The sequence below is a fragment of the Pantherophis guttatus genome, chromosome 1, assembly GCF_059756535.1.
Source record: "Pantherophis guttatus breed Tessera chromosome 1, ASM5975653v1, whole genome shotgun sequence".
NCBI lineage: Eukaryota > Metazoa > Chordata > Lepidosauria > Squamata > Colubridae > Pantherophis > Pantherophis guttatus.
This window is the reverse complement of record NC_142063.1, coordinates 86,136,192-86,208,280: the sequence shown is the minus strand read 5'-3', so window position 1 is coordinate 86,208,280 and position 72,089 is coordinate 86,136,192. Positions and strand designations below refer to the sequence as shown.

The following is a 72,089-nucleotide window of genomic DNA, read 5'->3' as shown; positions in this document are numbered from 1 at the left end:
GGGCGAAGACGGGCATGCAGCGTCCCGCCAGCCAGGGCGACAGCAGTCCCAGGAGCAAGGCTGGCCAGCAGGCCGGACAGGGACCAGTCATCCTGAGCGAACGCGGGCGGCACACGTGGTTCCAGGGGAGGCAAGCGGCTAAAAATACACCTCTCCGGCGAAACTCCTGCCCCAGACTTAGATCCCAAGAGCGGGGTGGGCTGGGGGTGGGGGTGGGTGCAGGGAAGACAAACAAACAAATATATATATATATTTGTATATATACCTTATATATATATATATATGTATATACTCTCTCTATATATACTATACACGAAATATATATATATATATGTGTATATATTTCGTAGGTGGGCGGAGGCGGGCAAGTAACTCAGCACCCCGTGGAACTGAAGAGCCGCTGCTTAGATCGCATGGAAGAGGAATCCGGTGCGCAACCGGTGGGGCGGGCTGGCAGCAAAGATCGACTCCGCCGGCAGCTTCTTCTGAACTTGATCTCCGCTTCTGTCAAATGGGGACCTTCTCTGCGCGCTCCCTCATGGCCCTTCTCCCCCGAAACCACGACGTTTATATATCCAGCGGGCCTTGATACCTATTACATCACCACCTACTGCTGCCTACAAGCGAGTTGAACTGGACGCGAAATGATCACCCCGAGATGGTCCATCACAACCAATTGGGTCTTAGAAGTGGGGGGGGGGAGGAGGAGGAGGAGAGGAAGGAGGAGGGAATATATGTCAACTTTAAAAAAAAAGTACACGATTCTTGGAGAAACTTTCACCTTTCGTGCTCAGGACATGCGAGTCTTACTGGAGGTTTTTTCCCCCCCCCTCTTTCGGTTTTGCAAGCGTGTGCAAATGCTACCAATTTAACATACGCACAAACACACATATCAAAGAATGCCCAACACGGCTCTCCCCCTCCATCCTCCTCCTCCTCCCCTCAACAATGTCTGGCTTTGTGGAAAACGCAGGAATTTAAGATTTGGCTCTTTCCAAGAAACATGCTTTAGAGTTTGCAAAGAAAGTAGTGGGGGGGGGGAGGGAATCCTTCAGAATAGGCCAAAATAGCTAATGCATGAGAGACTGAAGGCATTTTTAAAAAAATTTTTAAAAAGCCCCCCCTCCTCTCCCCAAAAAAAGTAAAAAAAAAAAAAAAGGCCAGGTCAAAAATTTGAAAACCAATATTTCCAAAGTGCTCTGTGGTCAGACAAAACAAAAGGTACATCTGAACAGGAGCTTAAACAAATGGGAAAGAGGAGAATCCGCCTTTCAATCAAAATGAAACAAGCCCCCCAAAAAATGCACGGAGGAGTTGTTAATAGTGATAAGGAGTGCCGAATTCTCCAGCGATTCATTGGAATGGGGTCTTAAAGATACTTTTGGTATCTGATAGTTTTAAGTTACCCCAGCGATTCTAAGAGTATCAGACTGACAGCCCATGGAGAAGCTCTTCTCTGGTTACATATATGCTCCGCGGAGTCATTTTTCTGTCTATATGTGTATGTGTGTGTATATATATATATATATATATATAAAATATCTATATTATTCCTGTGCAGGAGGCCAAGCCTCTTTTCTCTTCTCTTTGGGATTTCTTCCTTTACGTGAAAATGAAGAACTTATACCTTCACATATACCTTGCAGCTCATTCTGCTCCTATGGAATTCATCCACCGGATACAAAAAATGTCCATAGGGAACCAATCAATAGATCCTTCAGCATTTTTAATTCTCACTCCTTGAAAACAAAGCAGAGGAAGGCATGTAATTAGGTTTACTTGAAAGTAAAGCCCTGGGGTTTGTTTTTTTTATAGGACCTGCCCCTCCCCCCAATTAGCCCTAGTGGAAAGAAAAGAATTCCAGGCCATCTTACAGGGCTGTTGTAAAGACAACCGGTTGAATTCTCGCTGTGTGAAACTACCGTATTTTTCGGAGTATAAGACGCAACTTTTTCCCCCCCAAAGGGGGGTAAAAATTTAGGTGTGTCTTATACACCGAATGGAGCCCTGCCCACCCACTGGCCCCCACCCTTTGGCCTCTGCCTCGCAGCAGTTACCTCCTTGCAAGCAAACAGCCAGAAGAAACGGCTCCTTTCAGCTTCAGCACAGCCTAATTAGCACAAGTTGATTGGATCGGCCTCCCAACTCTCAGCTGATTTGCTCTCAGCTGTTTTGCGCAGGGCTCTGCTGCTTGCTGCGAAGAGGTAAATTGCTGGAGCAGATTTTGTGCTAATCAAGCTATGCTGAAAACGAAAATGAAAGTAAAGCAGGCTGTTTGCTGTTTGCTGCAACGAGGCAAAATTGCTCAGAGGCAGAGGGAGATTTCTTTTTCTTCTTTTCCTCACCAAAAAAGGTAGGTGCATCTTATACTGCGAAAAATACGATACCTCACAAATCTCTTTCTGTGATAATGGATTTGTTTTCCCAATATATTGAAGTTCACCCAGAAATAAGAGGCAAATGGAAACTTGCCCTGTTGGGCTCATTTCGTAAATTGGCTCATATCCACTTGGCAGCAGAGAAGATTGGATCTTTCAAGCTTTCAAAGTTGCAAAGGCAAAGTCAGACTCAAGAAGAAGAACCTGAAGCATTTGATAGGATTTTCTCTCTAGCAAAGCTGAAATTAAGCATCACGATGCCTAAATGTAAAGGAGTTTATAAATGCAACTGCACTGTCCCAGAACATATGTAACTGTAACTTTAAATCCACAGGGAAATCATTAGGCTTATTCCCATCTCAGAATGTGATTACAGGCAGTCTTCGATTTACAATAGTTCATTTAGTGACCATTCAAAGTTACAACAGCACTGGAAGAAGTGACTTACGACCATTTTTCACCCTTACGACCACTGTAGGATCGTCATGGTCACATGATCAACATTCAGATCCTTGGCAACTGGTTCATATTTATGACGGTTGCAGTGTCCTGGGGGGAGGGGATTCACGGGATCCGTTTTTGCGACCTTCTGATGAGCAAAGTCGATGGGGAATCCAGATTCACTTAACAACCATGTTACCGACTTAACAAAAGCAGTGATTCACTTAACATCCATGGCTAGAAAAGCTGTAAAATGGGGCAAAACTCACTTAACAAATGTTTCGCTTAGCAACATAAATTTCGGGCTCAATAATGGTCATAAGTCAAGGACTAGCTGTAATTAATAAAATTTGTTATTGCGAAAAGATACCTGTATTGAGTTGTCCCTGGCAGTCTCAAAGCCAGTTATAGTACTCTTCATCACCATCAGCAACTCTTGATCAACCTTGTGAGTCTCAAAAGAAGCTAACAGAATCAAACCAAATGCTGTAGTCTAGACTACGGAGTTTAACAAACATCGTAGAAGTTTTCTTGCCAGAAAAACTGCAGAGACGGACATGCCTGGCCATGAAGTCACCAAGAGTTGATCTGCTTCCAAGCCCACCTGTTGATGTATGCACTTATTGTCTTTATTACATAACGTTCAGGGGGTCCACCTGCTGAAGAACCTCAGAGCAATCCACAGGATAGTCCCAAACGCCCCTGTGAGTGGAAAGCACACAGCCATTTAGGTTTCATCCCTTTCAGTGGAACGAGATTCCCTGCTGCTCCAGCACTGAGGCGAGAAGGAAAAAAGGGAATTGCCCTGAGTCAGATGCCACCTCACCTAAGTGTGAAAATCTCTGACTTTTGTTAAAATCCCAGCACCTCGCCATCCCTTCTCCCCAGCTTACTCTCATATTCACATCAGCTTTCCTTTTTTTTTTTTAAAGAGAGCTAAGCTGTATTAAGGGTTTATCTGGACTGCGAATCTCACTCCCACGGTAGCCAATCAGCTACTGGAAGCAGCTGGTACAGTCGTCTGGACTGCGAATCTCATCCTTCAGGTATTTGTCTAATCCCCCGCTAAAGCATCTTAACTGGTGGCCACTCTTACATCCTGAAATAGCAAATTTTATCTTTTTTCACTATGCAGGTTGGGAACAGGCTGCTTCTTGTCTCTCCTGAATCCTTTGCTTGTTCTGCACCATCAGATCTTTGTAGATCCTAGAATTATGAAATACAGAGCAAGTATTGTCTTTATATGATTTCATGTGCCCACTATTGTGTCACCCTTGAGTGTTGCCCCAAATAAGGGTTAGAAACTTTGCCTTTCTTCAAGTATGTTTAGGGAACCAGGACAATACTTTATCTTTTCATAGAAGACTTCTCAACAACCATGTCATCCGTTGGGAATCCCCAACACCATTAAAAAAAATAACTGAAGAAAACTGTATAACAACCAGAAACTTAATAATAAAAGAAAAAAAGAAGAAGAAGAAAGAAAAACATGCACAACAACCAAAGTATATGGAATTGTTATCCAAGCCATGTTGAACCCTTCTGTCAAATTTATTCATTTCTTGCATTTAGCTTCTCAAACCTAGACAGCATACTAAAAAGCAGAGACATCACCCTGCCAACAAAAGTGCATATAGTCAAGGCTATGGTTTTCCCAGTTGCAATGTATGGCTGTGAAAGTTGGACCATAAGAAAGGCTGAGCACCAAAGAATTGAGGCCTTTGAACTATGGTGCTAGAGAAGACTCCTATGAGTCCCTTGGACTGCAAGGTGATCAAACCGGTCAATCCTAGAGGAGATCAACCCTGACTGCTCTTTAGAAGGCCAGATCCTGAAGATGAAACTCAAATACTTTGGCCACCTAATGAGAAGGAAGGACTCACTGGAAAAGAGCCTAATGCTGGGAAAGATTGAGGGCAAAAGAAGAAAGGGACAACAGAGAACGAGGTGGCTGGATGGAGTCACTGAAGCAGTAAGTGTGAGCTTAAATGGACTCCAGAGGATGGTAGAGGACAGGAAGGCCTGGAGAATCATTGTCCATGGGGTTGTGATGGGTCAGACACGACTTCGCAACTAACAACAACAACAACAACAACAACAACAACAACAACAACAACAAGCATCACCTTTAACTTATGCTGTGATGATGGACAGCAGTTTAGCTGTTTGGTTAAAAATACTGGAAAGATTTGTAGCAGAAATGTTTACCAGTGATTATTAGCCATGGATTACTACTGTAATAAGAGACAAAATATTCTTTTTTCCCCAAAAAAATTATTATTAGTTTATCAAAATATAAAATACAGAAATACAAAGAAAGAATGAACATAATGGTAAAAATGAGGGAGGAAAAGGGAAAGAGACAAAAGTGTGGAAAACAACGAAAAAAATCCATGACTCCTTTTGATGCAGTAGAATATGACAATAACATGAAACCTCAATTTTTTACTTTTATAAAATAATATATACTAGTCATTTCTATAACAACAAACCTATTACTTATTGCCTATTAATTCATGTTTTCTTTTTTCCCATCTCAAGCATAAAGTCCAAAAGTGGTTTCCAAATAGAAACAAAATTGTGTTCTTTTCTTTAATCAAAGCAGTCAATTTAGCCATCTCTGCTAACTCCATCAACTTTTGCAGGCATTCAAGAGACAAAATATTCTTATTGATCAGATTATTACTGGACACGTGTAATTGGTGATGGTCCTTCTCATCTTTTCCTATCACAGAGAGGATACCAAGACTTCATTCTAGTTCTTCCTGAAGACACAATGCTAGACTGAAAGAAATTTGAGGGTTGACCCAACAATGCTCTTATCTACATGGCTGTGGATCTAGAACTAGTAGAAATAGTCCTTGATTTATGATCACAATTGAGCCCAAAATTCCTGTGGCTAAATGAAAAATTTATAAAGTGAGCTTTGCCCCATTTTTTTCTTGCCATGGTTGTTAAATGAATCACTGCAGTTGTTCAGTTAGTAACATGGCTGTTAAGTGAATCTGGCTTCCCTTTTAACTTGGCCTGTTAGAAGGTCGCAAAAGGTGATCACATGACCCCGGGACACTGCAACCATTGTAAATATGAGTCAGTTCCCATTATCTGAATTTTGAACACTTGACCATGGGGATGCTGCAATGGAAGTAAGTGTGAAAAAGTCTTCATAATTCACTTTTTTCAGTGCCATTGTAATTTTGAAAGGTCACTAAATGAACTGTTGTAAGTCAAGGGTTATCTATAATGATGCTTTGTTTTTCTGGCTAAGTTAACCTGAAGAACAAACATTTGATTTTGCTTATGTATTTTAGAGCAAATTGTCTGTTATCTAGTTCCATATCTATTCCAGTTATCTACTGCTAGAGTAGTATTCGTGCAGAGTGGATGAGACAGTGGTGGGATTCAGCCAGTCCACACCCCTTTGGGAGAACCGGTTGTTAACTTTCTGAGCAGTTTGGCAAACTGGTTGTTGGATGAAATCATTAGGGCAGAGAACCGGTTGTTAAATTACTTGAATCCCACCGCTGGGATGAGATCATCGGTGGGAGAGTTTTTTAAAAAATAATTTTATTTCTATACCACCCTTCTCCTGAAGGACTCAGGGCGGTGTACAGTCTATTAAAAACACAAAGACAAACATCAGTTAAAAATAATTAAAATTATTACATAATTTCGGCTCAGATTTAAAACCCCCAAAATTTAAAAAACCCAATTTAAAAATCATTATATTGATAGCCCGGCTTGGCGGAACAGCAGGGTCTTGAGGGCACAGCGAAATACACGGAGGTCAGAGATCTTAGGCATTTCCGGGGGCAGTTCATTCCACAGGGCTGGGGCTCCCACAGAGAAGGCCCTCCCCCTGGGTGTCGCCAGCCGACATAACTTGGCTGATGGCACCTTGAGGAGACTGTCTCTGTGGGAGCGAACTAGCCGGTGGGAGGCTGTTGGTGGCAGAAGTCGGTCTCGAAGGTACCCGGGTCCTATGCCATGGAGCGCTCTAAAGGTGGTAACCAACACCTTGAATCACACGCGGAAGACCACTGGGAGCCAGTGCAGCTTGCACAGGAGGGGTATCATGTGGGCACAGCGAGTTGCGCCCATAACCACCCGTGCGGCCACATTCTGGACCAGCTGAAGCCTCCCAGTGCTCTTCAAGGGGAGCCCCATGTAGAGAGCATTACAATAGTCCAGACGGAAGGTGACAAGGGCATGAGTGACCATGCGCAAGGTATCCTGGTCCAGAAAGGGCTGCAACTGACAAATCAGGTGAACCTGATAAAAAGCCCCCCTGGCCACGGCCGTCATATGCTCTTCTAAAGATAGCCTTGCGTCCAGGAGGATGCCCAGATTGCGAGCCCTCTCTGTGGGGGGCAGAGATTCACCCCCAATAGTCAGCGATGGCACCAGCTGACTATATCGGGACGCCAATATAGTGCCTTTACAACTGTTGCAAGGCACTCTTTCATTTATTCTCCTTCTATTCTATGCTTTTCGAACTCCATATTTTTGTCCCAACTCTCATCATACATTGTAGACCAAATTAAATAAAGTCTTTCTTATAAGGAGGGATTAGGGCGTCATATACATGATGGCTTCTGTGAAACCAAATACGGGTTGAGCAAATGGGGATACAATCAAGAAACCATTTTCCTAACATGCCACTCTTAGATCAAATTCAGTTTACATAAAGGTAAATTTAGATTTTTTTCATAGATCTTGAATAGTGTATATCTGCTACCCCTAATACTAGCAGTGTCTTATGATAAATAAGACAGCTAGTTTTTCAGCTGCAGTTATCCCATATAACTGGAATAACTTCAGGTAAATAGCTAGCTTTCTTATTTATGTATTAACAACAAAAAACTTTCAAGCTTTCTTGGGACGCCAAGAGAGAGATTACAGCTAAATATAATCTATTCTCATAAATGTGATCTAGAATCCTCTAATGAAATGCATATGTTCTAACTAAGCCCAAACAAGATTATATGGGGAGGGGAGGCTTACCTCACTGTAGAATACAGTAAGTTGGCTTTTGATAGGTTACCTATTTATCCAGCTTAACCAGTCTTACCTATTAACCTAAGCTTTACAGGGTCTTAATCATTCTCAAGTGCTTAAGAGAGAGGGTGCATTTTGCATCACTTTCTTAACTTTTTCCTGGCTGGGAGGTACACTATCAGGGACTAACTCTTCAAATCAGTGGGTAGGTCAGGATAAAAACTAAAGTGTAATATATATTTCATTTACATGTAATTAAAATTATTAGAGGAAGACTCTTCGGTCAATCATTACCCCTTTATGTCAAGTTACAAATTGCTCCAATAGTTTGGAGACTTCCAGGAGCTATAGGAAGGCCTATAGCTTCAAGAATTACACCCCTATCGCAAAGCAGATTATTTCTTTCAAAATATTGAAGCTGGGACTTCTTGGGTGCCAATATTAACCAGATCAATATTAGCATGAACTAATCCAGAGACTTTCCATTGGTTTCCATCTTACCTCTGGATTCCTCATCACCAAAACAAGCTCTGGAATTATTGGGTGGTTCCTTCTTATGACTGTGCATACTGGAGCGTAACTAAAATAACCATGCTAAACTATTTAAAAGATGTGGTACTTTAAGTTTTGAGCACCAATTTGGAAGGGTGCTTTGACCATGACTGTTCTGAACCTACTAGGCTTCTTCTAAGATCAATCAACATTAGCTTGCTCTACTTATTATTTGCCCAGCCCTATTAATTATGTATTTATGAATTGCATATTAGATCCTTGTTATTTACCATGTCGAACTTTTTAAAGATAATAATGTTCAAAAAGCAAAGCAAAATTAACAAAAAGCTCTCTCACTCCAACGGTGAAATCCAGCAGGTTCTGACAGGTTCTGGAGAACCGGTAGCAGAAATTTTGAGTAGTTCGGAGAACCGGCAAATACCACGTCTGGATGGCCCCAGAGTGGGGTGAGAATGGAGATTTTGCAGTATCCTTCCCCTGCCACACCCATAAGCCACACCCACCAAGCCACACCACACCCACCAACCCACCAGTAGTAAAAAAAAATTGGATTTCACTACTGCCTCATTCCTATAAAATCCTGTCCCAGGGAGGTTAGACAACAACTCCATAAAAGCCATGAGATCTATCCGGTTTCTAAAGGTCAGTGATCTTCCTACAATAAAAGGTCATCAAGACAGAGGCAAAGAGAACCTGTTCATGTAAATGAGAGTTCAGCATGTAGGCACAACTTACAAAAATGATTTGTAATGGCTTTACATCTCTTTAAATCACCAGTACACTATTCAAAAGTGCTTATCTCCTGGTCTAGAAACTGATCAGGGAGAGATTCAAGCTAGAAATAAGGAGAAATTTTCTGGCAGTGAGAACCAATGGAACAACTTGCCTTCAGAAGTTGTGGGAGCTTCATCACTGGAAGCTTTCAAGAAGAGACTGGACTGACATCTGTCAGAAATGGTGTAGGGTCTCCTGCTTGGGAAGGGGGAGGGGTTTGGATTAGATGACCTACAAGGTCCCTTCCACTTCTGTTAATCTGGCCTAAGTAAACAACTAAGGATCTTTATTGGTTGTATGCAGGTAGGTATGTGCCCTTCAGCTTGTATGAGAGCAGAAGGTCATTGATTGTGCAGCTGGGTAGCCAGAGTGGTACCTATTGGAGTGTGTGTGTAAAGTATGCGTGTGTGTAGTATATTTGGTTTTGCCTTAGATGATAGTTCAGCATCATCCCTTGACTTTTAGTGAATGGATATTTAGCCTTTGATGGAATAAATATTTAGGGTATTTTTTTCCCAAAATAAGTAGCCTCTGAGTATTATCAGTAGTTTACCTTCTGTGTAATAGAAATTGGAACAGAAAACAGTTAGTTCAACAATAATGTATTTACACTAAAACTCAGAGTCCATCTCTGCCTTAGGTTTCTAGGCCTATTGTTTTTATTCTAACTTCAGTTTATCTTCAGGATTAAGCTTCTGGCGAATGTGGTGTTTGTGGTGTTTTCTTTACATAGTTTGTTAGAACAACCAGAATATGCTGTCCCTAATGCAGATGTGCCTGGTAGCCCCAAAATTTGGAAACCCTTACTATAATAAATATTGATAGTAGTTAAAATATTTAAAGTGAATTTTCCTTATTCATATTTATATCACTGGACACCCACAAATGTCTCTAATGTTTACAGTAATTTTTACATCCCTTCTAAATTTTACTTGGACAGGCCAGGATCACATATAAAGTTCAAGCTTTATAAAAGCTCCAAGTCTTTCTTCAAAGTTACCTTTTCCTTGCTCTACTCCATCTAAAGAGATCAGGTAATTGAAGCATGTCTTTCTCCTCCACTAGGGAGAAAGCACTTTCCCAGTGAAAATAAGGCCATATAAAAAAATAAAAAGGATTTTATTTAGTATAAATCTAGTGAGAATTGCATCGATTGCACTCCATTGACATTTAACGTGTTCTTCCTGCTGCTCCATGCAACCTATAATTTGGTGGTGATCTTGGAAAGAACTATGAGAGTTTCACCCAAATGCATATGCTTGGTAGTAGGACTATACTGAGTCTCAGGAGCTCAGATTACATATCCATCATCTAAATAATGCTGCAATGAATTGAAAAGCTATATTTGTCTATCTAATCCATCCATTCCTATGTCGCATCATGCATAGATGCCCATGTAATATACAATGCGAATGTAGATAGACATGTGTGCTTATATAGTGACCATATTTTGCAGTTAAATTTCTTAGCTCTGCTAAATGGATGCCAAACTGATGTCTTGTAAAATTCTAAGACTGGGGTGGGGGTGGGATTGTCCCATCTTGTTTGATCTGTCTCTGTAAGTGGTGGAATAAGGAGGCCACAAGTATCAATCTTTCATTAATTATATTGCTGGACAGATCTCTCCCCTTCCATATTTGTATGTAAGTAGGTCAATACAAACAAGCCCGTCGGTACCTCCTCTTGTGTCTTGTAGGCCTCTTGTCAGACATCCCTCTTTTGATGATGATCATTTCAGAAGTCACCGAGCAGCAGCAATCAGTTGAAGAGCCTTGTCTGCAAAAGCTTTCTCACGTTCACGTCTGGCTGATTCTCTATGTCAAAGTAGTGCAGCTGAGAGAAGGGAACCAGCTGGAATGCAGACCAATACTGGGGCCCAAGCCTGGAATGGCTCGGAAGAATCACTGGGAGACCCTTACCAGCTAGGCCTCTGGAGGCTGTGATGCCTACGAACGCACACACCCATTCATGCGCCCGTTGACAATCCGGCTAGATAGGCACACAAACTCCTTTCTTCCTCTCGTTCACGCTGCGGCCTTATTTGATCTCTGGCTTCCTTTGTTGCCGGCTGTTGTTAGCGCCTTGCCCTGATCAAAAATGTATTACTTCAGACAACATGGGGAATATGCTGGACAGGGGCAGTGGAGGATAGCAGGGGCCAGCCACAATGGGGCATTGAGGAAGCCAACAGCAATAGGATGGATGAAAAAGATGCTTACAGATGCACAAAGCTTTAATGGGAGGATCTGCCTCTGTCATCCAGCACACTTGCACATTGACAGTAACTATTACCTCATGCTCTGCTTATTCTGAGCAATGCCTCTTTAAAAGACATCAGTTAACAATGTTGTGTCTCTGTGGATTTCAAAGGCTGGTAGTTCTTCTAAATGACATTTATAGTCTCATTAGGGAGAAGATATCTCGAATGCTCTTCCATCAGAAGATTGGGTGGTAACTTTCAAACCATTTTAAATATGATCAAAGATGCTAAAGGAGGTTAAACACCTGCTAAAACTCAGCCAGTCTCCACAGGCTGGAAGTACTAGAACAAGGGCAAACTTTATGATTTCTTCAGAAATTAGTCCTGCCAGGTCCTAAGGTAAGAAAATTAGATGGAGAGATAATCTATTCCTTAACCAAATATCTTTGGGAGTAACTCAAGAGAATTTGATTTGGATTTTTAAAAAAACATATTATCTCTTTAAACCAGCTACTTATGCAAGCATTGACTTACATATATTACATGTAAATGGAAGAAGTTTCCATAACTGTTTGCTCAATCTGACCAAACCATTATACTGGTTACAGTATAATATACCTCAGAGTGACAGTTTTTGTAAAGATATGGGATAGTTTTATTACAGAAAGCATACCAACACAATATGAAACTAGTCATTAAAATTATTTATGTACACTATTTTGGACACTATTTTACTATAATTATTCTTGCTGTTAAATACATTTTCAAAAGACTTATTTGGGATTTATAATAAAACACAAACTACATCACGGTACATTATATTGTATAAAATACAATAAGCTGGAGGAGGAAGAGGAGGAGGAGGAGGAGGAGGAGGAGGAGGAGGAGGAGGAGGAGGAGGAGGAGGAGGAGGAGGAGGAGGAGACAGTTATTCTTCTTGAAAGAAGAAGCAGTAGGATTGTTAGGTTGGATTGAGGGACAGATTTAGAGCTCCCAGTCAAACAATTTCTCAGACAGACCATACAGTAAAAAGAAATAATAGACTGATATGCCATTGCATCATTGTTACATCTGATCTGTTCTAATCAAAAAGTGTTTTCTTTGTATTGTTATAAGTTAATGTGATATTAACATTTGGTTTGTGTCAATTGAGGATACTTTTACCATCGATGTTTCTAATTTTTATGAAGTAGATACTTGTAATGTTTGAAGACGCCCTTTTAGATTTAATAGGCACATACTTTATAAATGAGTTTTCTTTCTTTCTTTCTTTCTTTCTTTCTTTCTTTCTTTCTTTCTTTCTTTCTTTCTATTATATTATTATTATTATTATTATTATTATTATTATTATTATTATTATTAATTAAATGTATATACCGCCCTATTCCCGAAGGACTCAGGGCAGTGAACAGCCAAAAGATAAAATACACATAGTATAAACGTTAAAAAACCATTCTTTCTTTCTTTCTTTCTTTCTTTCTTTCTTTCTTTCTTTCTTTCTTTCTTTCATTCATTCATTATTTATTTAACACAACTCTCTTGGAAATTTCAAATTTCAGTTTTGTTGAAATGGAAGGAAAAATGGACGGAAAAATCATCAGTGGATTTTGTTTTAAACATGTTTATTTAAACAAACAAGGTGTATCTTAAAACCTAGTGGAAAAGATAATTTCTGCACCCCAAGATTTTTGTGATGTGTTTTTGAAGCATTAAAAAAAAACAACAATAATGCAACATTATGGATCTATTTATAAGAAGGCTTCAATTGAACAGCCCATTTCAAACATAAAAAAGCTATTTCAAACATGACACAGTTTGCCTCCATTTTATTTTATTAAGCAAATGGGGGAAACATGAATTTGAAAGCAATTCCCTGTTATTGGCTCCAAACTGAGAGGAACAAAACACACCTTAATTCTAGAAGGTCTAATAAGCAATCAATTCTGGGCATTTTAAGAATGACTGGGAAAATCTGCTATCGGCAATTCCTAGAAAGTAGACCAATGACCTGACCCAAAATAAAGCCATTTTCTGATTAGCTTGGGAAGCATTTTATCCTCAAGGTTCTTCTGTTATTTCACATGAACTAGAACTGCCACATACAATCTGCAAATATTTAGATGACCACTCGATGGCATCAAAGAGACACAGATCATACTGATCCTTTGCTGCCATCTAGCAGATATTCAGCGCTTTGTAGCCTAGATTCTAGTACTGTAGTTCTAACACAAATTCATCCTCTCACATCATTGTGCCAGAAGGCCTGGTAGAAATCAGGCCACCCATGCTGCAATAAATCTGGGAGCTGAAGCTACCGTATGTCCAAGCGAGGCAAGCAGAGAATTGATTAATGACTTAGACCCAAGCTAGTTAAAGATCTGCCTATTCCTGTCTGCCTGATGCTCTTAGGTCATCAAGGGGCACCTGTTCCATGTCTCATCATGGATGTGTCTAACATCAGTACTTAATTTTGTTTTTCCTTGGCAGGGTCAGGCTATGGTACAAAAGGTATGGACCAGCATTTAAATTGAACCACATTTTTATCCAGAAAGGGTTTAAAATATACTTATTTGCCCAAGTCTGCTGGTGTTGTAATGCTAAGAGCTTTCCACTTTAGTGTTGTATTTTTTAAAAAAAATTATGTTCTTGTTTTTTTATTGTAAGCCCTGCAGTTCAGTTAATGGGGTGGATGGCATATACATCAGCAATTTTAGCTTGATGGTGGCTGTCCTGAATTCCCAAAGTTTTACATGAGCTCATAGTAATCTGTACAAAAGAAAGCCATAGACAAATTTGCACTGAGTGCAAATTCAGGCCTGTTACTCCTGTCGTTATCTTATAGGAGATAATGAGTGGCATATAGGAGATAATGAGCCTGAGTGGCGTAGGAGGCTAATGCCTCCTACTAAGGCAGCATTTAACATCCAGCTGCCTGCAATTACTGCGAGTTCAATTCTCACCAGGCTCAAGGTTGACTCAGCCTTCCATCCTTTCTAAGGTGGGTAAAATGAGGACCCAGTTTGTGGGGGCAATAAGCTGACTTTGTATAAAATATACAAAAGTATGAAGGCTATTGCTTAACGCATTGTAAGCCGCCCTGAGTCTCCGGAGAAGGACGGCATATAAAAATAATTTTTTTAAAAAAATATGATTCAGCCATTTTGGGAGAATGCAAAATCTGGAAGGCGGACCTCAAGTAGGGACATTGAACTTCCTCTCTTCTTCCTTGTTTCCCTCTTCTTTCTTCCCCATTTACTAGAGAGAAGACTCATGTGCAGCTTCTCACCATGGAAGAACTATTCCATTTCTAATCACAAGGCATTTTGCAGCCAGAGTCAAAGTGAAGGTCAGGTAACCCAGATGTAGATGTTAATTCAGGGGTGAAATCCAGCAGGTTCTGACAGGTTCTGGAGAACTGGTAGCGGAAATTTTGAGCAGTTCGGAGAACCGGCAAATACCACCTCTGGCTGGCCCTAGAGTGAGGTGGGAATGGAGATTTTCCAATATACTTCCCCCTGGAGTCAGGAGGCAATGGGGATTTTGCAGTATCCTTCCCCTGGAGTGGGGTGTGAATGGAGATTTTGCAGTATCCTTCCCCTGCCATGCCCACCAAGCCACACCACACCCACCAAGCCATACCCACAGAACTGGTAGTAAAAAAAATTGGATTTCATCACTGTGTTAATTGAAATGTCTGGAATACAAAACTGTATATCTTTCAATGAAGAGCTTGGCTAGAAAGTTGCCACTGCAACTTTACATTAACTCTTGATAGGTCAAGAGAGAGAAAGGCAAGGAAGCAGTTCCATCATTAGTGGAAACTTTGATGCTTGTTCCTTTTGAACCCAGCTGATTATTAACAGAAACTCATGTGGATTTAAGAAGATCTTCATGGTGAGGTGTTATTATAGACTAGAAAAAGAAGAAGCTGATAATGACAGCAAAATATTCCTCATGTGCATAAATACTCCCATGTGATCTGTATAAGTGTGTGGGGGGGAGTATTCATAGTATTCATAGACATTTACTACAGTGGATCGATTGCTGGGGAAATGCTACATTTTCTGCATCAGGCCATGATTCATCAGAGTTATCACTATTTGAAGTTATGTAAATAATACTTTTGGAATATTTTTTTTAAAAAATTTCCTATTGCACCACTATCAGGTGATTTATTCAATGTTTGAATTTCTTTATCAGCTGGTTTAACCTATCATTTTCATTATTTGAATGCTATTGTATGTGATGTTTTGATTTTGTTTTATCTCCCTGGATAACTCAGTCAGTGAATGTGCAGTCACTGTACATAGTGCAGTCTGCCCACACTATGTAGAACAGAGGTCTTCAAACTTGGCAGCTTTAAGAGTTGTGGACTTCAACTCCCAGAATTTTGGGAGTTGAAGTCCACAAGTCTTAAAGTCTTAAAGCTGCCAGGTTTGAAGACCTCTGATGTAGAAGAACAAAATATTCCTCATAGAGACCTGGGCAGAAAAAGCCTTCCAAGCCATGAAGACTCATCACAGATGTAAATAACTTAAATTCAATGGAAAACATGTTCATTCAAAATGAACAGGTTACCCACTGTCTCCCCTCCCACCACAAAGGAGCCTTACTGGGAATGGAGAAAAGTTGCCATTTCATTTTGAAAGAAGATATTCTTACTTGGGAAGAACATTGTTCTTATAACCTCATGGAGCTAGGCAGCAGATGTCCAGGGTTGAATGATTCAAGTTCCTAATTAAAATGTGGCCTGTGATAGATGGGAGAGAAGTTAAAAGAGCAACACCAGAGAAAGCCAGACTAACTGTAGGCCTTGCCACCATCATCACCACTGATGAGGATAAACTCCAATATGCTTCATCCTTAATTAAATTAATTGAAAAAATAAAGAAGGGGACAACAGTTAGCACACTAGCAGGTTGAGGGGATTTGAAGGATTTTTTTTTTTTAATCCTTCTCTCCTCAGCTTTGATCAGGACAGAACATTTTCTTCTGGAGCAGTTGAAAAGAGCAGAACGGATCCAACAAAACAAAATTTTCTACAAAATTTATTCAGACAGACTGTTACCATTGAGGGTGCCACATCATTTCATGCAGTTTTTGTTGTTGTTAGTTGCGAAGTTGTGGCTGACCAGTCGCGACCCCATGGACAACGTTCCTCCAGGCCTTCCTGTTCTCTACCATCCTCTGGAGTCCATTTAAGCTCACGCCGACTGCTTCAGTGACTCCATCCAGCCACCTCGTTCTCTGTTGTCCCCTTCTTCTTTTGCCCTCGATTTTTCCTAGCATTAGGCTTTTTTCCAGTGAGTCCTTCCTTCTCATTAGGTGGCCAAAATATTTAAGTTTCATCTTCAGGAGCTGGCCTTCTAAAGAGCAGTCAGGGTTGATCTCCTCTACGACTGAGTGGTTAGATTGCCTTGCAGTCCAAGGGTCTCTCAGGAGCCTTCTCCAACACCATAGTTCAAAGGCCTCAATTCTTTGGTGCTCAGCCTTTCTCACAGCCATACATTGCAACTGGGAAAACCATAGCCTTGATATCTAAATAGATTACCCTAGAGATTTAAGAAAATGAAAACTTATATTATAGCGTTCAATAAGTCTTTTTCTTAAAAAACATCTCCGGCAGTTTTTGGCTTCACCTAATAGGTATGCAGTTTGTACTCAGTGTCATTTATTAATTCTGCACTCTGAGTGAACCCCACTATTTTATCTTTGAATCTCAGAAAGTGGCCCTTAGTTTAGGTTTAACTTTTTAGTATATGAGCTTCTCCTCGCTATAAATTCATTTTCAGAGCCACCAGAGCCCATAGCAAAAATTGATGCCATTGAAAACTTCCTTATTTAGCCCCAGAGCTGTGCACAATTTGATAAGTGAACAATTTGTATCTCAAATACAATTCAGAGGAAAGAGCTACACAAATTCTCTTATAATTGAGACAATCATTTTTTCAGCATATCTCTAAATAAGAAAAAGCAAAGAAAAAGAAATTTGCTGCATGCCAATACACAGTTTGTGCCACAGATGGCAGATGGTAAAGGAATGGTAACATAAAAACATGGTAATTTAGACTGCACAGATATTTCCACCTTTTTAACTCAAAACAGTGAGGCTTAGCTAGTAATATCAGTCTCAGCTCATTTCTCATCTAATTGTCTTCTACCCATAACAGCAAATAGTGAGGAGAAGGTAGGGCAGAATGGCCATAGGTCCAAACTACACTTTCCAGCAATATGGCAAGACAGTAGCGTACAACTTTTGACAACTCAAGATTAAGCTTTGGATGGACTATTGAACGGATGGCATAAGGTCAGGAGCGTATTTTGGCAGTATGTTCAACAGTTTTAAAGGATGAAATTGGGTGACTGACAGAGGTTTAAGGTACAAATTTTGCTTTCTAAACCCAAATTTTGGGACCATAGACATTGGAACCTACAAAAGGGTTATTTGCAAATTGCATTGTTTGCATTCCTGCTCAAATGTATATTGAATTGCATTGCATTATTGATTTCACCAGACGTATATTAGAGATAGAATAGATAGCAAAACTCTAGAACAGGGCTGTCAAACTTATGACCTGTGGGCCAGATGTGTCATGCACTAGCCATGCCCATGTGAGTTTGACACCCCTGCTCTAGAACATGGCTTGCTTAGGTTCTTAACCATTGCAATAGGTACTCCATAGGAAAAATAGGTCTGAAACAGAGGTGGGTTTCAGCAGGTTCTGATCAGTTCTGGAGAACCGGTAGTGGAAATTTTGAGTAGTTCGGAGAACCGGTAGTAAAAATTCTGACTAGCCCCGCCCCCATCTATTTTCTGCCTCCCAAATCCCAGCTGATCGGGAGGAAATGGGGATTTTGCAGTATCCTTCCCTTGCCATGCCCACCAAGCCACACCCACCAATCCATGCCACGCCCACCAAGTCACACCCACAGAACCGGTAGTAAAAAATTTTGAAACCCACCACTGGTCTGAAAACAAGTTGCATTCAGACAGGGCTATCTAATCATATTGTGCTTTCGTTTGCTTTTTGTTCAGTGCACAGTAGCTGCAGATGACTCTCACTATGTACAGGAAAATGGGGAAGATGTAATGAGAAACAGCTGAGGAGATGCCTCAGCATGAATGGAGCTTTGATTTTGCTTTGCATAAAGCAGTTGCTGATAGAGGAACACAGAAAGGAACCTGTTGTTTTATAACTGGGAGAACACAGAATGGAAGTTGCAGAAATTCTAGAAATTCTTGGATTTAATTATGCATGCCAGAGAGAGGTGTACAATGTGCCAAAACACCTTAAGGATAGGTCTGCAGTTGATTTTTACATCTGATATCTGTCTATTAAGAAGCGGTGTAAACACTGGAATTTCACATCCTTTTATTGTTAAAATATAGGGATTTGAGAGAAAAAGGAGTATTTATCAACACCTGGTGGTATAACTCAGTAATTGCTCTGTCTAGCAGAAGATACATGTAAAGCCAAACCATCTTAAAAACCAGCAGAAAGAACATTAAAAGTTCAGCTAATAGCTATGGTACCAACTCACTTTAATGTAGGGGGCCTTATGAATTGAGAGCAATATTTAATAAGCTTTTCTGAAGTAGTTTTAATTGGATAAATATTTGTGGTGTGTCTGTCAATAAATCCTATTACTTGCTATTGACTCTAAATCCTGGAATAACAATTAATATAATCCCAATTAATTTGTCTGGTCCAGGAAAAAAAAGTTAGTAGATTTTAAAGGAAAGTTGACAGGGCTACTGAATTGTCTTCTCTAAAAGATACCTTATAATTTATACCTCAAAAGTTTTATTTAAAACCAAGGCATAATTTGTTTGCCCTTTGAGGTTTTTAGTTTTTTTGTTTTCTTTCTAAATTATGTATTTATTTATTTTTTAAAAAAAATTAATTAAAAAGAAAACAAAAAAAGCTCAAAGGGTAAATTCGATGGACTACTAGATCTTTTTCTGCCATCATTTTTCTATATTTTCATGTCACTATAATTTTATTTTCTGTACTCCTTTGAGAAATGGAAAAACTGAATGGAAATAGGGGGGGGGGAACATATTGGAGAAGACCGGTAAGTTTCACCTACTTCTAGCATTACAGATAAAGTTCTGCCTCAAGTGAAATTAATAGTAACATTTGGTTTGAATGCATTGGCCTAGAGTTCATCTTGCAACTTAAGTTTGCTGTCAGCTGTGTTCTTCCCGTGCCGATTGTATCAGGATGGCACAGGTGTAACTTGAAGGCAGAACTCAGCTCCATAAATCATCCTGGAATGAGCTGAAGGCTGATGATATACCATTGCTTAGAAACTTCCTGTGTGAAATGGCAACTGGGATTGGCCATTTTGTCTCTCATGCTCAACCTTCCGAACCTCAGCAATGTCCCTGGCCTCTGTTCTGCCCGGTTACTTTTGATGTTGCTCATTAAAAAACACAGGCTGGTTCCAGTGCTGAGATTGATCTTCATTCTCCTCATTCCTGAGAACGTTTGGAGCTGGACTTGTGAACTGTTGAAACATCATCTCTTCTTTCTGCTGCTGCTGCTGCTACTTGCAAAAAAAGGATTCTTTGTCTTTTTGGGCCTCGTGGAATCTGAACAACAAAAGCAAGGAAAGCAGTTCATAAACCAACATCAGCCCGAATATATTAAACTCATATCTGTTCATGGATTTAGTATGTTAAGAAATGAAATGGCCTTCTTCTATTCCAGCAACTGATGAGCAGATGGATGGTTGCCTTCGAGTTCATTATATTCATTATAGCTTCCTCCAGGCTTTGAGCCAGGGGTGAAATCCAGCAGGTTCTGACAGGTTCTAGAGAACCGGTAGTGGAAATATTGAGTAGTTCGGAGAACCGGCAAATACAACCTCTGGCTGCCCCAGAGTGGGGTGGGAATGGAAATTTTGCAATATCCTTCCCCCAGGAGTGGGGAGGGAATGGGGATTTTGCAGTATCCTTCCCCTGGAGTGGAGTGGGAATGGGATTTTGCAGTAACCTTCCCCTGGATTGGGGAGGGAATGGAGATTTTGCAGAATCCCTCCCCTGGAGTGGGGTGGGAATGGAGATTTTGTAGAATTCTTCCCCTGCCACACCCACCAAGCCATGCCCACCAAGCCACACCACGCCCACCAAGCCACAGAACCAGTAATTTAAAAAATTAGATTTCACCACTGCTTTGAGCTAATATACAAGGTCAGTTGCCCATAGAGTAGATTTCTTCCAATAGCTGAGCTATTTTTTAATCATTATTAGCTGGAAAAAGTCTTGGGGACAAAACTTGGAATGGCAAAAAACAACAACAGATGCAATAAACTGAAATTTTCACCCAACTTATATTAAGGCTAAGAGTGGACCTTGGAGACTTGGACAGCCAAACACCTAGTAGTACTGTATACTACTGAAAAGCCACTGTCCTCTACAATAGGCCTGATATCCATTCAACCAAGCAAATACAGTGTGCTCTAGGCTTTTTCCTTCTGGACATGTTTCATGAGAAGAAATAGACATGTTAAGAATGAATGTTGGTGAGGTGGCGGGCAGGAATAGGGAGTTGTTCAGAGACATTATGTTTCCTTTTTTAAAGATAGATCTGGAAGTCTTTGGGTCTTGATGACACATATTTTTTTCGGGTTTTATTTGTCTTAACTTTCAGGTTTACTGTATTTGTATACTTTGTTATCTACTGAGAGTCTTGTGATTTCATGTGACATATAAATGGGATAAATATTGAAGGACAGATGTCTGTCTCAAACACCTCCTGTGATCCATACCTCTTGATTTTCCATGGCATCATTAGCTTTGTAAGTGTTGATTGTGTAATTCTTTCTCTAATCCAGAAATAATTTCAACATGCACTGGCCATGTATGGGCCATTCTTAGAACAAGTTGATTTTAAAAGTATCAGCCCTAGAAACAGACTTTAGTCCAAGCCATTTGCAATATTCCAAGTTTTGAGTGTGGTCCCAGTGACCCTCCTTTTTCCTTTCTGTTTATTATCCTTGTCTAATAGATAATTGAGGAGATCTCTCAGCTGAGACACCAGAGAAGCATTTTCAGAGGAAAAAGTGTAATTAATTAATTAACAAACAAAATTATATGCTGCCCATCAAACCAATGGAACTCTGGATGCTGAAGAATAAAATGTGCAATATGCAATCAAAATCAATTAAAAAAATAAGTTAAGACCCTTGTAAAAATCTTATTGTTCACACAAGACACAAATAGACATACAAACAGTGGATGGTTTGTGTCTTATCTAAGCATGGACATGTAGGGGAACTCAGACATCATGTGTGACATCTCTTGATAGGGCACAATTAGAACACTATCAATTTTGATTATGTTTATTAATTATACGAATAGGTTTTAATAGTATTTTTGGAACAATCTTTCTCTATATGCAACCCCAATCTTTTCTGATTTTTATTCATTACCAATATAAATAGATTCGGGTTTTTTCAGTGTCTCTTTATATTTTCATAGTAGAAAAAAAATTGTACTGACCTGTGCCATTACTTCTCAAATCTACTGCTCCTGGTCCATCAGATATATTCATAAATCTCAGCATGCTTTTGGCATCACCTGCTTCACTTGGCACCATGGCATAATCAGTATGTAGCAGGGGTGAAATCTACTTACCTTCCTTACCGTTTCGGAAGTGCATGTGCCATGGGTGTGCTCTATCTTTGCTTGCGCATGCAAACTTCTTCAAGTGGTCAGGGTTGAGAAATACTGCCTTATACAATATGAATATGTACAAACTTCTGGCAGCTTACTCTCTTGGGCTGCAACTGATTGTAAACAGTTGTTTACAGTTGTTAAAACTGGTGAAATATTTATCTAATTAAACAATGATCATGTTAGTTTTTTATTTTTATTAGTTATTTTTATTTTTGATCACTTCAATTTTGGTCATGCTACTTATGGATCTTGAACAATAGGTAGCTATTTTTTTTTTTTTTTGCCAGAATTGATATTAAATATTTGGAATCCCTTCCATCTTCATAAAATAGTGTCTTTCATTGTGGGGACATTTTTCTTTGTTCCTTCTCTTCCAGATCCTATAAAACAAGATACTCTAGAATTTCATTCTAAAAATCTTCTATTACTCCCTTGTGGAATATTGGACATGGCAGATTCCTGCGTAATAATACTCCCATGTAGAATTCCTGTAAGGTAACTGAATCCCAAGGGATTCTTCCCTCGTAACCATATCTTTCTGGACTTTACTAGCAATGCTTCCCAACAGAATATCCTTTGCTCCATCAAATGACAAGCTGTGAGCTTTCCTTCTGTTTTAAAGATAGCTCAGCAACATAAGTAATTTGCAACAAAGCAATTGCATCATTGAATTATTTCATTTTGAGGAGCATATATTAATATCTCAAAATATTATCCTATAGCAATAGCAGTTAGACTTATATACCGCTTCATAGTGCTTTTACAGCACTCTCTAAGCAGTTTACAGAGTCAGCATATTGCCCCCAACAATCTGGGTCCTCATATAATAACATCCAGTTTCAAAATTAACACATTTTCATTTTAACTGCAGTCTTCACCATAAATAGGCATTCGTGAAAAAAGGGTGGAACAGAATATTTTTTGCAGGAGTTTAATGCTCATACAAAGATGCCTAGCTAACTAGAGAACTGGAGATTGCCAATGAAAGTAAATGCAGTGGGAGGAACAGGATCTCTGTTCAACAGTGGAGTTCCTCAGAAACCTGAGTGTGCTTGCTGTACCTTTACACATTTTTTTAGAACACTATGCACCCTACCTTCCCACTTCTGGTTGGTCAAGGAATTTGGGGTACATTGTATATTGATTGACCCTAACTGATTATTGGTCAGTCTATGTTAGTTATATGGAGTAGAAAATCAAAAGGAAACATGGATAGCACAGGGGAGGATCCACAGATTCCTATACATTATATTACCCATGGCCATATTCATAATACATTAGCTGAAGAAATTTCTCATCATTCATATGCATGGAAAATTTAATCAATCATGTTTCCCAGATTGCCGTGATGTGGCATAGGATGTAATCTATCAACTACAATCTGCATACAAACCCTACCCATATAAACACTTCACATCTTGTGACTGTATGTCATGTATATTTAGAAGTTGTAGGAAGAAATTTTGAGTATAGAAAAGGGGGGGGGGGAGCGTATTTTGCAGATAAAGTTAAAAATGCACAAGTAGTCTATAGGACATTCATCTTCCTATAAATTGACACATTGTATCTTGATATTCAGGAAGGTAGATTTTAATTAACTCAAATGAACGGTGGCCACATACATTGGCATCAGTTTATTGAAAGGCCTGAATGGATGCATAGTGATAAAAGGAGATATGCAAGAAATGGACAGAAGCTGATCATTAAGGAGAAAAACAAACTCTATTTTGGGCTTGTATTGATGGGTTCATGAGGTCTAAGGCTCAGAGCCGAGGTGGCGCAATGGTTAGAGTGCAGTACTGCAGCTACTTCAGCTGACTGCTAGTTCAGCAGATCAGCGGATCAAATCTCACTGGCTCAAGGTTGACTCAGTCTTCCATCCTTCCGAGGTGGGTAAAATGAGGACCCAGATTGTTGGGGGCAATATGCTATTTAGTATACTGTCTTTGGTGTAAGCTGCCCAGAGTCTTCGGAGAGTGGGCGGCATAGAAATATTAATAATAATAATAATAATAATAATAATAATAATAATAATAATAATAATAATAATAATAATAATAAGGGCTACCCCGCTATTTAGAAATTCTAAGTTTACCGGACTTGAACATTTTGACTCTACAAAAAACCACCCTACTTGGAACAGTTTACATCCTCTGATGATACCTTAACAGTTCCTAGGTCCTTGGTTAGGATTCGAGCTGCTGAGCTATTAACCAGCCTCAAAGGCTGTGAATCTCACCAAAGATTAACAACAACAGCAACAACAACAACAATAATAATAGGCTCAGACTGAGATGAGGCTAAGAGGGAATGGTATTATAAAATGGTATTTAGGGTCTATGTCCAAAGCAAGAATCAAGAAATTCGTTAATCTATTATAAAGGGGATGGCAATAATAATGGGGAACAAGGAGAATATGTAACCACCTTACATCATAAGACCATAGAAGTAAAGTACCCAAGTTTAGGAGACATAAGGGATTGCTTGAACTCAGTAAAGGGTCTATCAAGTTCTCTCATGATAGCCTTGTGGACAAGACAAGTAATTGAGGATTGAGTGCTATGATCTGGTGGATTTCCAAGTGGTTGCAACTTATTACAGAATACTCCCCTACTTACAGAGAGAGAGGGGGGGAGGGAGAGAGGGAGAGGGAGAGACGGGGAGGCTTATAGATGGGTTCCCACCAGTGGTGGGTTGCTCCCGGTTCTGTCCAGTTCTTGAGAACCGATAGCAAAAATGGCGGGAGGCTCTGCCCACCCACCCTGATGTCACATTTGGTGATCTGCACATGTGCAGAAGCACTCCCATTATGAACTGGTAGTAAAGGTAAGTAGAACCCGCCCCTGGTTCCCACCAATCTGAAGAAAGGTATCAATTAAGGTCCCTAGGACTCCTTCTTTCTCAATGCTATTCAGCATTTTCTAAATGACTGAGACAATGGCATAGAAGGGATATGTATCAAATTGTCAAATATACCAAAGTTTCAGGGATTGGCCAACATCTTGCAGGACAAAATCATGACACCAAATAACTTCATCTGACTTCGAATTGGGCAAAATCAACGACGATGAATGTCCTGCAGTGGAGATGAAGGGAAAGGAGGGGTTCTAGAGACTCTCCATATTATGAAATGACAGAAGCAACATTCTTCCCCCCACCCCTCTCTTTCAAAGAGTATGCAAGGTATGCTGCTGCAAAACTATTCTATGTGCAAAAATGGAAATACTCGCAACGGCAGAATGGTTGAAGAACGTGACAGACGTAGTAGAGGTGGCAAAGTTAACTTGCTTGATTAGAGAAAGATGAATAACTACATTTATTAGTGACTGGAAACCCCTTATGGGCTTTTTACTGAAAAGAGAAAAAAGCGAGGTTCTGATTTATAAATTTAAAGATTAGCAAGGTAGTTTATGGAAAGAAAGGAATTACGATGTAACCTTAGAGAAGGCAAAATATAAACGAACCAGGGGTGAAATCCAGCAGGTTCTGACAGGTTCTGGAGAACCAGTAGCAGAAATTTTGAGCAGTTCGGAGAACTGGCAAATACCACCTCTGGCTGGCCCCAGAGTGGGGAGGGAATGGAGATTTTGCAGTATCCTTCCCCTGCCATGCCCACCAAGCCACACCACGCCCCAAGCCACGCCCACAGAACCGGTAGTAAAAAAAAATTGGATTTCACCACTGAAACGAACCTTTAATCACTCCCAACTGCCTCTTTATAATTTTTTCTTTTCCTTTCTTCTGCTTCTAGTGGTTTTCATTTCTTATTACTTTATTCTTTATTTCTTGTTACTTTTTTCTTTATTTCATATTACTTTTTTATTCTTGAATTCAAAATTTATACTGTTTTATTCTGTTGAAAAACTTCTTCAATGAAAAAAATATTTTTTTAAAAAATGAGTGGAGGCAGGAAGATCTCAAATTCATGTAAGGCTTGGGGGTTACAGCTGTGGCCAAAAGGGAGGCTTGCTAACACCAAGACTTCCACAAGCCCCTTAAGGAGGTTTCATAGCTGGCTGGTGAGTCACTATCCCAAAATACTCTAAATACTATTGGCTCAGTGAGTTGAGCAATGCAGGATTGGAAACAATCTAGAGAACTTTAGGTCAGAGGGGAATGATGGCAGATTGCTCTGTGGAAGAGGAGAGAATGAGGATTGTTACATAGCTCTAAGACAGTTGGTGGCTGTTGGATATACTGCAGTGGCTAATCGTTTTTATTATTATCTCGCGAACTAAAATAATGTCTACTAATTGCACTTTTCTCTCACGTTTACATATTCAGACAAAATGGAAATAAAGATCTCTCAAACAGTGCAAGTATTTCTTTACATTCGGAAGGCTACAAGACCAGTTTTCTACATATTATGTTAAAAGATGCTGGAGACCTGTTTTCAGAATAGGCAACACTGAACTAAAACCACCAACAGACTGACAAATCAGAGGGGGGTTGGGAATCAGTTATGTTATTCTCCAGAATAGTGTCTGGTTATCAGAAACATTTTCTTGAGAAACTTGTTTACTTCTCAAGCAGAGACACTATATTATTTCTAGGAAATGAATGTGAAAATCTTGTATAAAAGAAACCAAAGAGAGAAAAGTGAAGAGTGACACAAGATTATAAGGAAACCAGAAAATTATCCTTCCTTCCTTCCTTCCTTCCTTCCTTCCTTCCTTCCTTCCTTCCTTCCTTCCTTCCTTCCTTTTTGTCTTTTGGAGGGGAAAATGCACATAAACCCAGACATTTTATCTATAATAGTGTGATTAAGTCATGATATGATAAACAAACATAAAAAAACATATGGTCTGCTAATTTTCTGGATATCAGAAAAAAATCCTTAGAACATCTATGTTGTAATGGGAACAGTCCAGGGGTGAAATCTACTTACCTTCCTTACCGGTTCGGAAGCGCATGCACAGAAGGTAAAAAAAATACTTCTTGGTTAAAACCAGAAAGTAATGACAGCCAGGTGGCTATCGCTACCAGATCACCAAACCACACGGAAAAATCGCTGCTGGATCAGGTGATCCAGTCTGATCCTGGAGCATTTCACCCCTGGAACAATCATTTAGCAAGCAGGTAGTCTAAGTGGGTTGAGATGCTAAATCCTTTTTTTAGAATGTGTCTCATTTAGAGCAATTGAAAGTTCTTAGATGCCTACAGTCTGGCAATTGTTTTAAAATCCATAAAAGTAGCACTGTGTTGCATAAAATAATTAATTTTTTCAGTTGGAAATTTTCAAGTTATCATTAGTAGCATAGAACATGGACTCTTGATTGACTACCATGGTCATAAATCAAGAGCGAGCCATCCGCCTGTTGCTAATGAAATGTTCCAGTTGTGCACTCCTAAGGATTATGGTGTCAACAAAACTCTTGATTTGGATCACAGCCTTCCCTTCACTCAGAGGCTATATATTAATCTTTGTGTACAGAATTTCATTGCTCAAAGCCAAGCCAAGCCAAGCCAAGCCCCATGCTGAAAATAAATCTGTGATGTCAAAATAGGTGGAGAGAACTGTAAGAAATACATCACAGACATCAACAAAAGTGGCATGTGATCAAATATATTCCAGAAATAGAGAATAGGTCTATTTAGATGGTCATAACTGAATTACTAGCTTGATGGAGAAATAATGAAATACCCTCAGTGGAGGGATGGATTGTAAAAAAAATAGCAGAAATGACAAAATTGATCTGTCTGATCAGAGATAAAACAATAAAAGATCTATGGACTTTTTGCTGAAACTGAAAAAAAAATGAAAAAAAGTAAAATGGAGATTTCTGGATTTGCTAATTGAAAAAAAGGGTTGAAAATGGGATAAAAAGAATCTCTGTAATGAAATCTTTCAGAGGGAGGAGAGGTAATTTATTTGTAATTGCTGCAAAGAAAATCAGAAGTTACTTCTTTAATTACAGGTAGTCCTTGCTGAATAACCATTCATTTAGCAAACGTTGAAAGCTATGACAGCACTGAAAAGGTGATTTATATATCACACTTACGGTTGTTGCAGTGTCCCCATGTCACATGATCATGATTCAGGCACTTGGCAACCTCTGTGCATTTATAACAGCTACAGCATCCTGTGGTCACATGATCACCATTTGTGACCTTCCCAACTGGCTTCTCACAAGCAAAGTCAATGGAGAAGCTGGCAGGGAAGATTGCAGGTTACTGCCACATGATTTCTCCTTTAGTGCCCATGGTGATTCACTTAACAACCATGGCAAAGAAAGATAATAAAGTCAGATGCTGTCACATGATGTTTCACTTTGCAACCACACTGCTTAACGATGAATTTTGGCTACAGATAGTCCCTGTTGTGGTCATAAGTCGAGAATGCCTAAAGTCCAGATAATAAGATTTTTTTAGTCATGAACAATGCACCAGAGACTTCTGTAAAATAAAGTACAGTGAGTTGCTTAGAAACTTCATGGAGATATTGTATGCAAAAGATTATACATACATTAATATTAATAGAGCATGTTGTGTTCTACGTGACAACAGTGTATCTTTGCTAGTCTATGTCCATAATAATGTCCATAATTCAGCCACAGTTTTGTTTCATACAGTATCAACCTTGTGAACTCTCAGGCTTCCTCTTTCTGCTATGTATTCAAGATGGACAGGGATTGATATTTGTATGTATTTATATGTCAAGGTGTATGTATATACATATGTATGGATATAGCATATCTGTACATGTGTTATGTATGCGTACACTTTTGACAGCAGGTAACAAAATATCATTTTTAATGTGTGCCACTGTGCCCATAGAAAAAAATGACAATAAATATTTTGGTTGGGTTGGGTTGGGTTGGGTTGGGTTTGGTTTCACAACAGTATTTTTATCCTAAATCCAGTGCTTGAATTATGGGGAAAAGGCCAATCCTGATACCCCCAATATTAGGACAGTATGATTTGTCCTTCTGAGAACAGGAATAGTAGAGGAATGTAAAAAAAGTCAGGGCCTCTCACTCCTTCTGTAATCACTCTCCTAAACCTTTATTCTGAATTATAAAATAAATTCCATCCCCTTTAGCCTCTGAACTGGAAAAACTGCTCAGCAAAATGCTTATACATAAGCAGAGGCATATGGTAAAAGACTGTACTCATTCCTGAAATCTATCTCAAAAAAAAATGACTACCAAAGATGAAAAACGGTATTCATGCACTAATTATAGTCCACTGGAGATGCCATAATTAAAGCTCTCAGCAATGACTCATTGCATAACCTTCCTCATTAAATCTTTAGCCAAATCCTTAGCCAACTGACTAGCCTAGCCAATTACACTGGCAGGACTCCAAACACAAAAATAGAAGTGATTATGCAGGCTAGGCTTCTCCAACCTAGGGACTCCTAAATATGCTGGAACTTCAGCTGCCATCATTTCCAGATGGTAAGGCCAATGGACAGGTAAGATCCACCTGGACATAACAAGTTGAGAAACTCCAGGGCTAGTGCTTACACCGCAGATAGCTGTCATGCTCAATGTCGACAGAAGGAACAACCCATCGTCTTCTAAGTCAAAGAGTTTTAAAATAATGTTTAAATGGAATCTATTATACCTCTGTAACCTAATCCCATTTTATTTTGTTTTGCTTTCTAAAACACCAGAAACCTTGCCTCTGCCCTCTTCTGTGTTGTCTAACACCTTTTCGGCTTGAAATACATGTTCACGCCCTTTCCTTTCTTTAAATCAAGTGAGGTTTGTAATATAACTCTTATCTTTGCTGAGTTCCTTAGCATATTATACATATTTTACATTTAGTGTATACATTATACATGACACAGGAGTGATTATTGCACTTCAGACACTTTCTGTTTTGGAAATACGGTTTTATTAAAGCTGCATAAACTTACACTAGTTCTTTTTCAAGCAATTTCATATTGTTTACTCATGTTCAGCTTGTCATCAATAAAATGCCGTGATCTCTTCTCCTTTACTTTTCCTCTTCAAAGAAGTTAGGTTGGTTCTCTTGCACTTTTAGATAAAGATGACATTGTTTTAGCAGTCTTCTTGTGATCAATACCCTTCTTAAAGGAAAATACTTTTATTAATATGATGATTTAATGTTGATCACCATGTGTCACTGAGTATTTTGAATAAATGGAATGATGGAATGATGTAGAATTCATAATCTATGAATATTGATTTATGTAAACCAATTCTTATACTTAATAAAGTATTGGTACTTCTCCATGTAGTATACCTCCAGAGTATCCAATATATCACACTCGTCCATTAAATATTCTTCTTAGTGTTTGCTGATTAACTGATGGCCAACAGATGGAATAGAATTATATGATGCAAGGTTATTGCTGATGCTATTGCTTTGCTTAATTACACATATTTATATCTAAAAATTGGCTGTCTAATAAAAACAGTTTTATTGTTGAAAATCTTATTGTCAATTGGACATATGTGCATAAATACATACACACACCAAAATACAGTAGTGGCCAAAATTGTGGAAACTTTTGAGAAAAGTATATTTTTGAGGTTTGATGGCTAATAACACCACTTTTTTTTTTGGAGTTTCAAGATAATCATATTCCACTGCTGGAATAGCCTGGGAATAGCCCAGACCTTAATCCAATTGAAAATCTATGGACCCGACTAAAGAAACTTGTTAGAAGTGACACAGTAATAAAACCCAGTTAATAGAAGCAATCATTCAATCTTGGTTTCACATTATAATATCTGCAGAACTAAAAGACTTGGTTCACTCCAAGGGAAGATGTAGTAAGGCCGTAATTCATGCTAAAGGTTACCCAACTAAGTATTAACTGACATGGTGATAATTTTTGTATATCTAGTTTTTTCTATGGTGATAATTTTTGTATATCTAATTTTTTCTACGTCTTTCACTTTCCTTCTTTATACTGTAACTGCTATTCTAATAGCAAATCCTTCATAAAAGTTATTGCATTACATTCTTGATTAAATTATCTTTCCATTGATATATAATTTTATGGTACTGCTCAAAAAAAAAGTGGTGCTATTAACTAGTTTTAGAAAATACACTTTTCCCAAAAGGTTTCCACAATTTTGGCCACTACTGTATATGATTTTCTTAGCTGCTTTCTGATATTACTCTAGTTTTAAGGATGCTCTATTAATTTTCATCTAATCATGTGCTGAGCTATTTAACCATTCGACTTTGTATATTCCAGTTCTTCTGCTTCAGCAATACTGCTTCAAAATAAATCCTCTTTTATAAAGTTTAGTTTTTTTCCCCTCCCAAACTAGAATATGACTGCATTTCACAGCAGGATTTAAAAGAGAGAAAAGTCAGCTTTAATTGCCTTCAGTTTAAACACAATACTGAGTGACTTGTAGGATCAGCTTATAAGAAGGTTCATTTAAGAAAATTTCATTGTGGTGAAATGCAAAACATTAATGCAAATTCTTGGCATAGAATTAGATTGATTATGCCTATCCTTTGGCCTCCCATAATTGATGGGAGTTAATTGTAATTGATGTAGACTATCCCCATATCTTGGGGAAGGTCTCTACCAGTTTGGGTATCCACATTTTTCTGTTGAAAATCAAAACTATCCATTATTCTTCCAGTCACCCATTCTTGGAAACAGTCGGCATTTCTTTGAATTCAGTGGTGCATAATTACACCTTCCCCTCATTGCAGTCAAAGCGATTTAGCTGTATTGTCAGCTTGGATTTTCGGCTGCTAGAATTGCATTACACTTTTAAGCAGCAGTTCATGCTTTCTAATATTCCAGGTGATCACATTCCTTTTTTTTTTTTTTTTTTGGCACTACTTTTAAGATCATTCCATAAAAATTAGATTTTTTTCATCTCATTTTAATGCCTGTGTAGGCTTCTGTGTGTGAGAGAGAAAGAGTGTTTGTGGGTGTGTAGGGGTGTCTGTGTGTGTATGTATTCCAACATCTGTTCAGAAATATTTGCAGGTGTTGTCCTTTCCATGTGCAGTGTGAATTTCTGTGTAGAAAATATCTTTCCATATACATTATACACACAAAAGGAGTCCTCACCACAACAATTCTGTTTCATCTGTACCATTTCTTATGTGGAATCTTTTATGTACACAGCAATATGTGCAAAATCTCCTTTGTATAGATAATTGTCATATGCATAATATTTGGGGGTAGGCGTATTTGATGTGATCTCTTTCATTAGACGGACAGGAGTCCAATATTCACATTGAGGGAAAAAAGGTTTGTCAGATTTGCTCCCACTTTTTAGACCCAGAATAGATATTGGAAGACTTCCCTGAAAGGTCTGATGAGAAACTGAATAACTATATACCAGTGATGGTAACCTTTTCTGGACCGAGTGCCCAAAGCGTGGACGTACATGCGCGAATACATGCGTTTGTGCCCAAACCCCCAAAATGCAATGCATGCACGGCCTCTGCGCATGTGCCCTGCCCCCTGTGCATGTGCATGCACATCCCCCTGCCCCCTGTGCATGCACGTCCCCCCGCACATGCCTCCCACATACATGCCCCACCCCCCAGACATGCACATGCACATGCACACCCTCCCCACACACCCCACACATACGCATGCCCCCGCACTTACCCCCCACCCCATGCATGCACAGTAGAGACTCAAAGACAAGCTTGCCAGTGGGAGGCACACACTCATACACGGCAGAGCTGAACTGGGGTGATGGCTTACGTGCCATGAGAGAGGGCGCTGCATGCCATCTCTGGCACACGTGCCATAGGTTGGCCATAACGGCTATATACAGTATGCTATTATGTGTACCTTAACTTACCCAGAATAGCTAAAGCTCCTTGCATCTTCCTGCCCTCATGGAGCATATAGATAATATAGAGCCAAGAAACAGGGGTTGACTGATTGTTTGATCAGTAGGGGACCATAGAAACATAAGGTAGACAAGGAAGAAGATGCTAATCAAAGAGCCATACTACTGAATTACACTACTGAACTACTTGGAAGCTTCTTCTGTTTCTTTTAGCATTTTAGTAGAAAAAAGTAAATGTTCACAAACTGCAGCTGTTTGAATAAACATAGAATACCAGCCTCTAATGAACCTAAGGAATTAGATTCATAGGAATAGGGTGACTTAGAAGCTGATGTAATTTGAGATCATGTGGTGGAAAAATAAAATGCTGTGTGATAAATATTTCCAGCAGGAAGATTTGTCACCCAATAAAGCAGAGGTGAAATCCAGCAGGTTCTAACAGGTTCTGGGGAACCGGTAGCGGAAATTTTGAGTAGTTCAGAGAACCAGCAAATACCACGTCTGGCTGGCCCCAGGGTGGGAATGAAGATTTTGCAATATCCTTCCCACAGGAATGGGGAAGGAATGAGGATTTTGCAGTATCCTTTCCCTGGAGTGGGGTGGGAATGGAGATTTTGCAGTATCCTTCCCCTGCCACGCCCACCAAGCCACGCCCACCAAGCCAGTAGTACACACCACGCCCACCAAGCCACACCCACAAAACCAGTAGTAAAACAATTTGGATTTCACCACTGCAATAAAGTAGTTACTATGGTCAAATAATATGAAAATGCTCAAGATGAAAGCTGCTTGAAGGCATCAATGGGTAGCATCTTTGTGGCTATTTCCATTAATTGGATTCACCAGCAAAGAGCAGTGATAACACTGAAAAAATTGTAGTCAGTGTCTGGGAATGAAAATCTGTTACAGGCAGAAATTCCTTGTTATTGTTGTGAACTGTTGTGATGTTGAAGAGAACATGTTGTGCTTAACGCAACCTGTTTAAGTTGAAAAAGAAATTGGTCATTTGATCTGAAAAAAAGCCAGTGAGATACATTTTATAACTTGGTCATAAAACTTGCAGGGAGCAAGTAACAACATTTGTTAGGAAACTGAAGGTAAAAGTGTTTATTTTGTCAGTCCTGAAGAAAAATAAATAAATTGTGAGTGTTAATGAAAAGTAATTAGAGGTGGTGATGAAGCTGGTTGTGTACAGAATTTTATTTGCAGAAAACATTATTATGCAGTATTTTAAGCAAGATATTAATTTTTTTTTTGCCATTCAATCACTTTGGGTTTTAATTACTCTCACCCACCCGTGTGCTTGGGTTACTACACAGCACAACTAGTTTGGAACAATAATGTGGTTGATGGTTTTAGATATGTTATCAAAGGTATTCTAGAGTTATTATTTGGCCAAAAAGCTATTTTTGCCTTTTATATTCTTCAGAAAGGAGACTCTGTGAATCATATTACAAGCGCCACTGCTCGTTCTCAGAGTCAAATGGATCAAGTGATGGAACAGTAAAGCTTATTGTTTAAAAAGCTTGGGCAAATTCCTGAATATTCTCACAAAGTTACAATAGATGTGGGCATTGTGCCTGTTGCACAGAAGCTGAAATGTATACCGTATACCACAGCAGAGGCTATGAATGCTGAGTTAGAGAAAGTGTAGATAGTAGAATAGCACTGTAGAACTAATAAATGAAGGTACCAGTTGAGTATCTGCCATGTTGTTTGTACCAAAACAAGACTCTGATTAAATCCATCTTTATATCAATCTAAGGGCAGTAAAAAGGTGTGGTGTAGGAGCACCATCCTGTGTGAAAAACAGATAATATTCAGCATCCTATGCAAGGTGCATAGATATTTGCTATATTAGATTGATTGATTTATTAGATTTATCCTGACTTTATTTGTTGTCCACATACTTAATACTAAATACATATTTACATACCACATCCGTACCACATACATACTTAATCCTATATATTACAGAGAGTTTTGGCAGAAAGAGTTAGTACCAGAATCTTACAATTTGACGACTTTTGTAACACACCTTACTTAATACAGGTTTTATATATGCGTGTATATTGCTGCTATGTTCTATAATGCAGTATAGCAGGCTGTTTCTGCTGAATGCCAACAGTTTGATTCTCACTGGCTCAAGCTTGACTCAGCCTTCCATCCTTCCAAGGTCAGTAAAATGAGGACCCAGATTGTTGGGGGCAATATGCTGACTCTGTAAACCATTTAGAGAGGGCTGCAAAGCACTGTGAAGCCGTATATAAGTCTAAGTGCTATTGTTATTACTATTGCTAATTATGGAGATATTTCAAAACTCCCATGCTTACTAATCCAAAAAAAGGAATTGCTTGGTCAAATTTGCAATAATTGCCTTTAAAATGATGCATTTAAATATACATTAATTAAGCAATGTAAAATTTGGCTTATTATAATATAAAGGTACCAACATTTGTTATGCTTAATGCCAGTCTTGATGACGTTTTGTTACAGATTGAGGAAGAAGGATCAAAGAAGCCTATTAAGTATGCCTTCTCCTGAACAGAGGTATTTTGACTGAATGTGAAACTTTGGGATTTGTATGGGCTATACAATATTTTAATATTTATCATTTGGGATATCTATCTGAACTGTTAACATAGACAAATTATTCATACAAATTTCAACCAGTATTTTATCACTATGTCTCCACCATCTCAGTTGAATATTACAATCTTATGATTGTTGAACACATTTCTGGAAAATGGAGGTTACTGATTCCTTTCCCCATGTTCTATCACCTAATTCAGGATTGACCTCATTATGGAAATGTATGTTTCTCTAGTTGTTGATTTATGTACGCTGAATTTGAAGTATTATCATTTAAAGAACTGTCTTGCTTTTTAGCAAGCTACTTTGCTCATAAGGTATATGGACAGATGATCTAATCCAACAAATAGCCACAAGTATTACCTGTCACAGTGCAAATATTTAAGCAAATTTTCCCCATTTTGGATATCTCTATGAAATAATTACCAATAATGTCCAACAGTCGGTATTATAGATTACTTTGTTTCATGTTTCTTCCAGTCTTGTAACATTAAATATATCCATTCTTATCTAGTCCCAAGAATAAAAATAAAATAAAATAAAATATTTTCATCACTATTTTAAAAAAGCTCTGCAGACTTCCTCATTGGAAAGAGAGAAACCAGAAAAGGAATTATCCAATATTTTAATAGCATATTGTTCTATATACTGTAAATGATGAGCCCTATTTGGTGAAACATTGTAAAACTCAACATAGAATGAAACAAATTATAAACATCAACTTTTCTTTCCAGCCAGCTGATTTTTGTTGTTGTTATTTGTTTCTTATATTCTTACATTCCTCTAAAATATACAAAATGTAAATAGGATAACTGCTGCTAGGATATTTTAAACTCATACTGGAAACTTTTCAAAAGGCAACTGGACTTCTTTGTTTTTTCCTTGAAGATGTTTCACTTTTCATCCAAGAAGCTTCTGGTCCATTCTGACCAAATGGTGAAGAATGGAAGGATTTATATTTCTTGTAGTCATCTGGTCTTTAGCACTCTCTCTGAGAGTCATTGAGGCCACTTGGAGGTTTATCTGTGCCCTCAGGGTCATCTGAATAGTGCAAATGGGTGTTAAACCTTCTTGGAACTGCTCAAAGGACTGTGTTGTAACTACTTTCAGCAGTTCCAAGAAGGTTCCACACTCTTTTTCACTATGTGTTCTAATAACAATTTTAAATGGGTACATATAAGTTTGGGAAGGCTGGAAACAGGCCCATTTCCGGCCTCCAGAGGGCCTCCGGAGCCTGGGGAGGCCATTTTCGCCCTCCTGGAGGCTTGAGAAAAGCCTCCGGAGCCCAGTAAGGGCAAAAATGCCCCCCCACCTCATGGTGCAGGAGGCCAACTAGGCCACGCCCACCCAGCAACCAAGCAGAGAACCCCTTGCTAAAGTTTTTGAAGCCCACCCCTTCAAGCACTCAAGGTTTGTGAAGAGCTTTCTTCCTGCTCTCTCGTAGAGGCATCTGAACTATTGCAAAACTAAAATGGGATGAAGTTTTCTTTTGCCATCTATATTTGGAGGCAGCTTTAGAATGCTACCAGGAGGGGATGGCTAACATCAACTGTTCTTTAATTATAGCTTTGCTTGTTCACCTTCCCAAATCCTTCAGATCTTCCAAAAGGAAACAGGAGACATTTGAACTTGAGCTTTACTGAAATCTTCAAAGGCCTATTTAAAATAGCTTTTCTTTCTTTTCCTTTTTTTTTTTTTTTTTTGAAAAAAAGCATACTTCTTTCTATTTAGAAAGGATTTTACTAGTGGGAAAAAGAAAAGAAAAGAAAGGCAGAGGAAACAAATGGGTGGAGTGGAAAGCATAAAATTGCTTCCTTCTTAAATCCAATCTAATTTTGTTTTGTTATGGCTATATTTCTTTGCAACCACACTACTTCTGAAATCAGACAATTCAGGTAGCAATGAGAACTGACGTTCACGTAAAGATCGGTAACATTTTAGTCTCAGTTTTCAAGTTCCTTCTGACAAAGTTGGTAGATCTAGTGAACGTTCATTGTTTAATCAACTTTCTTTAATGTCTGTCTTTGACTATATACTAGATCCAAAAAGATAACAATCTTTTGAGACAGCATTGGAGTTACATTCAAGCTGTGATTGCGGTTAAACATTGTGGCTGAAACTGAGGCAGGCGTTACTCTATACTGGAATCTAATTACAGCAGAAACATTGGAAGCTACAGTTTCCCAGGGAAGGAATGCTGAAAATGTTAATAATAGCACTAGCACTTAGATTTATATACCGCTTCATAGTGCTTTACAGCCTTCTGTAAGCAGTTTACAGTCAGAATATTGCCCTAACAATCTGGGTCTTTATTTTATTGATCTTGGAAGGAAGGAAGGAAGGCTAAGTCAACCTTGAATGCTATCCAGGATCAAACTCCTGGCAGTGAGCAGTGAGTTAGCCTGCAATACTTCATTCTAACATGGGACACCACAACTTTATAATCATTTGCCATTTAGCTAGTAGTGTTATCTACCCAGTTTGGTCCAGTTCATATGAATAGATCAGTGGTGGGTTTCAAATTTTTTTACTACCGGTTCTGTGGGTGTGGCTTGGTGGGTGTGGCATGGCTTGGTGGGCATGGCTTAGTGGGCGTGGCAGGGGAAGGATACTATAAAATCCCCATTCCCACCCCACTCCAGGGGAAGGATACTGCAAAATCCCAATTTCCTTCCAATCAGTTGGGACTTGGGAGGCAGAGAATAGATGGGGGCGGGGCCAGTCATAATTTTTACTACCGGTTCTCCGAACTACTCAAAATTTCTGCTACCGGTTCTCAGAACTGGTCAGAACCTGCTGAAACCCACCTCTGGAATAGATGGTTAAATTATCACATGTTACAACTAAGCCAAAAATTCACATTTTCTTACTTGTCCAGGCACAGAAAACAACAACTCAGAACCCATTTGGCAGGGATCAGGCTTTGCCTGCGCAGGCAAAGCCACAATAATATTCTCTGGCCTTTCGAGAAAGGCAGCTTGTCCCAAACACAGTGGGAGAAAATATTAATTTATATTTCAGTATTAAAATATTTGTATTAATCAGACTTAAAAACTACCCATCTCACTCACAAAATCTCTGTCTTCCTACTGATTCCTTTTTAAAAGAACTTGATAGGGTTTTTTTTTAATTTTTAGTTTATATATAACTATATAGTTTAATAGGCCTTGAATTATATTATTAGCATCAACTCAGTTAAAAGCAGGACAATGATCAGCGAGTATGGACTGTAACTCAAATTTATCTCTGTCATTTTGAATTGAAAATTTATCAGTGTTGTTTTTGAACTGAATTGTGTTTTTCAATTGTGATATCCTGATAGTACTTCAGGTTGTATTGGATCAGACAATTCAGATGATCTATGATCTAAGAGCTATGTTTCCTAGATGCTTCTTTATGCCAAATACATGTGGCTTTGTCATCAGCACCAAGTTCCCAGGGCTAGGGAAAGAAATTTCAGTTCCTGAAGCAAAACAGCAATATTCCTTCTTCTCACATACATCTAGATCAGTGGTTCTCAACCTGTGGGTCGGGACCCCTTTGGGGGTCGAATGACCCTTTCACAGGGGTGGCCTAAGACCATCGGAAAACACATATTTTCAATGGTTTTAGGAATAATTTTATGGTTGGAGGTCACCACAACAGGAGGAACTGTATTAAAGGGTCGCGGCATTAGGAAGGTTGAGAACCACTAATCTAGATGTAGAGAAGACAACTAGATTGGCAACTGAATCTTAGTTGACTGTTGGCAAGAGAAAATGGTTTACCGCAGTGGAAAACAGCAATCTAGTTAGATTTAGAAGATTCTATGTCAAAATCCTGCTTCTTGCCATTGCTTCATACTTTCCATACATTGGGGTGGGGGGGTGGATTATATGAAATAATCAGTGTATTTTATGGTGTGAGTTGGGTTACATTTTTTTTCACTTTAGGGAAGGGCTCTTTTCTAAAATCCCCATCTAATGTGAGAAATCTTTTGCAGCAGTTCTATGGAGAATAGACGAGGCATCAATAATACCAGTAGATCCTTACGCTGTTAAGTATATTATCAGCATTAAACAAAATATTTGTCATTGATATTATTGAAAACTATTGTCACGTCTGCTTCTTAGTAATGCTACTTACATGCATTATTTTAGCCATTTTTATGTGAAGACAGCATGAACAACCTAACCAATGTTGATAATTCAGAGGATTTCAACATTATTTGTATGTGTTTAATATGTCAAATAAATTAATTTCCTGAGAAAATAATCATAACATAATAACTCGGTATCTGAAGTCCCAAAACATTTTAAATGATGCTATGGAGGAAAGAAAACTTTCATAAAAGGTACTACAGCAGATTCAATAATACAAAAATAAAATTCACAGAGACTAATGTTTCATTTGCTTTCATTCCATATACAATCCCATATTAAAAATATCACGTGTCACCAGTAGAATTTGAAAATTTATGAGGGGGCCACCTATGGAAAGGGCCACAGCAATTATTTTTATGAATACCTTCTCTCCTTCCATCAGAATAATTTCCACATATTTCCAGAAAGTTGTAGCAAAACTCACACCTACTTATCAGGAGAAAAAAAATCTGGATTCAATTCAATGTGTTTAATTATTTTGTTTACTTGTTCTACTGAAGCAATATGTTTTGAAAAAAATATTTTCTATACTTTCTTAAGTAAGGAAAATGTATGTACAAATTTTAGTCAAACAAAACATCCTTTTAAAAAAACACCCAAAATCTTGGTAATTGTCTCTTGGTAATTGTCTCTTGTAATTTCAAAAACTTTCTCCGCTTAACATCTTATATTAGTATAAAGAGCAGTATATGGTATTTGATACCTTACTGTTCAGTAAAATGAAGAAAAGAAATGAAAACGAGTATACATAATAAAGCAGATCTTTCTCTAATTGTTTATAATTGGGAAAGAAAAGAACATGTAATATTTTCATCTAATATCCAAAGTTCCAACTTTAATGATTAATAAGATATGTGAAATTACTTTAAAAATACTTAGTTAGTAGACATTCCCAAATTAACTGGGCAACATACTTTAAAGTATTATTTTTAATAAATGAAAAATACAAAGAGTAAACATCTCACTAGAGTGTCTAGCCTGTTTTGATGGAGAAAGGAAAGGTTTTTTCCCCCTAAAATAACTGTCTTCTCACAGGTAGCTTTGCCTAAACATAATTAATTAAAAGCTTATTAGAACAAAGTGACAGGCCTGTTATGGACTAGGCTGAAATGCTCCCAGGGCATTAAAAAAATTAAGAAACTGACAAGGAATACTCAAACTCATTATTTCATCATGATAACGTACATGCAAGCATGCTTTAATTTATTATATATCCTTAGCAATTGGATACACATCTAAACCATCTATTAGCAAGTATATTTGTGTGTGTGTGTGTGTGTGTGTGTGTGTTTACATGGAATCATTTGTTACTGAGTTCATATGGTTTAGCCAACAATATCCAAGGAAGAGTAACTTTTTTTTTTTTGTCTTCGGATCCATCATATTTTCCCCACTTGCAGAATGCTTCCTACTGTCCTCTCCTTCTTCTCTGGTTCTTATTTAGTGGCTTCAATAGGCTTTCTCTGTACTTAGCATTTGTATGGAATAGTTGGACCATATCATGGTCTTTGTTATCCAACACCCTAGGCAAAAAGAGAGATGATTTCTGGGTCCTACGGGTTTTGAAGCTCCTCCTGGGTCGTCCTTTCCCATTGATGGAGACATACCAGAGTCTCTCTGCACTAGCTTTGCGTTTGCTGCTAGTGCCATTGGGTACAGTCCGATATAAGCGGGATGCATAGGTGTTGTAGCCCAACTCATGGATCCTTTCCACAAACTCGCATTCTGCGTTGTAGGTTTCCTGAAAAGTAAGGACAGAAACCATCAGTAAAAAAAAAAAAAAAACCAGCACGAACAACTGCAAGGTACAAAGCTCACCGCAATTGTTCTTATGAACACAAGCGACTTCCATTTATTTATAAAGGAATTTTGATATCCAATCAGGGGTGGGCTGCTGGGGGTTCACAGGGGTTCAGGAGAACCTCTAGCTAAGATTCTGTGCAGTTTGGAGAACCCCCAAATCCCACTCCTGGCTGGCCCCGCCCACCCCACCCCTCCCAGGAGTCCCCATGCGACCCATTTTGGATGCAGGTAAGTGCAGGGTGCGTGTGGAGGCTTGGGGAGGGCAAAAAACAGGCCTAACGGAAGTTCTGGAAGGCTGGAAATGGGCCCATTTCTGGCCTCCAGAGGGCCTCCGGAGCCTGGGGAGGCCATTTTCACCCTCCTGGAGGCTCAAGGAAAGCCTCCGGAGCCCGGGGAGGGCAAAAATGCCCCCCCACCGTGGTGCAGGAGGCCAACTAGGCCACACCCACCATGGCCACACCCACCCAGCAACCGGGTAGCAAAGAACACTAATCTTTACCTTCTTGCCTTTCTCCATGTAATGATTACAGTGACTATGAGATGATAAAAGCAAAAAAGTTTATTACAGTCTATTCTTGATTAATCCCGTGATTGATCATATTTTGTCTGCCAAACAGAATGAAAAGTAGTGCCTAATGCTACCAGAGAATACCATTTTGACAGAATATATTTCTCTTCATCCTGCAACCCATATTTGACTCATAAACCACCATAATTTACTAGGACCTCTGGTGGTGAACAGACAAGTATACATAACATAATTTCCAGAATAAATAAACACCTATAAAAACAATATCATAAGGAAAACCAAATGACCACAGACAAAAGCTCAAATGGTAACCACTAAGCTAGTGATGGCTAACCTTTTTGCCGTCGCGTGCCAAAAGGGGGGAGCACGAGGGGGTCACATGCCCCCATGCCCACACTTAATGCCCCCCCATGCATGCCCCCCGCTTTTGGCACGCAATGTCACGGTGGGCCCGGTAGGCCTGTTTTTCACCCTCCCCAGGTTCCAGAGGCTTTCTTGGAGCTTGGGGTGGGTAAAAACAGCCTTCCCCACCCCCCCGGAGGCCCTCTGGAGGCCAGAAACAGCCCATTTCTCGACTTCTGGTGGGCCCGGAAGGCCCAAAAATCAGCTGGCTGGCATGCGCATGCGTGCTGGAACTGAGCTAGGCCAACACTCGCGTGCCCACAGATATGGTTCAGTGTGCCACCTGTGACACACGTGCCATAGGTTCACCATCGTGGCACTAAGCCCACAAAATATCTTTGAAAAGATGTTTTTCAACCGCTTCCAAAACAACCAACCAAGAAACTACAGTTAGTCCTCAACTTACAATAGTTCACTTACTGACCATTTGAAGTTACAACTGCACTGAAAAAGTGACTTATGACCACACTTATGACTGTTGCAGCAGCCCCATGGTCATGTGATTGACATTTGGATGCTTGGCAACTGATTCACATTTATGACAGTTGCAGTATCCTGGTGTCATGTGATTTCCTATTGCAATCTTCTGACAGGCAAAGTCAATGGGAAACCAGATTCACTTAACAACTGTGTTACTAATTTAACAACTGTAATGATTCGCTTAACAAATGTGGCAAGAAAAGTCATAAAATGGGGCAAAACTCACTTAACAAATTACTTGCTGAACAACATAAATTTTTGGCTCAATTTTGGTCATACATTGAGGACTACCTGTAGTCTAATCTCAGCTGGGAGGCTGTTCTAGCAAATAGTCTCTGCCAAAGAAAAGGAACACTCTTCATGCTTCAACTCTCCAACACCGAACTTACTTCATAGAATTGGGGGCCCATCAATATGTTCTCCCAGGGTAACTGAATGAACTTCGCTGTTACAATTGGAGAATGTAGCCCAGGGGTGAAAGGCTCCTGGTTCGGACCGGATCACTCGATCCGGTAGCGATGGTGGCGGGTGGTTCGGCGAACTGGTAGCAAACATTCCTGCCCTCCCCCCCATGGCCAGCTGAGCCGCACAATCATCAGAGGCTTTTTTTTTAAAGCATTTTTCTTTACAACCTCTTCAGCCAAAAAAATGGTTTTAAAAGTAAAAAAAAAAAGCCTCTTGTTGTGATCCCACGGCTCAAACTCATGCCTGTGGGCCAGATACGTCATGCGCTGGCCACACCCACACCCAGTTTAGCAAAGGGGAAAAAGTCCCAATACATCACATGATGCCACCATGATGATGCGAGTTTGACACTCCTGGAATAGAACATTTGCAAAATAGTGCCTCCTGTACTGAATACTTGCAGGAAGTCCAGAAGGGTACAATGGTCAGTGGTACTGAAGGCTGCTGAGAGGGCTGATAAGAACAGAGTCCCATCCATCTCTCACCAATTGCCATCCCTTAGAGCAACTAATACTCCCTTTGTCTCACACCTATGTCTGAACCATGATTGAAAGGGGTCCAGATCATCCTTTTCTCCCAGAGCAATCTATAACTGCGATAGACATGGCCCACAATGATATTTGCAGAAATTAATTATATATTCTATTTCTAAATTTTGTTGAAATATGTGGTTTTATTGGTAAGGAAAATTGGTGGGCTTTTTGCCAATTTCCTAAATAAGGTTTTTTTTTTTTTTTTTAAAGAAGTGATTGGGTAATCACTAGTTACATGTGGTGATGATACTTTTTCCTATACTATTAATAGCTTAGTTCACTTTTCTTTAAACTGATATCTTGGAGATATGTTGGAAATTCCATGCATTCTAATTGCCAACCTTCATTTCAGAAATGAAGCAAAGGATTTCATTACTTAGCCAAAGTAAAAGTTCTTGTAGAATATTGAAAAAAAAACAAAAAAAAAACTATTGGATATTGTAAACAAATGAACACGTTTTTTAACCTTACTTCCATTCTCTCAAAACCAAGAACAGTAGCAGTATACAGTTAAATAGTTAACGCGAGCTATCTATGAAACTCTTTTTGTGCCAATTTTTCATAGCTACATTTCTTCATTTCGTTTCCAGTCCCCACATATTTCATTCCTGAATTTTGCAGTTCTAAATTCTCTGCATTTCTAAATAGAATTGCTACTATTCTGGAATGATGTGTTTTTTGTTTTTGTTTTTGTTTTTTAAAGTTGTAGGGAATTCTCAATCAGCCCAGCAGATGGAGTAAATTTGCCTGTAAAATCAAGGCTGCAAATCTCATGCTTGTAACTGTACTGCATAAACAGACCACTAACACAGATATGTTTAGAAAAGCAGATAACATAATTTCCCATACAGACATTTATTATTTATTTTACCATTTGTGATGTGATGTGATGTCAGGAAGAGGGGATCTATGAGGATTCTAAGCAAGAGTCTAATCTGATTTGAGCAATGTATTTCTACATTGACAATTTCAGACAAAATAAGAATGTGTTGATCAGAGGTGGGTTTCAGCAGTTTCTGACCAGTTCTGGAGAACCGGTAGCAGAAATTTTGGGTAGTTCGGAGAACCGGTAGTAAAAATTTCTGACTGGCCCCGCCCCCATCTATTGTCTGCTTCCCAAGTCCCAGATGATTGAGAGGAAATGGGGATTTTGCAGTAATAATCGGTTGGATTGTGGAGCGAATGGAGATTTTACAGTATCCTTCCCCTGGAGTGGGGTGGAAATGGAGATTTTACACTATCCTCCTGCCACGCCCACCAAGCCACACCCACAGAACCAGTAGTTTAAATATTTTGAAACCCACCACTGGTGTTGATGTACCCCGTCACATTTATCCAACAGTTTCTTAATTGTGCTAAGTAGACCTCAAACTGATGCTCTAATCTCTCCAAAATATATTGTTTTAGGGCTTCTAATACCAAGGCCTCTGTTAAAACAATGTTTGCAGTGATATAAGCAATTTTTTTTAAAAAAAAATATTTTATTATGTATTAAATTTTTATGCCACCCATCTCCCTTATCAGGTGACTTATAAGCTTATTTGCTTGCTTGTTTGTTTATTTATTTTATTTATTAAATTTATATCCTAATTTTCCTTCAGGAGTTCAGCTGCTGCCTCTTCCCGTTATGCCTGCAAGGTAGATTGGAATTGGAAGCAGCAAAGTCACAAAGTGAGATTTCATGCCTGGGGGCTGACTAGAACTTGGGACTTCTGGTGACTGTCCATCGTTTAATCACTACAACAAATTAATTTCTACTGCCACAACTTATGCTGGACATATTTTGACCACTTGCTAAATGGAATAAGACTGATCTGGAATGGAGAGCTTCATGTGGTTCAGTTGTCATGGATCTCTTACTGATCTAGAGTTAGACATGGAGGCTTTCTTCACTTATACTTCCTGAGCAGGGGTGAAATCTACTTACATTCCCTACCAGTTCGGAAGTGCACGTGCCGGGTATCACACGTGTGTCACATGCATGCGCGGACCCTCTGCGCATGCACAAACCCTTCTGCGCATGCTCAGAGGGTAAAAAACAGGTTACTTCCTGGTTAAAACCAGGAAGTAATGACAACCAGGCAGATGGGCAGAGCCTTGCACTGCCGTCGCTACCAGTTCTCCGAATCACCCGCTGCCATCGCTACCGAATCAGTCCGAACCGGTAGCGTTTCACCCCTGTTCCTGAGGCCTTTTCTCCTCCCTAGTTTTCTACTTCCTAGAACTAGAACTCCTTGTTTTCCTTTTTTCAAATTCTCCCTTCCCAACATTCATCAGCATGCATGACTCAGCCTTCAGTCTCTCCTTCGCTGGCAAAACCCATATTAGAAGCTTCTTTCTTCCTTGCCTGATAAATTTGCAAATGCTGATAAGTGTGGAAAGGAGAAAGCATATAAACGTTGTGCCAGGTCAGTTTTGTGACTGCACTTTCAACTACCTTCCTGGAGCACACATTTTCTGTAATGTCCCAATTGTCCAGAATTGATCTATCTAAAAGGACACATTGATGAAAATTTATAGAAGGGCTTTATCCACTTCTCCCCCAAGACTAATGTTCTTTTCTTGTTAAGAATACTACCTCCCTACCTGTCATCTATGATTACAAGTTTTCAAACTTTATAACCATTATGGATCACTATTCCCCCCACCCCACCCCATTTCTGAACCCTTGGAATGGCTGTGTAAGACATTAATTATTACCAAACTGGATTTGGGGAACTCAAAATGTGATTTGAATGAAATAATATTTAACTGCCTTGGATTCTTGTTATCAAAAGTAATGCTTTTTTATTTAGATACTGCCCTATTAGTCTTTGTACAATTTAGCAAACATTTTTTCATGGCTTTTTTTCCCTAGCTATCTGGAGTGTTTGTTGATTTACTTGCAGGATCCATCTCTCTATTTGATCAAATTCAAGCAGTTCTTCAATATCTTTCTTATTAGAGTCCCTATACTAAAACAGTTATGGTAAGTGTCCCTTTGAACTGTCTTTATTGGACTCTTGGGCTACTATTGTCTCTATTGGACTCTTTGGGCTACTATTTCTTTGAAAGGAATTAAGATGGATCCAAGGATTAAGATGGATCCAGCTGCTTGGTTCTTTGCCAACATTTACCATAGATTTGCCATGCTTTCCAAAACTCTTGGGATAAGAACAGAAATTACTTCCCTGACATCAGATCCATATACAATAAGAATACAGGTGCACACTCAGATGATCCTCAACAGAAGCCCTGTTCTCCTTCCTCCATTTTTCTTGGGAATAGAGAAAACTGTCCCACAGTAATTGTCCCTTCTGGATGGACTGTCACTGCCCTTTTCCTCTTTTCAAGGATCCTGGAAAAGAGTTTCTTTGGGTTATATAACTAATCTACCAGGGTTTATATAATCTGGTGGTACTTGATTACTTCTCTAAACAACTTATTTTATTCCATACTGTGTCCATATTCCATCCTTTAGATATCTTCAAGTTTTCTGAAACCATGAGAATAATCTTACTTCTGAAAAAGACTTAGAATCCACTCTGCATTTTTTTGGGAAAGCTTTATTTCAACTAGAGTATATAGGAAATAAAACTACTCCATCCTTCACAGTGGTAAAGCAAAGATAATAATCTTTGAGGTTGTTGTGTAAATCACTGAGGCAACTGGGTTGACTTTTACCTATGCTGAATTTGCTTATAATAATTCAGTTCATGCCTCCACTCAAATGTTGATGATTTACGCCACCTATTACAGCTGTGTTTGTGATACAGCTATCATCCATATTAGTTACCAAATACTTCAGAAATCTTCCCATTCCATAGACTAGGGGTCTCCAACACGCACACACACCTTGGGCCACAGTCCACCACTGGGCTTTTGAAACTGGGCCACCAAAAGGGGGGGCAAGCACACACACGCATGTACCTCTCCACTTGCCTGAGCAACAGGCAAGTGCATAGGATGCTGGCACAAATGAAGCTGTGTACGCGCGTGCTAGCTTGACTTCCACCACGCAGAACCATCCCTGCCTCCCTCCCATCAGTCCGCAAAGGTTGGGGAATTATGCTACCCATTCTCTTCAGGAACTTCAAATCACTTAGTGTCTTAAGGATCAACCAGATCAAGTCAAGGTCTCCAGAAGAATTCTGCTGATTAGCAACACCCAACAGCTCCCTCCATGGCTGTTGGACACAATATCTGGTTTTCTCACAGATTTCTTCCCTCCACACAACCCTCTAAGTAATGGAAGGCCAGGTTTGTTAGACCATTCCCTGAAATTTCATAAATCAATCCCATAGCCTTTTGTCTGCAGCTTCCATTTTTCCACCAGCTGAAAATAAATCATGATTTTCACCATTCTCTCCTGGTACTGGAATAATAATTCCAATTCCAATTCCAATAATAATATCCTAATACAAGGATACAAGGAGGAGGAAGAATTCAAGGCAGAATATATTTTGGGTTTATGGCATGGGAAAACCAGACTAGAATATTTTGATTAATTGGAAAGACATTATAGATGCAAATCACATCTCCTTTGAGATTTTCATTTTTATACACTAATCAGGTTTCCTGATTAGCTAATCAATATTGACAAGATTTTTGATTCTGAAGTGAAAGGGGAGGTGATTGCAGACAGCATGGGAGATATTTCTTACAACTAATGAAAGAAAATGCAAAAAGCACCCCCATTTTAAGAAGAGAGGGAGAATTCCTAGTGCGAGAAGTTCCTGATGAAGAAAAAGAAAATTAAACATTGTCCAAGAGAAGAAAAGGTTGAGAGACCAGGAAGGGAGACCTCATCTATTCCCACTGAAGAAGAGATGGAGAATTGTCCTTCCTAATACTTCCATTAGGACAGGGGTCAGCAACCTGCGGCTCTGGAGCCGCATGTGGCTCTTTCATCCCTCTGCTATGGCTCCCTGTTACTCAAAATATGCATCACAACCGCCAATGTCGCCAATGTGCGACACCCGCCGGCATGCAATTTATTGAGCTTTTCAACCCCCGGTAGGCCAACCATGGCCAACCATGGATAAATCCAAGAAAAGAAAGGTTTCAGAAGAAAACAGAACTTTTAATTCAACTACATATGCTAGTTTTGTGGCCGTTCAAGAAATAGTCAGGCACGGTTTTCTGACTCCCGGTGTTTTCTTTTCTGTGGGAAACGGGTCCAGATGGCTCTTTGAGTGTTTAAGGTTGCAGACCCCTCCGTTAGGAGAAGAGAGCCACCAGGAAAGCTTCAAAAAAGAAATAGAAATAAAAAGATTACAATCCTCTCTACCCAAGCAGAATCAGAATGGAATCCGCATCAAATCATACGATATCTTGAAAAGCAAAGAGGGAATCAAAGGAGAAAATCAGAAGGGAGATGGCATAAGGAATTAAGACCCAGCAATTCCTAATTATTATATAAGCAATAAGCAGATGCTTCCCAATCTTATAACTTAACAGTAACAGAGTTGGAAGGGACTTTGGAGGTCATCTATTCCAACCCCCTGCTCACGCAGGAGACCTATACTAGGGATTCGAACTGCCAAACTTCTGACCTTTCTGACTGACAAGCTCAGTGTCTTAGACACTGAGCCACCTAGCCAGGCAAATCTCAAAGCCATGGAAATCTCAAATCTCAAAGCCATGGAAATCTAATGGGTTCAGAAGGCAAGAGGAAAAGACCTAGAATCTAGAAACCCCAACAGCAGATATTTATAAATAGGTCTTGCTGCCAGAGGCCTCATTTCTGCAGTAGTTCTATAAAATCTAGAAATAGAATCCTATTCCAGTATTCAGGAACAGCTTTACCAATATTTCTCATCCTCAATGCTGGCTGAGGAATATTGGGAGTTGAAGTCCACCAGGGCCGGATTTTCCTATAGGCTAACTAGGCTTCAGCCTAGGGCCTCAAGATCAAGAGGGGCCTACATTCAAATTGTTAGCAAAATTAAAATTACACTTTCACTATAAGTGAAAGGGCCTCATAAGTGGAATAGCCTTGGGCCTCTTTTCATCTAAATCCGGCCCTGAAGTCCACACATCTTAAAGTTGCTGAGGCTGAGAAACCCTGGGTTATACTGATAAGTCAAGAAGCCCTGAGCTTACCTGTGTTCCTAAAAGTCACAATTGTGTCAGTATTTCCAAAAAAAATATTCCCATGTCCAGGCCAGTTGCCTATATTGTAAAGACTTGCACGTATAAACCCGTACAAAACTTTCTTCTGTGTTTGGAGTTGTGTGGAAGAGTTCACACAAGCAGTTAGTTCACACAGTCATGATGCTTAGGCCAAAAAATGTTCTTTTTTAAAAAAAATAATATTACAATGTAAGTTTTGGATGGGAAATTTTGCTTACTATCATTTGTCTGATGAGTAGAATCCTTTTCCTTGTACCTTAATGAAGGCTAGTTCTTTCATAACAAAAGTTGGCAAACTATAAATTATATGGAATGACAGGAATTGACAACCAGCCTCCTCTCTGCTGTGATGCCAACACTCAGTGAGCATCAGTTAGGTGTCATGTAAGATATTTCTTCACCAGAAATTTTAATTAGGTGTCATGTAAGATATTTTGTCACCAGATCAGAAAATTAACTCCACAGGAAAACTAAAACTTTGAGAGATATAGGTAGTCTTCACTTACCAATCACAACTGGAACTGACAATTCTGACAACCACTAAGAACTGTGGTTGCTAGGCAGAAAAATCACACGACTGTACCAGACTTATGAAGAGACTTCTATTTCTGCCATTAAACATATCACCACAGTCAGTAAGGAAGACATCATATGCAGTGGTGAAATCCAAATTTCTTTACTACTGGTTCTGTGGGCGTGGCTTGGTGGGAATGGTGTGGCTTGGTGGGTGTGACAGGGGAAGGATACTGCAAAATCTCCATTCCCACCCCACTCCAGGGGAAGGATATTGCAAAATCTCCATTCCCACCCCACTCTGGGGCCAGCCAGTTCTCTGAACTACTCAAAATTTCCACTACCGGTTCTCCAAACTGCTCAGAATTTCTGCTACCAGTTCTCCCGAACCTGTCAGAACCTGCTGGATTTCACCCCTGGTCATATGGCTGTGACTTGCAAGTTCTCTTCCATGTTATCCAGGGGTGGGTTCTACTTACCTTTACTACCGGTTTGCGACGGGATCGCATGTGCAGATCGCTTCTGATGATGTCAGGATTAGTGGGCAGAGCTAGTTTTACTACCAGTTCTATAGAACCGGTCAGAACCGGGGGCAACCCATCACTGATGTTATCCCTTAATTATGCTTGTTGGAAGCCAATTTTGAAATTTGATTTCAGGAGGCTGCAACAGTCAGGTCTAGGACAACCTGGCATGGCCAGCTCGGCACCACCAAGTCACCTCTGCCAAATCACCGCTGCCAAGTTGTTGCAGTACAACTCAACATGGCCAATTCACCACAAAGATGTCATGGGCAGCCAGAGAGAGAGCCAGGCAGGTGAGTGAACAGGCAGAGCATAGAGTGGAAGTGGCATCCAGGGGCTTCCCAAGGAGGAAGAGTGGGGCAGGTGGATGAATGAACAGGTGGGCAGAGCACAGAGCAGCTGCCGGCAGCCGGGGTCTTCCCATTATCACCCTGCTGCCACCACCACCATGCTGAATGGGAACTTGGCATGGCAGTGGCAGAGATGGGTGTGAAAATGAGACACGCTGACCCACCACCATCTCCCCATCACCGTCCCTGCCCACTGCTGCTAACATTGAACAGACCAAATACCGCCACCATCACCAAACAGCCCATGGTGGCAGCAGCAATAAGGGGTGTGTGTGAAAATTGGAAGTTCCCAGCCACCACCTCCACTCTGTGCTCTGACTACCCACTTGCCTGACCACCTGGCTTTCCCTCCACCTCCCTGTAGCAAGTTCTCCTTATGGTGAATTGGCTATGTTGAGTTGTCCTGCGACAACTTGGCAGTGGTGATTTGGCAGAGGTAACTTGGTAGTAGCAAGCTGGCCATGCCAAGCTGGCCATGCTGAGCTGGCCACACCGAGTTAGCCATTCCAGCGACAGTCATAAATGCACACCCAGATGGCAATCACAAAGCCACAGATGCAAGGATTGGTCCCAAAGCTGTTTTTTCCAATAGTCATAACTTTGAACAATCACTAAACAAGGCAGTCAGTAAGCAAGGACTACTTGTAATAATAGAATCATTAAAAGTCTGGTTGTACTTACCTCTTCCTCCTCCTTATACATCAGTGGATTAGGGGGGCTTCTGCATGAGTTGCTTCCAAATGCTATCTTGTGAGTTTAAAAAATGCTTTAGCCCCCTTTTGTCTGGCAATGGCTCCTGGATATCTCAGTTAAGAACATATTGCTCACTTTCTACAATTTTTAATGCTTAAATACTGTATAATACTTTATAGAATAGAATTCTTTATATTCTTTATAGAAATTATGACCTATTAATAAAACTGGACTCTTAATTTCCACTTTTAAAAAAAAACAAAAGGAACTGATTCTTTTATTCCATATTAACTATTTAGAGAACTCCTGTTGCTTATTCACCACATGCTTCTAAAAGCTATTTTCTGCTAAGATTATGTGGATTGTGAGGTAACAGTATTTGAACAGATCAATTATTTCACTACTTTGAGTTGATCTCCAGTAACTAATTGAAGATGACTTTAAGTAGCTCATCTCTCAATTTTAACATCTCACCTGGAAAGGAAAGCTACCTGATGCCAGTGTCAAAGGGAGCAATAAAAATATTCTAGTGCTGTGCTACGGTAGAATATAAGTCTACATAGTAAATAAATAAATAAATAATATTTTCTCCCAATCACCTTAACTGATGCTATTGTTCCTATATTTCTTTTTTTTTTTTAAGACAGGGGATGAAAAGAGGGAAAACAATTGAATATCCAAGGCACAAATTATGCACGGTTTATGACAGAAAATGCTCCTGCTCTGCTGGCATGTTAAACAATATTCTATATTAATCTTATTATGGAATAGTGAAGAGTAGATTCTCAGTGACTTCACAGCAATATCTTTGCAATCCAGGGATTTGCAGAATGAGTGACACATTCATTCAACCTGCAAGTGCCTCTGGATCCACATCTCTGCCATTCGATCCCAGTTTTATGTGCTCTAAAAAGTTTTTTTGCAAATGGGTCTCCTATGCAGAGTTTCCTCTCCTTTTTTGAAAAGTTTCCTTGTCACATCATCAGTTCTACAATTCCTCGATGATCTCCTTACCTGAATCAGTTGTTTACAATCCCAAAACCAGAGGTCCTCAAAACATAAATGTTTTGTTTTTAGTGTGTAAGTAGGATTATTTGAATTCCTATCCTGCTGCACACATGAAAAGTGAATGAGTGTGCCTCATGCTTGCAGTCATGTTTCAGCTAAAAGATTCTAAGTATTGGCTGCTTAATCCCCAAAATAAAACCAAAGCACATATTTTTGTTCTTTACAAATGTCCCTCCATAGGCACCTAGTATTTCTGCCCTTTTGACTACAATGGAGTTTAAATCCCCATTGAAAATGATGGGCACTCTACTTGGTGGATGCTTTAGCCGGCTTGCCATAGTTAAGATGCCTCTGTTTTAAATAGTACTTACTGAAGCATAAAGTCGACCTCTTTTGTTCATGGCCAGGTATCTGCCCGAAAAACAGCCTTTGATAGCAACAATCCCAATGTCCACTGCGGTTATTTCCAGAATACCTAAAAGCAAAATGTAAGATCTATTTAGACGACTCACAGACGTATCATTTCATTGTGTATTGGTATTGTTGTTCTTTTACAAATTTTAGAAACTTTAAATACTACATGTCAAGGAAATCAGAGGGAAATCCTTAACCTTTATCCAGTAATGAGCCCATTGGATTTCATTGGACTATTTTTTTTTTTTGCTTCATATTGAACAAGTTCTAAGTTTTTGTTTATTTTTGTGAAACGTTTCCCACCACTCAAATGATAAGGTAGCCTAGCCTTCTGAGTACCATTTGACCAACATTTGACCTAATCAGTATCTTCAGAATTGGTATTTCTTTATGCAAAGTCTCTTTTATTCCAACTGTCTCTCCAATAGAGTTGAAACATCCTCCCATTTTACTACAAGAAAAAAATGAAAATGATGTATTATTGACTGACACTTGAACTGAGCAGTAATTTGGATCCAGTTTTTTTCCCTTGACTCTTAAACTAGCAATATTAAACTATCTTAAATGTTACTTCCATGTGGAAATCATTGTGCTTAGTAACACCACCACACAACATACCAGCATTTACTCGTACTGTACATTCATAATCAATTCCGGATGATTGAAAATGACAACACTCCAGACGATAAGATGGGAATTGTTAGAAATAAACCCTTACTAGTAAATCCACAGCTATTTGATTGAGACTGAACTGTTTCAAAACGAAAAAGAAAGAAATAAAGGCTCTGACATTGAACTAGAGGTTCACCTAATCCTATATGTCTATAAAAACTTTAAATCCCCTTTAATGCCTTTCTTAGAGGTCCAAGAGTGCTTGACTTACTGAAACAAACCACAAAGCTGCCCATTTGGGGACAATACCCTTATTGAGGTTTCTGGAGGGCAAAATGGAGGAAGACAAGAGGCTGCCACATCTAAGAGCTTGGATGGACAATGAAGGGGTTAGTCAGTTAGAAGTCAATGTATCCTTGGGGAAAGGACAAAGTGGCTTGTCTAATCTCCAATTCAGAGAAAGGAACTTTTTTAATCCATGAAAGAACCAAGAAAAATTGCATATATTATTTATCAAAGGACTGTTCTGAGCATTATATTGAATAACAAAAAGTCTGGAATGCAGATATAGCATTTACAGAGGTATAGGCAATCCTTGCTCTCTAACTAGTGCTCATGCTTACACACACCTACATCCACATACATACATATCACACTCGTACATAGAGGAACCAATATTAAGGTGGTGGACCAGAATGGGGAGATCCAGGTTCTAGTCTTCCCTTAGGAATGAAAGTTGGGATTGTCTCTCTCTCTCTCTCTGCTTTAGACTTGAAATTTGAGATATATGTATCTGGCACTGGATCAGCACAGGAGACTATGGTCCATAACTTTCCATGAAAATGACTATATCAGGGGTCCTCAAACTTGACAGCTTTAAGACTTGTGGACTTCAACTCCCAGAATTCTCCAGCCAGCTCTGCTATACCATGCAGAGGATTAATTTGGGTTGATAATAATATCACTCAGGGTGACATGGAGGGAGACAGGGACAAAAAAAGACTCAGTCTAAGGCCCACAGAACACTACATAATTTTTTTTAAAAGTCATTTCAAAAAAGTCACAAGAGGAGACATGTTTTTACATGCCTGTAAAATGCATATATTACATTTATAGGTATTTCTTGGGAGGGAATCTTTAATTGTATGTGGAATAATTAAACATTCGAGAAAAATCAAATAATAGCATAGAAATGATACATGAAGAGATTTATTATTTACATTTCAGACTATGCCACCAGCTATTTCAGCAATTCACTATCACTGATACTATCCCATGTACTCAACATTTTAAATCCTGAAGTCTTAAAATTCTGTTAGTACTTTAAAATTGTGTTGGCAACAGCACATACATCCATACAACTCTCAAAATATAATCTTCAAATTATACTGGTTAGGATGGTTTAGGATTTAATAGAAATTGTATCTCTGCTACTGGAATAACTCTATTGGCAAAGCTATGGCAATAGAGTAGTATCAGGGATAGAAAGGCCTTAAATTCAGACGTTATTGTGGATGCCTATGTTCACACAATGTTACACCAAGAAACAAAAGTATGTAAATCAGAATGTTCCATGATTGAAACCAATGGAAAACCATGAACTTCATCTTGCTCCCTGTTAAACAAGCACAGTGAAGGTTTTTGACTATTTCCATTGTTAAACATTTAGCAATGATTAATGCATACCATAGAAAGGGGAACTACCAGTGGTGGGTTTCAAAAATTTTTACTACCGGTTCTGTGGTTGTGGCTTGGTGGGCATGGCAGGGGAAGGATACTGTAAAATCTCCATTCCTTACCCGCTCCAGGGGAAGGTTACTGCAAAATCCCCATTTCCTCCCAATCAGCTGGGAATTGGGAGGCAAAGAATAGATGGGGACGGGGCCAGTCAGAGGTTGTATTTACCGGTTTTCTGAACTACTAAAAATTTCCGCTACCGGTTCTCCAGAACTGGTCAGAACCTGTTGAAACCCATCTCTGGGAACTACTAACCCCATCATGTGGCTATCACTGTCTCAGTCATCAACATCTTAAATATGAACATTTAGTGCCTATTTATTTAGTCCTCTAAGTGATCATTTTTATGCAGAACTCCAGATGAAATGAAAAATAAGTTTTGTCCCTAAGAATTTATCTTTTTAATAGGAAGGTCATCTTAGATTTACCAAGTACAACAAAGTGGGAATAGGTGAATTAAAATCAAGATATTTGTATTTTAATACAAATGACTGCAGAAAAGGGTGATATTAATGGTGGAAACTGACTGTCAGCTTGGACCAAGCAGCTATTGGTCACCAGCATTTTAAGCCATATATGTAGACCGCCAATATTTAAACTTATTATGTTGAAAGTGTTAATAGAGCTATTGTTTGAGCCATCAGGGTTCTTTCAAATAGGTAAGCTCCACTTAAGACTGTAGACACTGATGCTTACATTGGTGAATTCATCCATAAGGGCCACAGAAGATCCAGAGATAGCTCCTAATCTCTCTTTTCTCCTTCATCTCTGTAACTGAAAACAGTTTAGCAAAGGAGATCCTTTTTCTTACAGATCAAGTGGAAGTGTCCAGATGAAGATTTAGTGGTTCTACCTCTTAAAGGCTTAAGTTAAAACTTTAACATTCCCTTTCAAGGCACAGTCTTAACTGCAGCTTGCATATATCAACAGAGTCGGGATATAATAGAGAATCCTATATTGCACATGAGATTTGGCCTAATGAATGTTTGGGGAAAGTGCTTTCCTTCATTGTAAGTCATTTCAATTTAGATCTGTCCCAGCAAGGACACTTTTTACAAGGTCAACCATAGAAAGCTGTATTATTTTCTCCTCTCATAGCATCTTTGTTCAGCCTAAGGATAATATACATCTAATGCACCTAAAAGCTGGATGCATGTACAGACCATTATATTTCATCATTTGGAACAGTTAAGGGAATAGAATAGAATAGAATAATTTTATTTCTATACCGCCCTTCTCCCGAAGGACTCAGGGCGGTGTACAGCCTATTAAAAACACAAGACAACATCAGTTAAAATAGTTTAAAATTATTAAATGAATTCGGCTCAATTTAAAACCCCAGGAATTTAAAACCCAATTTAAAATTGTTATGTTGACAGCCCAGCCTGGCGGAACAACAGGGTCTTGAGTGCACAACGAAATACCTGGAGGTCGGAGATCTTACTCATTTCCAGGGGCAGTTCATTCCACAGGGCTGGAGCTCCCAGAGAGAAGGCCCTCCCCCTGGGTGTTGCCAGCCAACATAACTTGGCCGATGGTACCCTGAGGAGACCCTCTCTGTGGGAGCGAACTGGCCGGTGGGAGGCTATTGGTGGCAGAAGTCGGTCTCGAAGGTACCCAGGTCCCATGCCATGGAGCGCCATGGTCCCATGCCATGGAGCGCTTTAAAGGTGGTGACCAACACCTTGAATCGCACCCGGAAGACCACTGGGAACATTCAACACTTTCTATTCCAATTGGTTTTAATTCATAATAAAAAAGAAAATTAAACTTTGGCTAGATCATGCCCTCAATGATACTTCACTGATAGGTGACATCTACATAAGAAGCTCTGCTAGAAATGATAGAAAAATCTGCCTTGGTGCCTATCATACATACATGCCTGGTATTCTTGGGTGCCAACGCATCAGGATATGAATGATGTATGCAATCAATCTGATTTCTGAATGCCATGTCTACCTTGCAAAGGAGAACAATGTTTTTTTCAACTGATCTGTCACTGGTTAAGTGCTATTTCCTTAAACAGGGCATAATTTCCTCTGCCCTAAATACCCAAACTTTGCCAAGACAAACAAAACAAGATTAATGGGAGGAAAGGAGGGAACAGAAAACCAAACACCAGGATGAGATGAACAGACTGAAGTGTGAAAGTCATCTTGATGTGTTATTTACACATCTTTTGGGATAGTTACCCTGACCCTCCACCCCCACATATCCAGCTTTGTGTCATAAAGGGAAGAAGGGATCTAAAGCCTTAAAGAGCCATGGGAAATCACACCTTCTGGACAGAGAAACCAAGTGACAGCCACTCACTTATCCTGGTCTTTTGCAAATTTCAGAGTGCAAGTTTTTTTTTTTTTTAACTGAGGCTTCCAACTGCAGAACTACAGCCTTAGAGAGTGGGAAAGGGTAGCAGGCAAAGCAAAGGTGCTGAGGTACAGTGCAAAGATTTCTAAGAACAAGGACAAAAAGAAAGGGCATATCACGAGGAAACCCAGTGGACTCTGCTTGCCAGTTCTGCAAACGGAACAATATTCTATTTCAAGAAGACCTGAACATCCTTTTCTTTGTACTTCAAGCATTCTAGCCAAGCATCTGAAGGAATAGCCAGGGATCTCTGTGTGTAATATAAACTGGTTACACCAAATCATTTCTATCCCTCTATTCTCATCATCCAATAGCAAGAGAGAAGCTTCTTTTATCCCCAATACAATAGCCAAGCTATCTCTAACCTGATGCCCTCCAGATAATGTTACATCACAATTTCCATGTTGATTGGAGATTGGGTCCAAGATGTTAGATGTTACCAGGCTAGTTAAAATTGTGATCCGGTGACAGATTCTTTCTTTCATACCTACATTCCACAAATACTATTTTACCTTATGTCCTAAGTGTCCACAAAATATTCGCTATACCAAGTGAGAAGTAGAAATAGAGGCTCAGAAGCTACTAAGACTCACAATCTCAGACACAATTGTGAATGGAACCGAACTCTTTCCCAGGGTATTCTACAATGGTTGAAAATTTGGGGTTAAATAGTATTAATTCTAAGACTAACTTCCAAGCAAAACTGTGTTATTTCAAGTCTCCGGTGTATTCTGTGCTCCTAACAGCCTAGGGTCTGCTTCATTGGGGAGGTAATAGGAGAATCTATATTGTACCAGTTCACAAACAGCCTTGCAACTTAGAAGCTTTTTTTAGTTGCTCCAGAAGTAAGAAACAATGTTAATATGGTGAAAATGAAACAGCATCTTCTCTGCTGTTAGGAAAAGGATCTCTTAAGTGCTGACAGTCATGTTTGGGAGATTCTTGACTGTCTGGTAGGCCAATTGGAGATCTGACTGTCCTGACACATATTCTCTTGACCTTTTTGCCTTGGGTATCAAGAAGGCTAACATCTGAACTGTTATACATTTCCTGATGGGAATATATTTCCTGGATTTTGGGGTCTTATATTTGTTCCTTTATTCCAAGGATTTCTTTCCCAGTTGTTTCTCCCCAGTAATGCTTAAGCGGAATTGAAACACTGGGAAGAATTTTCCTCTCCCAACCCCAGTAAAACTTCCTGACTGCAAAGGCATCACCTCTACTTAAATCACCCATTCTAGATCTTGCCCAGGGGTCGCCTTTGGTATGGATGGAGGCAGGCAAGTTCGGGATGTTTGTTGTGGCTTCGGTCTGGCTTTAGGCTAAGGCACGGTCTTGGCTGGCATCTCTCATCAATTCTTAACCGACAGACCTGATCCGCTTTGCGTTCCTCAGGGCCTGAACAGACTTTTCTACATAGCTAATCCAGCGATGCGAACTTTTCTACAAGCGGACTGCAAAGCATCTTGAGCATCCTGAACAGAGAGGCGAGAAAAATTTCTCTCTCTCTCTCTCTCTCTCTCTCACTTTTTCTTTCTTTCTTTCTTTCTTTCTTTCTTTCTTTCTTTCTTTCTTTCTTTCTTTCTTTCTCTTTCTCTTCTCTTTTTTCTTTCTTTCTCTTTCTTTCTTTTTCTTTCTCTTTTTCTATCTCTTTTTCTTTCTTTCTCTTTCTTTCTTTTTCTTTTTCTTTTCTTTCTCTCTCTCTTTCTTTCTTTCTTTCTCTTTGTTTCTTTCTTTCTTTCATTCTCTCTCTCTCTCTCTCTCTCTCTCTCTCTCTCTCTCTCTCTCTCTCTCTCTCTCTCTCTCTCTTGTCAAATAAATGAACAGCGTTTCAGCCCTGGCATTGGAGGAGGACAGAAATGCTGCTTCCTCGGAAATCAGGGCCAACGAAGCACCGGGGGCCTTCGATTCAAGAGGGAGAGCAAAGGGGCTAAAACTAGCGGCCAACTGCGGGAGGACGAGCAGGACGGGAGAGAGAAGCCACCCCGAGGTACTCACTGAAGACGCTGTTCTTCTCCAAGGTGCCGTTGATTTTGCCGTTGGCATGGATCTGAAGGTGGTACTTAGTGGCGCAGTAGAGCTTCCTCCGCCGGGGCGCTCCGCCGAGATGCTCGTAAACGCCGCCGCGGCCGCCGGCATCTCTGCGCCAGCGCGGGTCGCACGCTTCTCCTTCTCGGGCACAGGCAGGAGACGGCGGAGGCAGCTCGACAGCCGCCAACCCGAGGAAGCCCGGCGCCTGCAAGAGACTCAGCAGGACGAGCCAGGTTGTCACCATTGTGCATGATGGCCGAGGCGGCGCTCAGCTTGGAGCGGAGGACAGCCCCGCCGGACCCATTCAAGAGCTCTGAGCTGGAGAGGAGGCAGCCCGCCGAAGTTGCACAAGGCTTACCGGATCCGGTGGGGAACGACTGACTGGGCTAGTCGTCCTTGGTGGCTGCGGCTTTCGCTGGGAGCGCGGGGGGTTCAAGCGGGGGAGGCTGTTTGTTTGTTTATTTGTTTCAATCAGCGTCGATTTCGTCCCCCTCCTCTTCCTCCTCCTCCTCCTCCTCCTCTCCCTCCCCCCCCACCCGAAGACCCAAATCTGTTTTAGATCTGAGTGAATTGAAAGACGCCCGAGGAAGTCTCAAACTCTTGGAATTAGGAGGAGAAGCTGCGACCGGGGTACCGGTCTCCAAAACTCGTGAATGAGAGCGAGAGAAAGGGAGAGAGAGAAAGGGAGAGAGAGAAAGAGAGAGAGAGAGAGAGGGCGAGAAGAGCCAGAGAGGGAAGAAGAGGAAACTGAGGGCGGGCAAGCGGGGGGGGGACCTAAATTCCCCAGAGAGAGATGTGGGGGGGGGAGTGGAAATTCGACAGTGAGTAAAGAGAAAAGACGTTCGGCAGCAAATAATTGCTCTGCAGCCGAGTTACGGGGAAGAAAACCCCTCTGTCGATCTGGACGTGTTTGCACTTCATCTGGGTTTCACGCGGAACGCGCGCCCACGTGGGCCAGGTGCTGGTCTGCCTGTGGCAGATACCCGTGTCGCCCACTCAGCCCCCCCCCCCAGTTCAGCCTCCCACACCGCAGCAACCCAGGGTTGATTTGTTTCCTCTTCCTTGGACCCGTTTCTAAAGACAAACGAAAGAAACGCCCCCCCCCCCTCCAGACCCAGGACCAGAGGCGTCTCCTCGACGTTAGGTACCTTCAAGGAGAGGAGACATTTCGGGGCTGGGGGCCGGACGCGACCCGCTTCTCGTTGCCTCGCTCGCCCAGTGTGTCGGATGAGTGATGCGGATGAGTGATGTACAAGGAGCTTTTAAAAAATATACTTTTGAAACGAAAAAAAAAGCACAAGAAAGAGGTTTTGTCTGCCAGCTCGGGAGGCGGATAGAAAAACAAAACAACCAAACACCCACATTTGAAGACTTCACTAGGCAGATCGCTTTGGGTGATTCAAACCGTTTCCTTTTATCTTGAATTGCAGAAAGAAACTACTTCAAGCTCTACAATTTTAGCCACTTTTTAAATCATTTTGCTAGGGAGATACACACACCGATGTTACACAGCTGTAATTTGATGGATTTTGATGTTGCATTCGATTTAATCTTTTACCTAACTCACTGTAAAAGAATCATCTTTAAGGTTTGCTTGTTAACACTTAAATCCCTCATACACATCTAGAAAGAAAATTACGATTTTAAGCCATTAATATGTTGAATCTAGAACAATAACCACTGATAATTAACCAATTTTCTCCAAATGATCCCTAATCAGTATTTGTCCCAACATATTCGAAAATGCCCCTGCACTCTTAATCCTATACTCATTTATCTAGAAAGAAGCACCAAATACAGCGGGCATTACTTTGAAGTAGGTGTCTATTATAAGCAGCTGAGGAGGTGGATGACTTCCCCAGCCAATTTAGTTTTCTCCATTAATAATGCCTTGAAATACATGCATACCTATATTAAAAGTAAGGACATTCAAGACATTAAAGTACTGCATACATATAAAGAGAGTGCATACTCCGAAGGAGTCTTAAAAACTTTGCTTCTTGGGAGAATCTAAAATAATCCAAATACAAAATTTAAATATAGAAGTCCAGGCAGTACATATATATTTACTCTCCTCCTCTCCCATTCTCCCCCCTCTCTTTCTCTTTCTCTCTCTCTCTCTCTCACGCACACACACAATATTTCGCTGAAAATTTTGATCTTATGGGAGTGGCCAGTTTGATAAGCCCTTGGGTAACCGTTTTTTAAAAATATTTTTTTATTATGGAAAGATTTATAGATATATATACGCATGTATTGGTGTGTAATTCTACTTAAAGATAACAACATTTTAAAAAATGTCTTTCCCATTGGTTCAAATACTGGCTCGGAGAAACACAACACACAGAGAGAAACACCAACAAATATCTTCTTTCTCTCTCAGAAAAACTGGGATGTAAAACGGATAGCAGTCGTATCTGGTTACTAGAGCTGGCAGGGCCGCTATCAACGATGTTTTTGAAAGGTTGGGAAAGCGCATTCAAAAGGCATTGTCTAAACACCCCTCCTTCCCCCCCTCCTCCGCCTCCTCCCATCTTTAAATATACGGATCCCACCAGTGTGGCGTGGAAACTCAATCGCACGGATCCCGGTGAGAAACGGGCAGCAGATCATTTTCGCCTCGCAAAAGTTTCTTGCCCCGCCTCCCCCCCCCCCCATCACCACTCCGAATCTACTTCTATGCCACCTTTGGTTCTCAAATGAACAGAAAGCCTTAATGCAAAACGTGACTCAGGATGATGAGCGTTGCAGTCCAAGGTTTTTCAACGGAGTTGGGAGAAAGCTGCCAGGGACGGTGGGTGAAAAGGACCCGATTTGTGGGGGCAATAAACTGACTTTGTATAAAAAAGAACACCGCTTGGGGGGGGGGCTGAAAGCCCTACTAAGCAGGTATATACAAAAGTATGAAGGCTATTGCTTAACGCATTGTAAGTCGCCCTGAATCTCCGGAGAAGGGCGGCATATAAATTGAAGCAATAAATAAATAAATAAATAAAAAGCTCCCTATTGCGATAATGTAAATGGGATTCCGACGGCGCGTCTCTTAAGCGCATTGTCATCAGTTTCCCTACATACAATCGTCGCCCCTCAAACTTTGCTGCCTTCAGCCTCGAACCGAGCCGGGCTTCCCAATACAATCAACCCTTAGCTGGGCAGCCTTACAAGGGAGGCGTACAACTCCTGGCTCATTCCGGTTCCTGAACCCCCCAACCCCAACCCCCAGCCCAGCCGTCCACCCTAGAAATGATTTTGGAGGAAAGAGTGCAGAGTTCGCCTTCCTGGACCCCTTAGTCACCTAGGCTAACCCGGTCGGAACAGCCCTCAGTTTTCAAATTGGCTCTTGCCCCAATTAGACCGGTTTATTTCTGTACACCCACTCAAAAAAACAAATAAACAAACACAACCCTTAAAGTCTCCCTTTTGCACGTGGTAAGTTGTCTGGCGGACTTAAAACAACATCAACGGGGCACTTTGATGTGGTCGCCTTGGAACCGAGGGTGGGACCTCAGATGTGGTCGAGCGGTCCCTTCTGGAAATACTGTTGATTATGGACTAGGGCTCTTCTCGTCGTGGCCCCAAAGTAATAATCAAAGGGCACTTTTGAGTCTGTTACTTAATGGAGCGGACGGAGGAAGACGAGGCGGCGGCTACGCGCAGGCTGAGCCTCTGAATCGAAGGTCTATTAATTTATTTCAAATGTGTTCTTGGTCTTCTTACAGACGGTATTGATATTAAAAAAAAAAAAAGCACTTAGAGAAAGGATGGGGAGCACGATAATCACAATTTTTGGACTCCTACCATCATGGACCTCAGCCAGTAGGGCCAATATCAGGGGAAGCTCCACACCATTCCTGAAGACGAGTCTTCAAAATCTCCCAGGGATGTGGTTTTTTTTAAAAAAAAGTCAAAATGGCATCAACCCTTTGAACCCCGCCCCGCCCCCTCCGTTTTTAAATTGATCGCAAACTTTTCTAATCACACCTTGCGGATTCTTCCCCTGCCATCTTCTCTCGTGATACCCAGGCAAACTTTATTCTAAATGTGAAAACTTGGAAGTCGACTCTCTTCAATTACATGAAACTGAGGTCCTTTGTTAACCTGGAAGAGTGATTAGTGCAGGTAACACCTTTCCTCCGAAGAGGTCAAACCGGATTTGCTTCATTGGGGGCTTCAATTTCTTAAGGAATAACTCCGCAAAGGGTGACGGCTCGAGTTAAAACCGTTTGGTCCCTCTTGGCGCCCTGCGGCTGCCTCGCTCTTAAATTGCCCCTCTGCTGGGGACTATGGGCACCGACATCCCCCCCCCACACCCTTCGGGAGAGCTCCCGGTTAGGGAATGCTCCTTGAAGTGTAGGGACAGCCAGAGGATGGACAGCTGGGGTGTCCGAGTTTGGCAACTTTAAGACTGCTGTGGACCAACTCCCAGAATTCCCCAGCCAGCCATGGGGAATTCTGGGAGTTGAAGTCTACAAGTCTTAAAGTTATCAAGGTTGGGGCACCCCGATGTACAGTAGATATTCAAAGGGGCAAAGGAAATGACCAAGAACGGCAACAGCTCCCTGAAGTCCATGGGAGGCGTTTCTCCGAAAGCAGCGCTGCGGAGGACCATGGCGAGACGCGTGGGGTTGCCTTGATGACCGGGTGGTGCTAATTCAATTAAAACGCTTCAGTTCAACCGCTTCGACTTCCTGGCGCGGTCTTGAATTCTGCTTCTCACCCCCGGCGCCTTCCCTGCAGTCCCCATCATGCCCAGCCAAGACCGACCCCCCCTCCACCTCCAACAGAATAAACACGTGAACCCCCCCCCTCCCAGCTGCCTGCCCGGAAAAGTCCAGCGCATCGCGTTTCCAGCGCGACTGTTCAGACGAGAAACAAGCAGCCCGTATTCTATTCCTCCCTAGGATCTCGGTTTCTCGATTCCCTGAACGTGGACAAAGGACTTTCGTGGGTTCGTCGTTTCGTGGGTTGTGTGGCTACAGCTCGCCCACAAAAACCGTCTCCACGAATACTTTACAAGGGACGCAAAACGGAGGCAGAGGCGAGCGGAGCCCTGGCTTAAAACCTCCGCGGTTTTCGGAGCCGGAGGCTTGGAAAAATAGGCCGATCCGCAGCCGCCCTTTGCTATTTAAAGCGCACAGTGGGTGCTCCATCACTAGAAGCTTTCAAAAAAAGATGAGACAACTATTGGTCTGAAATGATAATCGTGTCTCCTGCTCGAGCCGGGAGTTGGACTAGAAGACCTCTGAGGTCCCTTCCAACTATTATTCTATGTCCTATGTTCTCGGTGCGTGTGGTGGGAAAGAAAGAAAGTGCGCAAGAAAGGCATGGCTTAAGGGTGTCCACTTCCCGAGCATAACTGGTGCTCCTCCCTTCTAAAACCTTCCTTCCTGCTGAGTAGGGCTCACCTGCTTCCTAAAAGTTGTTTGTTGTTGTTAGTTGCAAAGTTGTGTCCAACCCATCGCGACCCCATGGACAACGTTCCTCCAGGCCTTCCTGTCCTCCCCCGGAGTCCATTTAAGCTCATGCCTACTGCTTCAGTGACTCCATCCAGCCACCTCGTTCTCTGTCGTCCCCTTCTACTTTTGCCCTCAATCTTTTCCAGCATTAGGCTCTTCTCCAGTGAGTCCTTCCTTCTCATTAGGTGGCCAAAGTATTTGAGTTTCATCTTCAGGATCTGGCCTTCTAAAGAGCAGTCAGGGTTGGTCTCCTCTAGGACTGACCGGTTTGATCACCTTGCAGTCCAAGGGACTCGTGGGAGTCTTCTCCAGCACCATAGTTCAAAGGCCTCAATTCTTTGGCGCTCAGCCTTTCTTATGGTCCAACTTTCACAGCCATACATTGCAACTGGGAAAACCATAGCCTTCACTATAAGCACTTTTGCTGGCAGGGTGATGTCTCTGCTTTTTAGAAAGCTGTCTAGATTTGCCATAGCTTTCCTCCCCAGGAGCAAGCGCCTTTTAATTTCTTGGCTGCAGTCCCCATCTGTGGTGATCTTGGAGCTCCTAAAAGTTAGGAGGTTCTTGATGCAACTACACTGAGCGACTTTTGTCATCTCCCACCTCCTTCAAAGGGCGATTTTGCATTCTGGCATTCACATACACTGACTTTGAAAAATTATCCATCATTCCACTTGCAAGTGTTTGAATGCTCGTACGAATGCTCGTAGGCTCGTATGACGTTGTAGAGAGTTGGGCTGCTATGGTGTGTTCTGTCCAGGGCTGAGAAATTTCTTTTAAAGCATCTTTGAAATGTTCACAATCCTAGAGAATATTGTGCACAATTATCAAAATATTTGTCTGTGGGAAAATACATCAAAATATCTTGCCTCGTATGTTGGATTTCAACTGGACAGATCTTATTGTTTGAGATAGGGCTATCTGGAGCAAGTTTGAGTCTGTAATCCATAAAGAAATGGACACAGTTCTCCAATCATTTGTTAGGTCTAAGTGTCTCCTGAATGGAGAGCCACCTGGGAGATGACCTCTGATTGGACCCATGTGGGGGGGTATCAAGTACTTCGAACAAGGGATAGTCTCCCTGGTCTTGAAGGTGTCTATGGTGTACCCCCTACTCAGGAAGTTATTGCTGGACCCAACACTCCTGGCAATTACTTTCAAACTCCACATTACCTTTTTAAAGAAAGGTGGACTTGTCTGAGTTGAGTTTCAGGCTGGACTTTAGAATAGAAACAGCACTGATCACACTTGTTGATCAACTGTGTCAGAGACAGGATGAGGGTACTGCATCTATCCTGGTACTGCTTGATCTCTCAGCAGCTTTCATTCCCATTGACCAGTGTTCTTTTCCACTACCTTTTGGTGTTGGGAGTGGGAAGCACCATTTTATGATAATGGCCTCCTTTCTCAGTTTCCATCAGTATCAACAGGCAGGGAGAGATTCCATCCTTTTGTGGGTTGGTCCCTCACTTGTGGTGTGCTGCAAGGTTCCACACTCTTCACTTCTGTTTAACATTTACATGAACCATTGGGCAAGGTCAGATATTGGACCAGACATTGGAATCAGATATCATCATAATGCTGATGAAACCCAATTCTATAGTTCTTTTATTACATTGTGTGTGAGTAGAGGTATAAAATACTTTGGCCACCTAATGAGAAGGAAGGACTCACTGGAGAAGAGCCTAATGCTGGGAAAGATTCAGGGCGAAAGAAGAATGGGACGACAGAGAATGAGGTGGCTGGATGGAGTCACTGAAGTGGTAGGTGTGAGCTTAAACGAACTCCAGAGGATGGTAGAGGACAGGAAGGCCTGGAGGAACGTTGTTCATGGGGCCGCAACTAACAACAACAACAAGAGGTATAAACTGCTCAGATGGATCTTATCTTTTCAGATTATTAGAAACAAAAAAAAAATCGCTGTGCTGTCTCGGCATCTGGTAATTTGTCTCTGATCATGATAAGGTGTGTTTGGTTAGCAACTGGAAGGCTAATAGAGAGTATAAGGTTCTATCTAATGATCTAATGATAAATATATATTGGCAAACCAAATAACATCCCAGAACTTGGCAATAGCAAACCATAGGGCTGCCAAGAAAAGTGCACCCATGTGTCCTTGTAGTCCCTAGGAGTTGAGTGCAGTGCAAAGGGCTTGTGCGCATGGTCACACTAAAATGTGGGGATTCCAATATGGGAATCAGGATAAAAGTGTGCCAGGCTATTGGGAACTATAATTCAGTTTGCACTGAGAACCCAGAAGAAGGAGAAGGGGTGAGGAATGCCTCCTAATGTGCCAGTAACTAGCATCAAAAGATCCATGGGTCCTCTGCCATCAATCTTCCTATCCCACAGATTGATCACTTCATATGATCAAAGAACTGGCCCCAAAGAAGCTTTCCTGGCCAATTCTCTCCTTCACCCACTTCTCTCTCTCTTCTGCTTCTCCTGCCACTTGTTATAAAAGAAGCAGAAGGGAAAAAATGAGAGGAAAACCACTCTTGGTTACCCAAAGTTTGATGGAAGCAAAGGTAGCAGGTCTTCCAAGTGGCTTTACAGCCAGCATTTCCATGGTAGAACCAGCCAACCCCCTTGCTGCTTAGGCACTACCTAAGATATGGGAGGATGAGTTGTTGAACATGTATTTTGCCTGAAGAGCCATTTCCTAATTTTTCTTCCCATGGGATTGATACAGCATTCCCATCTCTGCCTCCCCTCCCCGCTATGAAAGCAGAAATATGTTGTACTTCATGAGTTGTCTCTTCTTTCTCACAGCCACAGCCAAAGCCAAAATGACCATGGAGTTGCAGACTACAGTGATGGGACAGGAGGGCAACCTTGCATCAGAACGTCTAGGCCAGCTGAAGCCCAACAGAGCACTGATTCTTGAAGGATCTTCTTCCATGTCCCTTAGATATGTCCTCATGGGAAATATTGGTTACAGTAAAAGGGAAAACACTACTTTCATGCTAGAAACCCTAAAGTCTTATTCTGGCTGTCTTATTAAGAGGCTGGCAATCTGATGGTGGCTGCAGTGTGAACATATAAAAACAAGACCAAATGTCTATGGAGATTTTCAGTCATCCAGGTCAGTTGGTATGCTGGGAGGACTATTATTTTTATGCTTCCCACTGCTCATATAACCAGGAACATACAGATACAAGATAGGAATGGGAGAGCTGGAATGCACATACATGTAGTCCCCAATTTACAACAATTCATTTAGTGACTGCACTGAAAAATATGACCTATGACCGTTTTTCACACTTATGACCATTGCAGCACCCCCTTGGTAATGTGATCAAAATTGTGATGTTTGGCAACTGACTCGTATTTATGACGGTTGCAGTGTCCCAGGGTCATGCGATCACCTTGTGTAATCTTCTTACAAGCAAAGTTAATGTGGAGGCCAAATTCATTAAACAGCCATGTTTAGTAACTTAACAACTGCAGTAATTCACTTAACAACTGTGGCCAGAACCGGTAGCTCCGACGATCAGCTGGCTCCGGCCTACCTGTCCCCGCCCTATCCTGTCCTTTATTTCCTGCTTTCTAGCTCATCTTAATAGTGCGGCCCAGCTGATTTTCCCCTCTTCACTGTTCTACTTACCATTGCTGACTTGGAAGGTAAGCAGCTGAGTTTCTAAATGCTCCATTTTCAGCACGAAGTACACGATCACCAAAACAGTTGTTAAATAATTTGAATCCCACCACTGACTGTGGCACAAAAAGTCATAAAATGGGGCAAAATTCACTTAACAAATATTTATTTATTTATTTATTAGTCCAATTTATATGCCGCCCTTCTTCATAGACTCAGGGCGGCTTACAATGCATATAGCAATAGCCTGCATACTTTTATGTATATACCTGCTTATTAGGGCTTTTGGCCCCCCCAAGCGGTGTTGTTCTATACAAAGCTGGTTTATTACCCCCACAATCCGGGTCCTCACTTAGCAACAAAACTTTTGGCCTCAATTGTGGTTGTAAGTCAGGGACAACCTGTATTCAGATGCAAAACATTACACTTTTGCACAGAAGCAAATACAAATACTTCATGCTGCTACTAGGGGTAAAGGGACTGAGAACATGCTTGGATGTTTTCCCTACAATCATCGGAAAGAGTTTGTACTGAATGTCATATTGTCATTATGCCACTAGCATCAAATTCTACCTTCTTTTTCAGTGACTTGCGAATGGGTATTTCCTTTTCTGAGCATAATACTCTGTGATCTTAATGGAGTATAAAAATGAAAGGAATTGGAATCAGTCACTCAGTTCTTCATGGAATTGCTACACACCTCAATACATGCAATCTGGGAGACTCCTGGACTCCTTTTTTTGAGGAGGTTTTAATTTTCAGCAGGAACCAGGAGCAATTTATACTATTTCCACTGTTTGCCAGAGATATTTTCCCCGTGACATAAACCTTGCACTGGTAACTTCCCAATTAGATTGACATAACACATCCTGGCTGGGTTTTAAAATTGGATCAGAAGTTTCAACAGGTTTCTTGTTAGCAATATCGCCCAGTCAAACTGATGCATATGATTTCAAATGCCTTATGCACTACCATTAACATGGCACAAGCATGTCCCGGCAACATCTCTATTTGTTTGTTGGTTTGGTTTGGTTGTTTCCACTTCATTCCGCTTATGAAGTTCCTATGATCCTATAAGTGAGGCAGACTTCTGTCATCCATAATTGAACCAGTCCTCAAGACGTATGAAGTAATATTTCCCTCACAGACAACCTCAGGGATCTACAATCTGTTATTTTTGCCTTGGAAGGAAGTCAGATTATTGTCTGGGAGAAAGAACAGAAGCAAAAAAGGGGCAGGATAGGAACTATCAACAGAGACAGTTGGTTTTACATTGATGTAGTTTTCTGCTGCTCAGAACTTGGAAGCTGCTGTAGAGATTGCAAGAGAACTTTGAGTGAGGTTCACCTCACTTTTCCCAAGTTATTAATAGCCTTTCAAAGGCATATTTACCAAAGAACTATGTTATTTCCCAAATAACTTCTATAAACTAAGAGGAGCAATTTTCTGCGTGAAACACAAACGTACCGAGCAGCAAATCTGAGGCTTGAAAATAATCCTGATTTGTATAAACTACACCGCTGAAGAACTGACAATATTGTGTATTATTTAAAGGAACAAAGATTTAGAGAAGGAGACCTCTGGTTGAACAACAGCATTTTAATTATAGACAATCTCTGAACAGCATGTACAAAAGAGCGGGTTTTTACCCCCTCTGCCATGGACAATAACAACGATTATTAGCCTGTTCTTTTCCCCTCTTGGTCCGTGGTTTAAAAGGGAGGCACCAACCATCTAAACCAAATAAAACTGACCTTTGAACCTTTTCTGCTGTACTTTTTCTCATGCCACGATTTCTTTGGTGTGTTACTGATCTGAAGGTTCGTTCTGGGCTACAGCCACTTTCCCAGACAAGACTGCCTTTCGTCCCCTGACAAATCACTGCTGAGCCCCTTTTGTCCTGTCCCACTTTGATCTCACCTGCCTGTCAGGGGAAAAAAGAACTCCCGTACAGTCAGAATGCATTACAAACAAATTGGCAACCATTTCATTCCCATACACACCATTTCAGCAAAGATCAAGATCGAGATAGAAATTGTTAACCCTTCCCTTGACCCAGAGTGCCAGGAAGCAACATGGGTGCTAAAACAAGGACATTAATCAAGCCTTCCTTTGACACAGAGAAGAGAAAGCAACTTATAGACAATGCTGATTCAGAGAAACTCAAAATATTAAAACTATTTTGGCACTTGATGCAGCTGCGAGCATAGCAGAAAATAAATTCCTTCTAATTGGGTGACTAGGTAATTGGGCATAAACCACGGAAACATAATAGGTATTCCTCAACATGAATGAAATTAATCCCATTGTAAATAATCATTGGTGGATTTAGTAGTGCAGCTGAATTCATTCCAAGATTCAACCTTGATCATGGATCCATTGTTGTTTTTCCTCCTTCTCTCCTCCTCCTTTCCCACCCCCCACCACCACTTTCCTTATGTTTAATTGAGAAACATGTTAATGATGCTCTGTCCCATTGGGAAAAAGTAATATTACACTGTGGTTTAATTGTTTCTGTTCTAAAGTACAAAAAGTTCATTTGTAAAAATAAGATTTCCTTCCCAAGAGATTTTCAGCTACCTAAGTGGGAATTTGGTCTTCTATATTTTGTAAATATGTTTAAGATCAAGGTGTTAACTCTTTTCCGAAAGACACAGATTCTGCTTAAATCCTAAACCATAACTGTGCACTGAAATAAAATCCTTGGAAAAGGTGAGCTTGTTTTTCTGTATATGTGTGTATTAGATTACCTGCTTTGCATACAGGTAGTCCTCAACTTATAACCACAATTAAGCCCAAAATGTCTGTTGCTAAGCAAGACAGTTATTAAATGAATTTTCCCCTTTTTTACAACCTTTCCTGCCATATGCACTGTTATGCATCACTGCAGTTGTTAATTAGTAACATGGTTGTTAGTGAATCTGGCTTTCCCATTGACTTTTCTTGACAGAAACTTGCAAAAAATGATCACATGACCCAGG

At 40.5% G+C, this 72,089-nt stretch overlaps 2 protein-coding genes across 2 annotated transcripts in view; both read right to left on the bottom strand.

The window, feature by feature from the left end:
• FGF4 (fibroblast growth factor 4) overlaps window positions 1-126 on the bottom strand; it is an 11,349-nt gene extending 11,223 nt beyond the window's left edge. The window contains exon 1 of the mRNA XM_034417295.3: window positions 1-126. This exon is cut by the window's left edge and continues 219 nt beyond it. Within this exon, the coding sequence (XP_034273186.1) occupies window positions 1-91 (91 nt within the window). The 5' untranslated portion in view covers window positions 92-126.
• Window positions 127-39,943: 39,817 nt separating this feature from the next.
• Window positions 39,944-61,056, bottom strand: FGF3 (fibroblast growth factor 3). The gene is made up of 3 exons (XM_034417297.3): window positions 60,022-61,056; window positions 53,265-53,368; window positions 39,944-41,220 (listed from the first exon to the last, which is right to left on the bottom strand). Exons 1-3 carry the CDS (start codon window positions 60,296-60,298, stop codon window positions 40,888-40,890), a joined length of 714 nt encoding a protein of 237 aa, XP_034273188.1. The 5' UTR covers window positions 60,299-61,056; the 3' UTR covers window positions 39,944-40,887.
• Window positions 61,057-72,089: the final 11,033 nt, after the last annotated feature.

Bases quoted from the DNA above. Each gene is read 5' to 3' on its own strand.
- FGF3 (XM_034417297.3), bottom strand. From the start codon at position 60,298: ATGGTGACAACCTGGCTCGTCCTGCTGAGTCTCTTGCAGGCGCCGGGC. The intron at 53,369-60,021 runs GTGAGTACCTCG...TTTTGCTTTTAG, and splicing joins GGAGAAGAACAGCGTCTTCA to GTATTCTGGAAATAACCGCA. The intron at 41,221-53,264 runs GTAAGTACTATT...CTTACTTTTCAG, and splicing joins GAGGTCGACTTTATGCTTCA to GAAACCTACAACGCAGAATG.